The 59,655-nt window shown below is 36.4% G+C and overlaps 1 protein-coding gene across 1 annotated transcript; it reads right to left on the reverse strand.

Moving 5' to 3' along the window:
- Positions 1-3,030: 3,030 nt before the first annotated feature.
- CLGN (calmegin) lies at positions 3,031-48,557 on the reverse strand. Its single transcript, XM_060011632.1, has 16 exons — positions 48,469-48,557; positions 45,495-45,606; positions 35,553-35,705; positions 32,745-32,818; positions 32,022-32,080; positions 28,686-28,827; positions 25,079-25,160; positions 23,451-23,643; positions 20,324-20,513; positions 12,210-12,323; positions 11,935-12,085; positions 10,176-10,391; positions 8,900-9,025; positions 8,519-8,678; positions 7,131-7,231; positions 3,031-5,300 (listed from the first exon to the last, which is right to left on the reverse strand). Exons 3-16 carry the CDS (start codon positions 35,694-35,696, stop codon positions 5,220-5,222), a joined length of 1,833 nt encoding a protein of 610 aa, XP_059867615.1. The 5' UTR covers positions 35,697-35,705; positions 45,495-45,606; positions 48,469-48,557; the 3' UTR covers positions 3,031-5,219.
- Positions 48,558-59,655: the final 11,098 nt, after the last annotated feature.

Below are 59,655 nucleotides of genomic sequence, written 5' to 3' on the forward strand. Positions count from 1 at the left end.
TTGTTGTCGATATGCTTCAGTTCCATAGGCTAGGAATCACAATCAAGCTCTTTTCTAGACCAAATTCTCAAAAGTTTGCTTGCTTTCCTTCCTCACAGGACCCTGCCTCTCTTTAATGGAGGCTACTTTGAAACCAACTGAAAATAAGACTGCACTGGGACTGCAACACCCAGGTGTCACTGCAGGGCTGGGTCCCTTTGATTGCCTTAACACTTGGAAGAGAAGTCTTAACTGGCCTTCCCCTTCTACCTCCCACACCTCAAAAATAAAACCATTTTGAACCTTTTCTGCTATTCAGGGTACAGAAGCAATTAGTTTTTCTAATCTTGTGAGGTACCTAATATGTGTGATCCTTCTCTATTCCCTTCCATCTCTGCTTGGACACTGGTAAGTTCCTTCCTGCGATACCTTGCTAAAAGCATCAAGGAACAGCCAATTCATTTCACATTTTGGCTTATCCAACTGCTGTCCTACAGCTGTTAACTCAAGTGACAAAATGTTACCTGAAATACATGCCCCACCTGCTCGTCATATGAATGGTAAACCAGTGCTATATATTCTGTTTTCATTATGGCAATATCTTCAGGATGTCATTTCTATATTAGAAATACAGGTGGTAAAAAAAAAAAAAAGAAATACAGGTGGTAAACAATGTGCACAGGGACTGTGCCTAGCTTCTGATCAAGACTCTCTCCTTGACCAAACTTTAACCAGGTTCTTCTGAGCCCTCTTTGTTTAGGCCTCATCTTAGGCCCTGTCTTCAGCCTGCCTAGTCCAGTTTTAGTAAAAATCCTGCTAAGTGAATCTGATCACCCTGCCTGCCTTCAGCAAGAATCCTGTTAAATCGGCATGGCAAGCACCCTTCTACCCTCGATGTCTCCTCTTAGGAATTTTCCATCCACCAACCCTCCCCCGACCCACTCTGCTCAACGACTATAAATCCCCAGCTGTCTTCACTGTATCTGGAGTTAAGCCCATTCTCTCTCCCCTATGGTGATCGTCTTGGCCCTACTGCGATAGTCCTAAACAAAGTCTTCCTTATTGTTTTAACCAGTGTCAGAAGACATTTTTAATAGTGATACTTCCTAGCTCTAAATGCTGGTGGAATGATGACTGGCAGGATGGAATGATGACCCTGCTTTTCCTCAGGGTCTCCCAGTAGAACTTCCCTCAATACTAACACTAGTATTCCATCCAAAATTTGTCCTCTTTATATTCACTTTGGACTTTACTTATAGCAAGTTAATACAGCTCACAATCCCTTATCTGGAACTCTTGGGACCAGATATTTCAGAATTTGGAATTTTTCATTTCATAAAGTATTATGACTCATACACCAGTACAGCTTGGGGCAGTACTTGGAATCAAATACATTAATATTTTTGTAGCGAAATATATGAATTTAATACTAAGTTACGTAAGTAAAGACTACAGATAGCCTGTCAGGGAGGTCAGGTTTGGCTGCCAAATGAGTTTTGATGTCAAACATGAAAAACTTCAGATTTACAGAGATTTTTGGAATTTGGAATTGTACGTGTAACAATAAAACAATTTGTGGAGAAATAACCAAAATCATCCAAGCATGCAGTTCCAACCAGTTTATGATGTCATATTTATATTCCTGATCAAGTCCTTTCTCCAAACGAGAAGTGAAAGGTGAATTATATATTCTAGCGTTACTTTTATGGTCCAAAACAAAGCAAAACTGATCTTAATTCTTTAGAATGCAGTCTTTCTTTACTTTCCCCAATAATTTTGTTTTTCCCTATCTTGAGTTAACACCCTCTAGTGGTTGTCATCAGATATTTCTTCAATGCTGATATAATCAAAATTGCCAGCAAAGACCAGGTATTACTTAGTTGGTGAGACCACTTGTACATCGTGAAAGAACAGAGAATGTGACTAAATGAAAGGTTAATAATTGTAAGAATGACTTAATTGCCTCTAGGTACTCCATCCTAAAAGCAAGCTACAGTCTATTTCACTTAAATCATAGAGATTAATGGTATTTGAAGATATTTACTATAACACGGACTTTATGTTGGCTTTAGGACCTAATTTACCATATAATGGAAGGGGTATTGAGGAGTGATGACAGAAGCTAAAGTAATACATTGTAATCAATTGTATAATGTATTTGCCTTGTTTTAAATTTTCTATTATTATCTATAGATGGCTTATCAAATGTTTAGTCTAAGTAATTAAAACTTGAAATTACTCCAAAATTTTACAAAAGACGTAAAACTCTATTCATTTAAGAAACACAAAATATGTGGTAAGATACTATGTTAGGTGTTAAAAGATCATTTAAAAAAATTATCCTGTTGCCCATTTTCTCTAAAATTACCATTGCTTCTCCACGTATTTGGATCTCTACAAACTTCAAATGCATTCAAAAATACATTTTCTCTCCCATCAACCTGCTTCATCTGACCTGTCGGATTAGGGATAATTTTATTTCCTTAACTCCTCACAGCTGTCATACTATGGAAATGGGAGCTATAATTTGGAAAGAGATTATTAGAATTTATGTAGAAAATGCTACTATTATGTTTAAATAAATCCTTTACATGAGATTTAAGTAGTTATTCCAATATTAGCCATATGATATTTCATCTTTAAATCCTGCTGAAGTTAAAAACAGAACCACAATTGAAAAGAGAACAAAAAAGCTTCATAGGTACCTAGAGTGTAATATATTTATGTTTTAACTATTCTAAACAGTTTTCACTGAAAACTATTAGTTTTCTAAATTAGTATTCTAAATTTCCAAGGTACATTATATTCATAGCTAGTGGTTAATTTTAACACGTAAGCAGGTTTATCCTCTGTGTTTTGCAAATGTAGACTGACACTTTAAAAAGGCTCCTAGTTCTAGTAGTACGTATCTTCCTAGAGGAATGACCAATGGAAGCAAGGTTACCTTAAAAAAATGTTCAAGGAAAAGGAAGTTACTTTAGCCTGGTCAAGTTAAAAAGCCTCTAAAAAGGCCAACTGAAATAAAGGGCAAAATACATTTATTTTTCTCCTTTATTAGAGGAAAGGATAAAACTTAAATCGTTTTAAACAATAAAGTCACATTACGGTGGTAAAAGGAAAAAGCCATTTCGTTATTAAAGAAGACTCTATGCTTTGTCTACTGCATGGATCTAATACACAAATTTAAAACTATCAGGCATGGTACATCCACAGGAAGGAGCAGTGAACTGGCAAAAACTGGTTGCTCAGATTTTACCACTACAAGCTCATGGAGTTGAACCAAATGTGAAAGTTAAAATTAATCTGCAACCAAGAAAGTAAAAACAGCTTTAATAATCTTTAGAAAAAAATGATCATATATAAGACACTTTTCGGCAAGAAGTTTTCCATAAAGTTAAGAAAGGATTTATCTCATGAAGTAGTAATTTACTTTCAGAAACAATCTCATCTAGAATCATTCAGTGTATCTAGTTCACTTGGACATTCCAAATACAAAGCAAGAAAGGGAGTCCTTGCAAGACGCGTTAAGTTTAGTCAGTATTAAATAAATACAAAGTATGGTTAACTACATATTAAGATTGTCCACCACCAATTTATGGAAAGTTCAGAACACAGCAATGGAATAAAGCACTTATTTTCATTTTCAGTTCACTCCCTGAAATAAGGAGTGAATAGTGGCTATACTGGCTGTGTTTGGCTTCCTTTATGTCAGAGGAGAAGCTAGAGGCTCCTTTTCCTTATATATAAGCTTTAAATGTACTACTGGGGAGGGGGATGTACAGGAGGCGGGCTTACCCAAGGATGGGATGTATATGTCCATGAAGGAATCCAAAATATTACCCAACTAGTATAGCGTTCTCTAGATAGTTGGTATTAAAGTAGCTCCATGGTCTCAAAGATTTAGATCACCTTCCAAAGGGTCTGTCACCCAAACATGAAAAATTCTTAAATATGTTAAATGGAATAATACAGCTCTACTATAATGTACTTCTGTGACTTTTGGTACCTACAGTCGTTCCTTGGTATCCATGGGGGATTGGTTCCAGGACGCGTGGCAGATACCAAAATCCACAGATGCTCAAGTCCCATAGTTGACCATCCTTATCTGCAGATTCTGCATCAGAGGATTCAACATACCGTGTAGTTCTATAGAATTAATTGAAAACAAAATCTGTGTATAAGTGGACCCACGCAGTTCAAACCTCTGTTGTTAAAGGGTCAACTGTGTTTTAAAAAGAGGAGCAATAATCTACCATAGAGGCAGCTTTGAAGCTAGATGAGACAATAGATTTGAATTTGTCAGAAGATAGATTTGACTTTGTCAGAAAAAAGATAAAAATACAAAGCATGATGATTGATATCTATTAGCCATTACAATCTCTTAATGATCAGATAAAAGAAAGACTCCCCAATAATAATTTACCTATTAAAGATGGTATCATTTAAAGAAGAAAAAATATTTAAATGTTATTTTCAAGAGCAATGTAGGCATAAGCAATCCTGTAAACAGAGTAAGCCATTCTGGCATAAAACAACTGTAACAGCTTCAAAAAAATCTGTACACCATTTCGTTTTGATAAACCTCTTATCTCTGTATTCAAGTATAAGTATGCTGCACTATTGACCAGTGATTCTACGAATGACACATAGACATTTCAGTTTTGTTGATTTGTCTGTCAACAAAGCACCTCTTTAAAGGACTCTATAATTTACATGAACAATGGACCATAACTATAATTTGACACAAAGGAGGTAAATGTGGGTCACATACAACACTTTCAATTGTTGATAGAAACAAACAACCATACAGAAACCTTATTGCATTTAGCTCTGTACAACAGAACTCACTCTTATGTATACTGTGGAACTACCAGTTATACTGTAGTATAGCCGTTTAAGGGGAAATTCCAATAACTGATTCTTCCAATAGCAGTGAAGTTGCTGCATATTATTTTGCTCTGTAGAAACCAAAACTTTCTCCAAACTATTAAAACTGTGTAACTTCTAATGCTATTAATCTCTTAAAATTTGACATGTAATGTGCCACTTTTCTTTTATTCTAAATTCAAAGACCAGGTTAACTTCAAAGTTTTTTTTTTTTTTTTCTGAAAAATAAGATTAAAATAAATGTCTGAAAGAATATCATTGCTAGATAGTAGAAACAGGATGTGCAGATTGAGTCTAGTTCACTTGAGAATGCCAACTCTCTCTCTTAGGAATTAAAAATACTTGAATACAGGTTACTCCTTTCGTACTCTTCTTTTGCGTACTGACTTTACTGGCCCATCTCCAGATCCTGTGCCCTCATCTGCTTCCCTCATCTAGGGAAAAAAATATGAAAACGTTTATTTTCATACAGTGGGCAACTAGTAGAGAATAGTAAATAATGTATTTCTTATTCTCTAAAATACATGTTTCTAACAAAACATCTTTATGTTTGTTTATATATATATATATATATCTTTATTTTTATGGTCCTTTACTTAATAACTGATCAAAAACGTGTAGGTAAATTGATGTTTCAATTTGTTCATCTTTTGCCATGATTACATTTTTAGAATAACTGTTTGTCAAATATGCATCTGACAAGGAATAATGCTAATAACTCAATTCATGATTTTACTTCATGATTTACAACTTAATCTAATGTCATGGTTAATTAAAGGTTACATGATATTTTCATTGTGGGATATTAAGCATTAACTATACATCACAATGTTTCTGTAAGTAATGAATTGCTGAGCTGGTTTTACAGAGACTTTTTCAGAACTTCTGGTACCTAACACTTTGAGAAAAATTAACAGAGAGGAAAGGGAAACATTAAACTTATGGTTTGGGCTTTTTCTCTCCTTTAATTCTATCCTTCCAGAATAATCATTTATATATAAATTAAACTTGTATAACAATAAAATAATGCAGGTATTATACAAAATAGTTATAATTATTTCTAAAGGTTATATTATATAAAAATTGATTTATGTTAGCTCACTGACAAACATATAAGATGATTAAAGGACTGAAAAGATGGAATTTAGATACTTTTAAAAGTACACAAAATATTTTACAAAGCAAAGTATAACTAGAATACACATTCAGTGAATGATTCCAAATATTATTATTAAAAGAGTGACGGCGGGAAACAAGGACTGCTTAAAACTCTGTTCTGAAAGAAATTATCTTCACCCAGCTCCCTCTAAATAAAGATATTCATACTAGATAATGAGCCCCAAAGCCCATTTAAAAAAAACTCACTAGGCAGCTAAGACCAGTAACCAGGTATATGTACCGAATAAGCTTTAGAAAACAATTAAAACAATAACAACAGAAGTTTATCTGGGAGATTTCTTCAAATAAACAAAATAGCAAGTTTATCTCATCACATGCAACAGTCCAGGCATAACGGACCTTTATCCTACCTAACTCTAAGCTATGAGAGTGCTGGGGACGGTGACCGGCAGGTGGGGTTATGCAGCTCTTAGAGGGCTAGAGAAGCAGAGAAAACAGGCTTGGGGGGTATATACTAGGTGAAAGAAGAAAGCTCGGGTTCTGAATTATACCTGGATGGTTTCTGATTCCATAATAACTGACTATAAAAAAAGGCACTGTGGAAAGCTCTGTCATACATCAGGATGGAAAAGGGGGCAGACATATCAAGTTAATGAAAAACTAGTTTATTAAAGATTTGAGAAAAACACCATTACCAGGCATAGTACTCAACTACCCAATGAATGCAATCTTTCAAAATGTTACAGTAAATAACTGTGACAGTGAGAACGTTTTCACAATGGCTAAAAGAAAATTGTCTTGTAATAAACAGACTTACTTTTTAAATATTCAGATGGTCTGCTTATTACACCTTTCAACAAAACACTTTAATGAAGTCATTTTTTACAGACGTAGCTCTCTCTTTATATTTTGTAAACCAAAGGCTTACTTTATACTGTTTCATTAGGCATTAAGAGGACATAAATTACATTATTTTCATGCTTTCCTTAAGGATACATTTTAAAGCAATATGTATGCTCTTAAGAAAGCTGGGAGAAATATGGCAAAAAATTCTTCAAAAACCAGATTGCTTTTATTAAATATTTTTTTATGGAATAACAGTCATACATAGAAACTAGTTTATTTTCTGTTAAAGAGTTGCTTACCTCATCCTCTGATCCAGACTTATTTGATTTATTACCTTCTTCTTGTCTTTCTATGATTTCAATTTCTTCTTCACTCTTTTCCTCAGGTTCACCTTCCTCTTCTAGAATTTTTTATTAAATAGATTTTATTAAAGGCAAAAACTCGAATTAGAATTTTGCTACTTAAAAGTATTAAATAAAAGTGGAGGGATGTATTTAAATTCCAATATTTATAAGCAATTTCTTCCATTAGACCTTTATAAAATTTAAATAGAAATATTTATTTTATCATTTTATAAATAAATCATATTTGAGGAAAGGGGCAGGTTTAAAGAATTTTAAAGCACTCTGTAGGTAAAAATGAAAACCAAAGAATGTGTGTGTGTGTGTGTGTGTGTATGTGTGTGTGTACACACATATACGTAAATATACGTGTGTGCATGTGTGTTTTGAGGGAGTATGTTTTTTAAGTCAACTGTTGCATCAACTATTAAGTTAAAAACAGTGCTCAAGATATAATTTAGGTTATAAAGGGCTCATTCTGGAGCCTGGCTTGGGATGCCTGACAAATATCAATAGTTTTATTGCTACCTCAATGTGCATAAGGAAGTCACATTGGAGAGGCACCAAAAAGCCTCAGCTGTCTTCAGTTCTAACATCTTCTGGAGTTTAGTAGAGGGTGGCAAGGGGACGTATGATTTAGCAATGCTTTCAAGAGATTAAACTGTTCGTTCCACATGATAAATTATCTGATAAACAACAGCCCTTGGGAGACTTGGTGTGGATTTTGTTGCTGCAATCACCTGCCTTAAACCGATTACTCTTCTACAGAAGCCATGGTCTGTACCTCCCATCTCATCCTTGGAGGGGAGAAAAATCTTTGCAAAAAGCTATGGCAGGGCTTCCCTGGTGGCGCAGTGGTTGGGAGTCCGCCTGCCGATGCAGGGGACACGGGTTCATGCCCCGGTCCGGGAAGATCCCACATGCCATGGATCGGCTGCGCCCGTGAGCCACGGCCGCTGAGCCTGCGCGTCTGGAGCCTGTTGCTCCGCAACAGGAGAGGCCACAACAGTGAGAGGCCCGCGTACCGCAAACAAACAAACAAACAAACAACAACAACAAAAACAAGCTATGGCATATGGGATTCATAGTTGCTAGGTTCTGAAGCAACTGAACAATTTTTACAGCTCTTTCTTCCTAGAAAACAAAAGTCATACATTGGATGTCTGCTCAGGTACAACCCAGGCAAGGATGTTACTCCTCTTCGCCAGTCACGCCTTCTCGAGGATTCAAATGGTATAAATCTGACAATAAACAAGTGCAACAGCCAGTGTTTACCACTTAATCTACTATTTTAAGTGAGCTCTGCCCAGCTTTGTTCCCATTATAAATCACCGTCATCGTCTTACCTTTTTCAAGAATTTCACCATCACTTTGCTGTTTTTCCTCTTCCAAGTCTACTGGTTTCTCCAGGGCTGCTTTCTCTCCCTTTACTTCTTGCTCTAGTGCTCCCTTTGTTTGTGGTTTACATATGTCCAGTTTTTTGAACTCTGCATCTTCATATCTTTTCTGTCGCAGTGTAACACAAGCTATTTTTACTAAAAGCAAAGCACTATTTACAAAAAGATTTTTTTTGCAATAAGTGATATCATAGTGAACTATCAGTAAAAACTTACAGGCAATTTAGTTTATCACTTTTAAGAGCCACTTGCTCCAATATAGAACTCCTAAACACTAAGAGATTTTTTTTTTTTTTTTTTTTACTGTTGACAAAAATTCATTTTCTTTACCTTTACTTTTCTTGGCCAACAAAATGAAGTAATTAATGCTATTGGAAGCACTGCTGTCACAAGATAAATGAACCAAAGCCATGGGCGCTCTTCAGCAGCTGCCGTCAACTGTTTGAATATACTAGGCTAGAGAAGAAATAAGCATAAAAAGGCAATTAAGATTTTATAAACCTTCATTCAGAAATACAGCCTACAAAAACAAAAAACTTATTTCACCTAGGTGGTTTTATATTAAGGAATCGTGAATTTGTAAGATAAAAAATATTTTATTTTCTCATTTTATACTTCATAAAGTTTAAACAATTATTCGCATGCATTGCTGTTTGACACTTTGTAGTAGAAGGTACATTATACTATATAGGTGAATACTGCTAACCTACCAGCAAGAATTAGGACAGTTTTCTTTTTTGGTAAGTTTCAGGATAGAACTACTCCTTATGGATGTATTATCTGGTTCATTTAGAAGTACACAACTCTCTGATAACTCAACCTGTACATTTAAAAAACTTACTGAAAAAAAAAAAAATCAACCTGATAATCATTGTGTTTTCTTTTTCTTGTTTATTAACAAATTTTACACACAACCTTCAGGAAGGAAATTGTCTCTCTTACTAAAATAAAATCTAAAATCATCAAATGTTTTAGTTAAAAGAGTTTCCAAATGAGAATCCCTTTACCTTTACTTACTCTTCTGATGGTTTTTGCTAATATCCAAAGAGACCTAATGTGAGGTACACATTTTTCTTTACAGTAATTCGTTTTAAAGACAGATTCTCCAAGATGCATTGTGTTGAAATACTTAGCTTATTCTTTTCTAAGTAGTGTTAAGATTTGGGGAAAAAAACTGAAACATAATAATATTAAATTTTAAAAGTTTCTATACTCCTCTAAGTGAAAAGTAGTTAAAATGAATAAAGAATATTTAGATTACTGTTCCCACTTAGGCCTTAAATTGATAGGTGACAAAGATATTAAGTCTCATTTCTAGTAGTAGTAGTGGTCTCATTTCTATAACCATCAAAAGGCACTCAATCCCATTATGCTATCATAATTTAATAAATGAAATGAAGACTTACATATATATAATTCATTATTAGTTTATAATGAAGCTGTATCATATTTGGTAAAGCTAAATACTCTGTCTACATAAATTTATTTAAATATGCTTCTTTAGCATTTAGTAATTATTGCACATTTATTTACCTTTTTTAAAGGCCATTTGTACAACCTATAACCAGGACCACATCCTATTATTACCATATGGTAAATACTGTACCTCATTATCATTTTCTATCATTATTTTCACTCCCCAACCATCTGCAGCCCAGCGATCTGCTACTTCCTTTTCCGAACAAATAATAAAATTATCAAAGTAGATATCAGAGGTCATGGACCAAAGCTCTAAACCAAGAGCACAGAAGGAAGTCAGAAGAAATGGGTGATTGTCTTCAAAATAATCTGGATTAGGAATTTTTCGAGGACTCCAGATACCCTGCGAGAAAAAATAATTTAAAGACATTTTCAAATAAAATAATTTCATTATAAATGTTACTCAAGAAGTAGTTGGTGTTGAATGAAATTAGCAATACTAACTGGAAAAAAGAAAACTTTAACTTATAATTAATTCATTAGTAATTCACTAGAAATAAAATCTTGTTTCTTCTTATCTGGAACACGATGTTCCCTATGAAATATATCCTGTACACGATGTTCCCTATGAACAATGACTTTAAACTCTGCAAAAGGGGACTTCCCTGGTTGTCCAGTGCTTAAGACTCTGTGCTCCCAATGCAGGGGCCCTGGGTTCGATCCCTGGCTGGTGAACTAAGATCCCACATACCACAACTAAGCCCACGCAGTGCAACTACTGAGCCCGTGTGCTCTAGAGCCAGCACGCTGCAACTAGAGAAGCCTGAGTGCCACAATGAAGACCCAGTGCAGCCAAAATAAGTAAAATAAATAAGTAAACTGCCAAAAAAAAAAAAAAAGGCAGAGTGAAAATCCAATACAGAAACCTGAGTAATTAAATTTCACAACTGACACTATATTAGAAAAGTTGGGTTTTTTTTACATTTAGTAAAGATATTCAAGACAAGATATCATTAAAATTGTTCAAATCAGAGATCACTGTATGGCAAAAATGGAACCGCACCTTTCAACATATACTTGTGATAGGCATCAATAATCAACCATGGTTGAATCTCAGAACAATTATTCAACACAGAAGTTCCATTACATCTTGAATGATTAAACTCAACCAAATCAAATAAATTGGACAATATGATCACTCACTGACTTATTCCACCATCACATATGTCTATTCTGTGCCAGGCACTATGCCAGATGCTAGGATACAGTGGTAATCAAGGCAGACATGGTCCCTGCATTATGGTGTTTAAAATCTAATGAAGGAGATAGACGTTAAAAAAGTTACCAAAACAGACATTTTGTGATAAATACTATGAAGAAAAACTACAGTGAGCAAAAAGAATATATAACTGTATATATAAAATAAATGTTAGAAAATATCAATGAATAATTAGATAAAACTAGAGGGTTAAATGGATAACATAAGGACTTCTACCTCCAAAACTAGGTATACTCAAAAAATATCTGATTCATATTAGGGAAAAAAATTCAATTTTAATAATACCAGAGAGTAAGGAGCATGTTAATTAAGCACAGACTTTAATTACTAAAATGTGCAACCTGAGTCTTCTTGATCAGAAGTCACTTCTTATATTTAATTCTAAAATAAAATTTTATTCCAAAGTGATCATCAGTATAAGGAAAAATATAGTATAAAGTAACTTATCTTTAGTTCTTAATTTTATTCCCCCAGAAAATTAAATAAGGAATGTTTCAGTTTTTAAACATAAATTAGTTGGAGTACTATGTTCTTTGACTTCTTAAGATAGCTAAGGCACACTATTATACAAATCAAATTTCCTGAAGTTAACATAACATTATCAATAACTAGATAAATAGCACAACATTTTAAAGTTTACTATGGGACTGGAACAAGTGGTTATTACCTGGTAGTTAGGGTTATCTATCATTGGAGGTGTCCATACTCCTTTGTATTTTGGGTTAACTATCATGGGAGGGCTCCACTCGCCACACCCGATCTGACATGCCGGATTAGAAATCTGAGGTGCCTCCCATTCTCCATCCATGTCTTCATTCCTTAGGATATTAGAACAAAGCAAATGGAGTAACCTCAAGTCTCTCCTGTCAGTCATATAAACTAGTAACAAAAAAGCAAGTAAGAAACATATGAAATTGACATTTGAAGATGAAGAATGCTTACCAGTCAATGGGTTTTTCAGCATTAGGATCTGGAATAAATTTCGGTTCATTATCAAGCCAGCCATCAGGTTTAACAACACTTGTATCTTCTATTTGGGCAGGTTCACTTTCATCCCTGTAAATACAGTATTTTATGCTAATTATTAATTATTCAAGCAGTTTAAAAATGCACGCTACAAAATTCATAAGGTACCAAAAGGCATTTCCTACCCTGTCTTTGTACCTACTACCTCCCCTCTCTCTCATCCACCTAAATCTTCTACTATACACTTTTATATATATATTACTTGTTATGTTCTATACATACATGCACATATGTATGTGTGTGTATATGTGTGTGTGTGTGTGTATATATATATATATATATACACATACTTTTTTTACACAAATGATAGCACTCTATACAGAGTATGTTAGACCTTGTTTTTGTTCACTTAAAAACTCATTCATCAACAAACATATATGGGATGACTACTACATGTCAAGACTGTTCTAGGAGCTCTGTTTTATATAAATATATATCTGCTTCATTCTTCTTAACAGTTGCATAGTTTTACACTTTGTGAATATATCATAATTTATTTAATCTATCTATTGTTGAGAATAGTGTTTTCAAAAACTTACTATGACGAATAATGCTATAATTAATATCCTGGAATATATTAGAAATTAATAAGAAATCAGTTGTCAGCTATATGAAGTAAATTTTTTTTCCAGTTTCTCATGCATTTTTTAATGTAGCTCATGGTGAGGTTTTGGTTTTTTCTGCCATGTAAAACATTTATTTTCATGTAGTTGAAATTTATTAACATTTTCCTTTATGATTCTTCAATTTTATGTCATATTTGGAAAGGTCTTCCCTACTCCAATATTATTTTTTAAAAACTCTCCATATTTAATTCTAGTAATTTTTATATTTTCATTAAAAAATAACACTTAGAAAGTAAATTCTGAAGTATATAAACACAGTCACAGTAAGTAGTGAATAGAATTACTAACATAATTTTCGTCTTTACAGAAAAGTAAAAATTTTAAATAAGCTACATTACGATTTTCCAAACAAAACTTGAATAACAAACTGAAATAATCAACAATATATATGTAAAGACTGAGTAACAAACTGAAATAATCAAATCTATGTATGTAAAGACTTGTACTTGCCTGTTATTAATGTTACCTTAGGGTCTCTGAGGGCTCAGAGTAACCGGGGTTTAAAATTTAAGAGTGCATCTCTTTTAGCACTTTATAAAAAAAATTCTCACACATTTCACCAATCAGAATGAGGTTGGTATATAGTTTCTCTCATTGTACAGTTTCTCTCATTTCCCAGCCCTACTCTTTATGGGCAAACAAATGTGAAGCAATGTTAGAAAGCCCACATGGAGGGATGTAGTCCTACCTTTTCTGATAGCATGAATTCATGGAAGTGATACACTAATAAGTGACTTATTAATTTTTTTTAAAAAGTACTATTCTTCCTACCTTGCACAAGTTACTTCCCTATACTATTTCCCTTAAGGCAAAGACATTTTCACTGCTAACCAGTACCCCTATTTATCTAAAAGACAGTCAACAAGTTAACACTTTTGGTTTTCCAGGAGCAACATTCTATTTGAATAGGTGGTAAACCCCAACGTTTACAAACAACAAGAACTTGAAGAAATAGTAATAGACACTTTCCAAAATGAAGTACACAGAGAAAAACTGGTTTTAAAAAATGAATAGATTCTCAGTGACTTGTGTAACAAACATAAAGCAGTCTAACACACATTTAAGTGGCATCCCAAAAAAGAGATGGGGAGCCATATATAAATATTTAAGGAAATAATGGCCAAATGTTACCCAAATTTGATACAAACTATAAACCCACATTTCAAAAAACTCAAAGAATCCAAAGCAAGGCAAATATACACACACACACACAAACAAATGACATCAAGGCACAACAAAAATCAAACTATTGAAAACCAGTAACAGTGAAAATAAATCTTAAAACCAAATAGAAAAAAATGACATATTAGGTAAAGGAGAACAAGGATGAGAATAACAACTGACTTCTCATCAGAATCAGTGTGAGCCTCATGATAAGGAATGGCTGTTGCAAAATAACTATCAACCTATAACCCCATAGTGAAAAATCCTTCAAAAATGAAGGCAGAATAAAGAGATTTTCAGACAAATAATTTAGGAGAATGCAATGACAACAGGTATGTACTACAATGTATTAAGACAAGTTTATCAAGCAGAAGGAAAACAATAACAGACAGGAATTTCTATCTACACAAAAGAAGGGGAGTACCAGAAATGGTAAATATGTGGGTAAATAAAAGATCTTTTCCCCTCATAACTGTCTGACAAAAAGAGACTGATTGAAGAATAAATATGCATGGCCTTCACAGTATATAAAGAAGGAAATATATGATAATAGCATGAAGGATGTACGGGAGAAAATATAAGACTCTCATATGATTAACTTAGACATGAAGTGGCATAACACTATTTGAGAGTAGACTGAAATAGGTTTAAGATGCATATTGCAAACCCTAGAGCAACCGGCAAAACAACCAACTACAGATGAAAAGCCAAAAAGCCAATAGAGAAGAAAAAATAGAAGACTCAAATAAAATATAACTCAATCTGAAAAAAGCCAGGAAAAACATTTTATAAAAAGCCACAGAATATATGGGACAAAGAAAAAACAAGTAGTGAGATGGTAGGTTTACACCCAACCACAGCAATAAGTGCATTAAATGTAGATGGTTTAAAACACTCAAATTAAAAGGCAAGACCCAAATGTAGTTGCCTACAAGAAAATCACCTGAAAAAGAAAGGCATATACAGGTTACAGGTAAATAATGGAAAATAATATTCAATGGAAACATGACTTAAAAGAAAATTGGAGTGCTGATTTAATATCAGACCAAGTAGACTTCAAGTCAGAGAGTATTATAAGAGTTTATAAAGAAGGACATTTTATAATAATAAAAAGGTCAGTTCCTCAAGAGGTCATGAAATACTGTGAATTGATCTAGTAACAGATCTTCAAAATACTTGAAGCAAAAACTAAAAGAACTCAAAGGAGATAAAGACAAATCCACAATCATAGTTGAAGATTTTAGTTCTCTTCTCTCAGTAAGAGAACAGACTGAAAACCGTTAAGAATATAAAAGCTTTTGAATAATGCTGATGTAATTGATATTTGTGAATGTTTTCTGACCACAATAGAATTAACTTGGGAGTTAAAATGAAAACCATATCTGGAAAATCCATAAATAATTGACAACAAAGCAACACATTTAAAAATACATGATTCAAAGAAAAAATCACTAGGGAAATTATATAACAGTATGAACTGAATATATATTTGTGGAACTTAGTTAAAACAGTGCTTAGAGAAATTTTACAGCTGCTTCTATTGAAAATTATTTTCTACCTTAACAAGGTAGAAAAGAGAAGCAAATTAAGTCCAAAGTAAGAAGAGGAAGGCAATAATGAAATAGAAAAAAGGCCAATGGAAGGGAAAAAACTAAAACAAAAGCTGGTCCTCCACAGAGCTCAATAAAATTGATAAACCCTCAGCTAGACACATCAAGAAAAAACACTAACTGCCATATCAGAAAAGAAAGAGGGGACAGCAGTACAGATCATTAGACATTAAATGGATGATAAGAGATGCTGGAACAATTAGACACCCATATTTTTGAAAATTAATCTTGATTTATACCTCACACTACATAGAACAATTAACTCAGAACAGAGTTTTAGTCAAAACTATTTGTCTAGAAAACAAAAGAAAATCTTTGTCACATTTAGGCAAAGACATCTTATCTTAGTAAGATGCAAAGAGCATGAATCATCAAAGACAAATATTGACAAGCCAGACTTCATAAAAATTTAAAACTTCTGCTCTCTGTTACAAAAATTAAGACAAGCCCCAGAGTGAAAGGAAATATTGCATACTGCATATCTATATTAATTGACTATTGCTGCATAACAAATTACCCCAAAACTTAGGGGCTTAAAGTAACATTTATTACTGCGGTGTCTGTACTGCGAAATCTGGGTGCCACCTAACCGGGTCCTCACCTCAGGGACTCTGGCACTGGCAATCTCAGACTGAGGTAGGCTGCTTCTGAAATTGTTTTCCAATGATCCTACCTCCTGGTATTCATGTCCATGTGAAGTCCCCTCTCCTTGAGTGTGGGTGGGACCTAATAACGTGCTATTAATGAACAGAAATTAGTAATGGTATGCTACTTCCAAGATTAAGTTATAAAAGACTGTATATTAGTTTCCCTAGGCTGCTGTGACAAAACACCACAATCTGGGTGGCTTAAAGTGACAGAAATTTATTATCTCACAATTCTGGAGACTAGAAATTTGAAATCAAAGTTTTGGGCAGGACCATGCTCTCTCTGGAGGCTCCAGGACAGGATCTTTCCTTGTTTCTTCCTTGCTTCTGGTGGCCACTGACGACCCTTGGCATTCCGTGTCTTGTAGATGCATCACTGCAATTTCTGCCTCAGTTGTCACATCGTGTTCTCCCTGTGTGTCTGTGTCCAAATTTCCCTCTTCTTACAAGGACACCGGTAGTACTAGATTTAGGGCCCACCCTAATCCAGTATTACTTCATCTTAACTTGATTACAGATGCAAAGGTCCTAATTCCAAATAAAGTCACAATTACAGGTTCTGGGTAGACATGGAATTTTGGAGGACAGTGTTAACCCAGTACAGACTGTAACCTCCATCTTCTTCGCACTGTCTTCTCCCCTCCCTTCCCCTCTCCCTTGCTTCTGTTGAAGACAGCTACCCTGTTGTGAGATACTCTGTGGTGAGGCCTAGATTGCAAGGAACCAAGGGATGACTCTGGCCAACACCCAGCCAGGAACCGAGGCCCTCAGTCCAAAAACAATTCAGTCCCTTGAGAGACTGAATCCTGCCAATGCCACTTGAGTGAAACTGAAACTGGATTAGCTCCTCGTTGAGCCTTTAGATGACTATAGCCCCAGCTGACATCTTAATTGCAGCTGAAAGACCCAGGGCCAAAGGACCCACTAAGCTGCAGTCAGAATCCTGAATCACAAGAAACTGAGAGATAACAAATGTTGTTTTAAGCCACTTAATTTTGGGGTAATTTGTTATACAGAACTAGATAACTGACACAACACTCATAACTGAATACAAAAAAATAACCCAAATAAAGCAGGGGAAAAAACTGAAAAGATACTTCTCCAAAGAAACTGATATGAATGGCAAGTAAATGAAAACTAGGGAGATTACGGATTAGTCACTAGGGAAATGTAAATCAAAACTACAATTAGATACCACTACAAACCTTTTAGAATATTCAAAGAAAAACAGAAAAACAAAAACAGATAATACCAAAAGGTCAAAAGGTACAAACTTCCAGTTATAAGATAAATAAGTCCTGGGGATGTAAGGTATGGTGTGGTGACTACAGTTCACCACACTATATCATATATTTGAAAGTTAAGAAGAGTGAATCTTAAAAGTTCTCAAAACAAGAAAAAAGCTGTTAACTATGTGAAGCGATGGATGTTAACTAAACTTACTGTAGTGATCATTTTGCAATATATACATATATCAAATCATTATGTTGTACACGTAAACTATTACAATATTATATGTCAATTATATCTCAGTTAAAAAAACAGATAACAGGGCTTCCCTGGTGGCACACTGGTTGAGAATCTGCCTGCCAATGCAGGAGACACAGGTTCAAGCCCTGGTCTGGGAAGATCCCACATGCCGCGGAGCAATTAGGTCCATGAGCCATGGCCGCTGAGCCTGCGCATCTGGAGCCTGTGCTCCGCAACAAGAGAGGCCACGATAGTGAGAGGCCCGTGCACTGCGATGAAGAGTGGCCCCCGCTAGCCACAACTAGAGAAAGCCCTCACACAGAAACGAAGACCCAGCACAGCCAAAAATAAATATAAATAAATAAAATTAAAAAAAAAACAAAAACAAAAAACAGATAACACCAAATGCTGTTAATGTGTAACATCTGGAGCTCTTACATAATGGTGGGAATGCAAAATGGTATAGCCCTTTGGAAAAGTTTGGCAGTTTCTTACAAATTTAAACATACACTTATCGTACAATCACACTCCTAGGCATTTACCGAAGAAAAAGGAAAAATTATGTCTATACAAAGCCCTGACCACAAATGTCTGTAACAGCTCTATTCATAATTGCCCCAAACTGGAAACAACCAAAACTTCTATCAATATGTGAATGGATAAACAAATTATGATACATCCCTACAATGGTACACTACTCAGCAATAAAACAAAACTAATTACTGATACAAGAAAAAATACAGATAAATCTCAGAAAGCATCATTCTGAGTGAAAGAAATCAGAAACCAAAGTTATATACTGTATAATTCCATCTTATATGATATTCTGGAAAAGGCAAAGCTATAAGGGACAGAAATCACATCAGTAGTTTCCAGAGGTTAAAGGTGGAAGGAGGGAATTGATTACAAAAGGATATACAGGCCTTTGGGGAATGATGGAAATATTCTACATCACAACTGCGGTAGTGGTTACATCACTGTATATATTTTTCCAAATTCATAGAACTGTATATCTAAAATAAATGGATTTAACTGTATGAAAATTATACTTCAATAAATCTGACAGAAAAAAAAACATGCAATCAGAATCCAGCAAACATCAAAAGGACAATACTTGTTGACCAAGGAGATTGCAAGGTTAGTCAACATTAGAAAATCAATCAATGTAATTCACCACACTAAGAAAATAAAGGAGAAAAACCACGTGGTCACCTCAATAGATGCACAAAACGTGTTTTACAAAATACAACACCCAATCATGGAGAAAAAAAACTCTTAGTAAACTAAGAATAAAACTTTTTTTACTCATACTTAGTACATCTACCTTTATGTAGTCCCCTCCCAACTGTACTAGGGTTGGTTTGTGTGACAAACAGAATGCAGCTGAAGTGATGGCATGTCACTTTTGAGACTAGGTTATAAAAGGCACTGCAATTTCTGTGGTTGTGCTCTCTCCCTCTTGGATCACTCCCTCCAGGGGAGCCACCTGCCATGTCATGAGCTGACCTAAGGAGAGGCCTAGGTGGCAGGGAACTGAAACTTCCTGACAAAGGCTACAAGAAGCCAGTGGGAAGCCAGCTGCCCAAGTCAAACCTTCAGATGCAGGCAGCTCTTACTGGCAGCTCGACTGCAACCTCAGGAGAGTCTAAGCCAGAACCGGGGAGGCTAGCCGCTCCCAGATTCCTGCCTCTCAGGAACTGGGTGAGTTCATGTTTGTTGTCTTCAGTTTTTTGGTAATTTGTTACACAGCAATAGATGACCAATAGGGTGGGTTAAATACATAAAGACAGATAATCTACTTAGCAAAACCATAATTAAGAGTTAACTGTCAGCAGGAAAAAAAAAAGTTCTTAGGAATAAAGGTAACAAGATTTTAGGGAGAAATTACAAAACATATTTGAAGGACAAAGAATATCTCAGTTAAATGGAGAGATATAAAAGTATCCCTCACCATCTGAATTCAAGCTATAGGTAATCTGGAACTGAATACATTTCTTTTAAGGAAAATATTCATAATCCTGTAGAATGGAAACCACACAAATACTCAGCTAGTGAACATTTTATGGGTAAGCAAACTGGTATGAGTAAATCCTATATAAGATGCTGAGAATATGGCTTTTTAAGCCAACTAATCATTAACTGAATACACCGCAACTATGTAAAGTATGCACACACATACATGATAAAGATCAAACTGGGAACTGAAATTAAAGTGTTGGTGTTTTAGATTCATGGAATTTTTTCCCCCACAGCACTGAAAACATACAAAATACAAATACTATATTGAAAAGGGCAACAAAATTAAAATAGTAATTAAAATGAAAATTAAGAGGCAGGGGACTGCAAAATCCGTTTTAGAGAAGAATTTCACCCAAAATAGTCAAAATAAGTAGTACTGATGTTTAAAAGGATAAGCTTCATTGGTTGTAAACTTCACTTAAACACACGTTACTTCACATAAACACACGTTACTTTATGCCAAAGAACGCTTTGCTACTGAATTCTTTGCTTACCAGTCTTCTGGTTTGACAGCAGAAGGATCAGGGATTTTTGCTCTTTCATCCCAATCATCAGGTTTTTTATCACTGGGATCTTCAATTTCCTTGGGAGGATTGATAGGAGGAACCACATCCTCTAGTAGGTTTCCTTTGTTAACAACTATCTGATCAATTAATACTTCAAATGTGTCATCTGGATTCATCACTAAAGACCAATTTAAACATATTACACTTATCATATTGACAGACATGACATGTTAAAGATAATCTTCTACCCTAAACTTCATGGGTAAAATTTTCTCTCAACCACAATAGAGGAATTACCAACATATTAAATCAAAATACACTGAAATCACTAGATATAATGCTTTCTAAAACCAAAGGTAAAATTTTAAGTAATAATAATACTTTAATAAAACACTCCATTACTTCTCAAATAAAAAATACCCAATAGCTAACTCAGCTTAGGACTCACATGACCAGTCAGCTTCACTCTTTCATAGTTACAGAATACAACCCAATCTTCACTATTTTAAAGTAATTTTTTGAAACGACCTCAAACTTTAAAAGTTGCAAGTATGCTATAAAGAACTTTATTTTTTCTTGAATTACTTGAGAGTAAATTACTGACCTCATCCGTATCATCCCTGAATGTTTTAATGTATATTTCCTATAAACAAGGACATTCTCCTATATAACCCAAATCTGGGCACCAAAATCAGGAACTTAACATTGATACATTCTTATGATTTCCTAGAAATCTATAAAGATCATTGACATTTCAAATTTATTGATTCATACACTATAGTGAAAAATGTCTTAAGGATGATTGAAAATATTCAACCTCACACTTTAGTACGTTTGTTTTGAGGTAAATTCTAGCTCTTTAAAAGTCCCTAAGCCAAAAGTTTCATAAAGGACTCCCTTATCATTGTAATGACAAAATAAAAGCTCTTTCTCCCTTCTGTAAACATGGGGTGGGGAGTCACTGAGTATAATTTATATCTTTGGAAAGAACTGTAGATGAAAGTAGCTGCCTAACATTTGCTTTTAGTAAGTTAAGGAAGTAGGAGCTGTCAATAAATGTCAGGATGATCCTGACTTAACTAGGTAAATGGGCTACCACTTTCTGTAAAAGCAATGCTGAAGTAATAATCTCCAAAGGTTTCAGTCACAACAATGCCAAATTATTTATATCAAAATCAAATATTGCAATTTATATACAAACTCAAATAATGTAAATGAACACTCAGTATCTTCTCCCTTCTCTTTTTTCTCCACCATTTCCTCTTCTATTACAGCTGAGATTATAAAACTATATTACTACACAAAGGAAAAAAGTCAAGATTGAAGCAGAACTGAGAATAAGATCTTAAATGCAAAAATGTGCTAGACCCTTTCTAATAAAAAAAAAAGACATTTCTCAAGAAAAATCTGAAAAGACTATTTTCTGAATAAATTTTGCATCTGAATTGTTTTAAAATTATAGTAAATCAGAAAAGCACATGACAATTACACATATGTGAAAAGACATCTTTGCCCAAAATCTTTAGCCAGAAAACCTTTCCGTTTAGAAAACTGTATTCAATGTTCTAAATGAATCTACATCAAAAGACATTGGATTATAAGTCTTTTAAGGGTCCCTGTAAGGTTCTTAGAACAACTACAGGATAATGTTATAAAAATATAGTATTACAGAAAGTTTTTTTTAAAAAGAAAATAGCCACTCGATAATCCTAGCACAACAAAGTTTTTGTGTATAGTAGTAAGAAAAGCAAATGTTTAAGAGTCAGACTTGAGTTTTAATTCCAGTCTTAACCAATTACTTTTGTTTTCTAGGGCAAGTTACTTAACCTAAATTAAGCCAAAATAGAGAGAAACTGCTCACCTCACAGGACGGTTGTAAACAAAGTGTCTAGCATAGAGCATGGTACCTATCAGGTGATTAATAAAAATTAGTTTTTTCTAGTCTTTTTCTTTTTGTTCGCATAATATGTCTAGTGGCCATCAGGATGTGCCTCCAATTTGAATCTCGTTTTCTTTCCCAATTTTAATATTATAAACGTCTCTTCCTTGTTGCCAAATATTTTCATAGTTATCATTTTGTATTGTATAGAAAGAAAACCACTACTGTAACATTTGGGTTGCTTCCAATTTACAGTATATTTTTACACATAGGTCATTTTCTTTCTTCTGGATTATTTTCTTTGGATAAATTCCTGAAAGTGGAATTGTGGCCTTTGATTACACTACCAAAGTGCTTTTGACCAGGTTTATACAAAGTCTAATTAAAATTCATTTTTTCTAGTTATAATTTCTCATTATCTCTACATTTCTACAGTTTACTTTATGCTCCCCAAAATGTCTAGTACTATTTTCCAATTTCAGAAAAAGGTCTTTGATATCAATACTGATATTAAAAATAAAATTGGTCCCTGTGTTGGCCAAATGAATGTTTCTGTAACTGCAGTTTTTGGAAAGAAAACTGAAATACCTTAGTCTTGGATGGAGTTGTCCTGTTAGGTTCTGACATGCTGTGATTTTAAGTAATCATGGGCAGAACAAACCTCTATAATTGTATGTTCTTGGGAAGAGGAGAAACAATCCCATGTAGTGTTCCTCCTAGTCAACATATACGCAAACTCCTAGTTACAAAAGTAAAGCTAAGTATGTTAATAGATGGTCGCTCAATGCTTTCCCTTTCAAAGTTTTCCCACAACTACCATAAGGCAGGACCCAACAATGACAAATGCCTATAGAATAAAGTCTAATATTAAGGGCTTCCTCCTCTTTAACCTTTTTCTCCAGTTTTCTATTCTTTCAGCACCACTAATGTCAGGGTGCCTAAAATATCCCTTTCCTCTCCTATCTTCCACATTATATCTACACTTCAAGACTAAGTCAAATATAACCGCCTTCACTAGGTTTTCTCCAAGTTTCCAAACTGGAAGTAATATTGTTTTTGAGCTCTTAACTGTACCTCATACGACACTTTACTTTCTACCTGTGCTATGTGTGTCTTATTCTCCTAAAAATATAAGCCCTTAACAGAAGGACCTGTGTTTCTCCCAAAGCACTTGCCACGAAAACACTGGTAGTCAGCAAATATCTTTGAATTAATGAATGAATTAAAAGGACATACCAAGGGTATAAAGATGAGTCTTCCTGTCTGTAAAGAACTTTTTAAGGTCTACATCTGGAGGTTTGGCATGCTTCTCTTCAAAAACTCCAGTTTGGGGATGTTTGTGTCTGAAGATAAAATGAAGTTTATAATCTTCTCCACATTTATCTGGTCCAAACATAATGGTATAGGATGTTTTATCATAGAAGTTTTCCTTCAAAGAGAGATGAGTATTGGGATTAGTCCAGAATTAGAGTATTTAATGGATTTCTCTATTCTACCCCACTGGGTAGAGTTCACAAAAATGTATCAAATGCTAATTCACCAAAGAATTAGTTGACACAATTGACAATAAAGGATGTGGAAAACACAACAAATTTTATTTCAAAATAGTTTTTTAAGTGCACACATTACTTCCATCCTCAAGATGTAGGAGAGAAGCTGGAACCACCCTAGCAACATCATAATGTTTTAGTTACTCTATATAGATTGTATTATTAATATTTTATTAAGAAAATTAAGCACAGAGAAAAGCATTCTGTGACTTAAGACTACAGTGCCTACTTAGCCATTACTACTATTCAGTAAGACACCAGAAAATGGCGCCCCTTAGCACAATGTGAAGAAGAGATTCAGACTCTTGATTTGACAGACTGTGTCTGTCAAAAGCAGACACTGCAACATGCTCCCCATTTCATAATTGGTCATTTCTCTTCATTTGGCATGGACACTGGTTAAGAGCATGGGATCTGGAGTTCAAATCCTACCGTTGCCTTTAAACCAGCTGTGTGTGGCCCTGAGCAAATTTCTTAACCTCCTTGTGGTTCTATTTCATTACCTCTGATGAAGATAATAATAGTACGTACCTTATAAGGTTTCTCTGAGGATTAACTGAATTAATTAGATAAAGTGCTTAGAAAAATACTTGGTATTTGACTTTATTATTGCCATTGTACCTTCAGGTGATCATCACCTCACAATACCTAAGTGTTTCACCATCTACTACAAATGGCTTCCCCTTTACCTGATCCTAATAACAGTAAATGAATCCTTTAATCTGTTTCATAGCCACGCATTCTGACAAATATCTCATTAATGTCTCATTTATCTTATTTTTGTTATATGCAGAAATCCTGACATAGCCTCCTGTAGGAGGATGCTATAAGAAATGTCTCCAAACCTCAAATGGTCCTAACGTAACCTGCTTCACTATGAAAACATTTTTAACTTAGTAAATTTTTGCAGACTGCCAATTCCTGAACTGGCCCGCCTTTTTAATTTGGTTCTTTGGCCATTGTGTTTTACTGCTTTGCTCTGTTATCTTACTTCTCCTGTGATTATTATTTTGTAAAGAAAATAACTGTAAGCTGATCTTTTAGTGACATTTATAAGCACCAGGTTATTTTTTATTTATAGACACAGCAAACTTTTTTATGTGGCTAATGATTACAAAACTGATGCCATCAAGTAACAAAGCTGTGTATGAAACTTGAAGGTGCACTGTAAAAGCTATATAAACTCATGGTGGGTAAAAATTTTCAAAGTTATTTTCGATTTCAGTTGAAAATGAAAATTTCAGTTGTGTCAATTGCTCCTTAAAAATACTTATTAACTTTAATAAGGTTTTCTTAAACATTAAAATATCATACCAGATTCAAACCATCAGTGTCTGCTAGGAGTTTAATGTATGCACCTCCACAATCAATACCATCTTGAAAATTTACTTCATATCTAAATGAAGGGAAAAAGAATCATACTGCTGATAAATAAAAATTACTAACTGTTCTTCAAAATCTAATGTATTACTCTCAATTCATTTAGACACAAACATTTTACATTACCAGAAAGCTCATACAAAGCATATCCACAACCTATAGGGAACAAGCAGAAATGACTTTTCTGTGCACATCCTTAAAATATTAAAAACAGAATGATTATAATCAACTATACAAAAGCCAACCAATTTGTTGAAATAATTTTTTCATCAAAACTGTTGAATTAAGAATAAAATACTTTGACTAAAACTTTTAACAGGAAACTTCCAATTAAAATAAGGTACGTACTATATATAGTCTTTATAAACTAAAAACAAAGACTATGGGGGTCATGGCTACAGCACAAATTTCTAAGAAATTGCTAATGATCCTAGATATCCAGTCTGCTACTAATTTGTCTTTTAGTTCAGCTACACTGAAACCATGTTAAATAAGTTGTACATTTAATTAAATACCACCAGCAAAGAGATTTCATAATCACAGTCAATAACCTGGAATATTCCAGATCTTAACAGCCAGGAGATAGGGGAAACACAGTGTAACAGCTAAAAGAGTGAAGTGACATGGCAGTCTCTTCATAGATTTACAACACTCTAATTCTCAGCAAAAGTTCTGTTGTTGTTTTGTCTTATTTAGGCAATGACAGTCTTACTGAACACTATTTAGAAGAGATTTTTAGTAAATTGATGAATTACATGTAGCAAACTGGTTATCAAACTGAAAAACAGTGAAAACCAAAAAAGTTATGATTTGGTTTAATGAATTAAAGCAAAAAGAGATGAAAACTAGAGGAGCAACAGGACACAGTGATAATTTTTAATGAAGGACTATAGTTTAAAATGTTTCTGAAGAAAGTTTAGAGACAAAGTAAAAAAAAAAAAGCATACAAAAGTTTGACAGTTTGAACCCAATTAGTATATGTATTTTGTATAGAAAAGAAATAGAGAAAATACAGTAAACTTTTAAGTGATCATCTCTGAGTTGCTGGAGATTATGGTGATTTCTCCTCCCTACTTTCTACTCTGCTTTATTTCTCAAGATATCTGCAACAGTGGTTACAAGCAAGTACTTCTGAGTCAGGAAGACCTGAGATCTTGGCTAAAGGCACGTTACTGAAGCTCTAGTCTCTATTTGCTCATCTGTAACATGGGAATATTGCCCATACCTACACCTCAAAGGACTGTTATGATGATTAGAAGTTGTCATGCACAGTAATGGGCCAATAAATGCTCAAAAATGTTAGCTTCTGTTATGATCAGAAGAAAAGTTTTGTTTTGTTCTTTTTCATTTTTTAAATAGTTTGTTTCCTCAAAGCCTTATCAATACTTTTAAGCAGTAGCTGATAAACCTTTTTTTCATGAAACATGTCTTTGAAGAGTACAAAGTAAAAGAAATGGTGCATAATGTGAACTAAAGGTAAATATTTGCTACTCTAAGTAAAATAAAATAAAAAGAGATATAGTTTTAGCACAGGTGATCCAAGGAAAAAGGGCTCTGTGAAAAGAACTAGAGAGAACAATTGTGTAAATTGTCTCTATAAATGTTAAGACAGCTCTGCTGTCTTAGTATGCCTAGACTCGATCACTATGTCTATTTCATACGCTGCAAACTTCCAGATTTTTCAAATCATTAACTTGTGCCTAGTATAAATAGTTCACAATGGATTTGAGGATCAGTGAAATGTATGTCATAGAGCTTCATTGCTGCTAATCTTAGATCATAGGAAAAATGAGGACAAATGCAGAATATATGTTAACCCTATTTTCTTTAGAGTAGCATTTTCTAAACTGTCCCATGAAATAGTAATTATTGCTAAGGGGGTAAAAAACTTCTGTGGTCAATTATGTTTGCGAAACACAATATTCAAGTTAAAAACAGGTTTTCATACAGAGAACTTCTCAAAGTCTTTAATGGGCAAATATGCTTCCTTATCTTTAAGGTTCAGATATTCTTAGTTTCTGAAACTTATATGACCACATAATGCATATTAATATGTACACAATTTGGAAAAAGCAGCTTTAGAGTAAAGTTATGTCATAAATCTATAGTATTTATAGTAGTTAATATAAAATTTTTTATTTATCTCATCTCATCAAAATTAAGAATAACAAATATTCACTATCCTTCTTTGAACTGTTTTCAAGCATATCAAACACTGCTATTCCATTCTTCTTGATTCTCCTTTTCTTTTTTCAGAATAATAATTTCACAGCTGCTTTAATACTTTTTTTAGACTTACTATCTTTGCTTCTAATCTTGCAAGCTGTCTTTCACTTGCTTGCCTAGCAGTGATTTATACTTCCTGAAAATACCAAATTTGATTCATTTTACTCTGGAGAAGTTAAACTTTATATTATTTTCCGTTACCCTTTCAGTTAAGCCACAAAGGATTAAAATAGAGAATGATATTATATTCACCTAACTTCAACAGAATAAGAAGATTACTTTCAAATTTTCAAGAAAAAAGAAACTCCAAACTCTGAATAATGACATATATCAAGCTCAAATATTAATCCCAATAAGTACTTATAACAATATTTTTCATTTGTTTAAATGGTTGTATACTCTTTGACATTATTTGATATTTTAAATTTATTGAAATAACAGTGCAACTAAGCCAAAGCATCACAGCTGAAAAATTAGCCCAATTATACCAAATGCCATATTGTTTTAAATTTCTAAAATACAAAATGGCATTTTAGTTACACCACATAGGAATATATTTAACATGTTAACAAAAAACTGAAGTGGTTCTGGAGTGTTAAGTTTACAGTTAATGGTATTTCCTTACACTGTAATTAACTTCGGACAGCCCAATCTTCTAAGGTAGAAAGTAACATTTCTACATTTCCTTTTCTTTGTTTTTAATATGAATTTCATTGGTTTTGTAATTATATTTGTACACACCTATTTTGGTTTTACACCAGTATAGGTGAAACAGCTTGAGGAATTTACACTGGATTTTACGACAGTTACACATGCAAACAACATGACAATAAAACTAGTTTATGTCATATTGCAGGGGAGGGAAGGGGTGACTGTCTGTGACATCATGTGCCCTTTAAAAGGGCACTTCCTCTTTAAAAGGAATTTGCTGCCTTTGGATCTTATCACTGGTTTACCAGCAATATTTATGGTTCCATTCTGAATATACTGAGGTTAATATATCTTAATAGCAAGTCATTTTAAGTAAAGAGTTAAAATAAAAATGGTGATTTTAGTATGCACTATATAGTTTATGGTGGTGGAATGTTGCATATTACAGCATATATTATATAATTTTTCAACTAACCTGCTTTTCTCTCGAAATCTCAGGGTGTCTGTGTGTATACATGCATTGTGTATTTAAGCAAATGAAATGGAAAAGGAAAATCTGGTTTTTTATGCCCATTTTATACCCATTATACCTATATTCAGAAGCCAAACTATATAAAACTAATATAAATGTCAGAAAAAGTATTAAAAACATAATAAAACTTACTGTACTATCAGAGGTTTATCAGCAAAGATGAAAGGTTTTGCTAATACAGCAGATATTGCATGATGCTTTGCTCTAGATTTCAACACCAGTCCTCGGTCACCAGGTACTCGATATTCTTTCAATTCTTCTATTTCCCATCTTCCTAAAATACAAAACAAAGCAAGTTAAACTAAAACCAAAAACACTGACTTAAGAATTATTTATCAGAAGTGGTGACCAATAAGATTCTTCCATGAAGGCTACTTTGGAAAAAATAAAATCACATTTTAAATCAGAAAATAATATCTGCACCTGAATGTATGTATGTTCTCTTTTTCTCTTAAAACTGTGGAAACTAATAAATAACAGACCCTACAGTATTTAATTAAAGCACCTCTAAAGCTGGCTTAGTTTGGATTTCTCTGAAAGACTGTAATCAATGAAATCGCAAAATGTGGTTTGTCTCATACGGTCTATCAACATTGTATTTTTAAAATGAGGTATTTTTAAATTACACAGGAGACAAAGTACATCCTTAACAGAAAATGAGTTTGCCTCAGTCAATTTTTTTGAAATCTATGGTATCATCAGCTACTTTTCTTACTTTGCAGAAGTTATTGTAGAGATTTAAATTTTAATTTGACAATTGTTATGCCCAAAGAACACAAACTAAAGTTCACACTTCCTAAGCTAAGCCAATCAGTTCTCAGAACTTTTGGCCAAGGAAGTCATACATACTAGATAAGCACTAGGCTGTAGCACAGCAAAGCTGAGTTAGGTCCTCTCTGGGCTGGAATTTCCCATGTTTAAGATCAGGAAGCTCCTGCAATTAGATCACAGGCAGCATATAATGCAAAGCTAGACGGGTTAGCTGCAGCCCCAAAGCTGTGGATTGGACTTTCCTCCTTTACTCTTTTTAAAACAGAAAATAACTAATTTATATTAATTTGTATAAAATGTTCTAGCTTTGAAAATTAGAGGTATCGCCTATTCCAAGAAAACTCAATTTAGCGAAAACTGGCTATTTTCCGGTATTGTGCCAACTTGAAATATTAATGGGCACTTTTGAATTACTAATGTACTTTATACACGTTTTTTTCTTTCTAAAAAAAAAACAGTGCAAGAACCTGACAGTCTCATGAACCAGAGAAGGGTATATTTTGGTCTATCATTGTGCACACAGTATTGGGTTCTTAAGAATTCATTTTTTAAAGTTTTCAAGTTTATTTCCCTTTTTGTCCCCTAATTTGGCTATAGTGTACTTTTCTAAAAAAAGTGAATTCTTTTGGTTTTTCTTCTCTCACACTGATGAGCAACTGTATTATCACTGCCAACCTGTGGCTTGACCAAATCACAAAGGTCTTCTTTTAAGATGTAACAACTTTATCTTTAGGGGTTTTAGGATACTGATAGTAAAGGCCTTTTTAAACTATGTTGCCTTCTTTTGTAATTACATGCATACATTTATCCGCTATGAAAAGGTACTATCTAAAAGTACTACTTTAATTTTAGAAAACCTGTGACAAGGTGATTATTCTTCAAGGACAAGAGGTTTTTCCCAACTTCAAATCAACAATAACTTTTCATTAACCAATCATTTACTCAAATTCTATACAGTGCCAGGTAATATGAACGCTGATGTAACTATAATTTCAAAAAGAATTCACAAAATTTTATAAGATATCCTGAAAGTTGGTCACTTAAAGAATTGGTGATTTTTTAAACAGCTGTACTTTTATTAATAACTTAATCTGAAAAATTTAAATAAGTCTCCTCCAAATGCAAACCCTGTTACCCAGCACATAATGTTTCACACAGATTTGCTTACTCCTGAAAATACAGGAATTAGTTTTACTCAAGTGGCACTTGACAGAAGCTGTGATTAACGACTAGAAATGCTAAATATTCCTGCAAAGAAACTGATATTGGTCTCAACTAACCACTATATAAACAACATTGCTAATATTTATATACAAAATGCCATTTTCAGGACCTGGAACTTTAAGAGATTCTGTATTTTTCAAAGTTGCTTTCAAGAAATTGAAAAAAGTCAACCAAACATACCAAATCTAATATGCTAAAAAATTATTTTCGTGGATAATTTTGTTTAATAAGACTACAGACCAAACTTAGGTGTTAAGAAGCTTGTTTTCTGCTTGCTTGAGTTCTAATTTTAAGCTGGGGGGGAAAAACTCATTTAAACACTAAGTCATTTTTGTCCAGCAAGAAATAGAGACAAACTTACTCCTAAAATAGACCATATCCTAATTTTAGGAAAACTCCATCAAAAGATACTTCTAAAACACAAACATAAAGCAAATATCTACCCAATGCTGTTCTAAAAAAACTGTAAAGTAAGCTAAACATAGATGTTTTAAGTCAAGCATTCTGTTCGATGGCAGGTATTTCTGTGGGTATTATTTTAGGTAGTGTTCTATCTCTGCAGACTTGCTGCTTCTTTGAGGGGAATTATTCTTTTCTCTAAATGGATTTAGAATGAATGCAGTATTGCTTGCTATGGGCATATGGTAGAGTTCTTTTTGGAGTACATAAGCATACACACTGAGATCGAGAACACTACAAAGGAAGACATGTAGGCATGATCTTTATCTCACACTAAAACAGACACTATGAAACGGAAGTAGACAGCTGCCATCCTATACATGCTGTTAGTTGTTCTGTTGTTATTCTCATGTAATGCCTGTTGGAGTCTCAGTGTGAGGTCACATCCTTATGGGTCTGAGGTCCTCTGAGAGAGAAGAAATTCCCACTATCTGTCACCTCGACTGAGGCTGATCCTGCTTTAGGATGTAACAACTGAGGAGGCTGGTTTTAGACTAAGAGGAGGAAGAAATTCTTCCGTCACACTCCAGGAGAGTCCTGTTGGGGAAGAAAAGTTGACCCTTGCATACAGGACTTTTCCTTCACAGTGAAGCGTGAAGATAACCTATCAGAGACACAGTGATAATGGCTGTGGGCTAGGAGCCACATGTCCCACAGCTCTCATAAATGTCCTCTAGGAGGACCCTGCCGAAAGTTATAACTTGATCTAGGCGGCCCATGCTTGAGAGAAAACAGTAGAGAACAGCAGTAGCCTGGGAAATCCTGCAAGAGACTAACTGCAGTGGAGTGAATATTTAACTGTTCAGAGTTAGAAAACTGGATGGTGGCTTAAGTATGGATTACCTGGACTTCCAGAAATATTGGAAAGGAGACAAAAGACTCTATTTGTCTTTTGACAAGATTCTGTTGTGAAGCAGGATGGGGCCTCAGGTATATTTAATAAATATATAATCTCAAAAGCTAGTGAACTCTGGGTCATACTGCTTATGTTGAATATTTAAATAAATATTTTACCATCATATATAGAAATCTCCGCATCTGTATCATCTTTTTTTGCTTTTGATAAGACCCACCTATAAATAAAGTTGAAAGAAATGTATATCATTAAAAATAAAACTATTTATAGATACAATGCATATCAGAAATACAACAGAAGATTACCCAATAGTCGCTTTTCCTTCTAAGATAAATGAATACTTAGAGGCTAAATAAGGATGTCTACACATAATCCTGTAAAGCTAGAGTTAAATTAAATTTAGAATCTGTAATTTACTAGCTGTGTGATCATAGCTAAGGTACACTAAGCCTCAGTTTCCTCACTGGTAAAAGGCAGATAAAGATAGTTCTTACCCACCTACTTAGGACAGTGTTTGGCATATAATGATCAATAAATAATAACTTTTATTGTTTTTTTACTATTTTTTAGGATAAAACATTAACTTGAATTTGTCATCTGAAATTATGTTATTAATATCTGTCCTAAGGAAAGAAGAAATGTAAGTTTTCACTTTACATTCATGATTCATTTGTATATTTTCTTTGTATAAATGATAACAATTCAAATTAAACACTTCTATCAATAATAAAAATGTGTTAAGGTATTGGTTTACACCGTGAAATAAAGTATGTTAACCCTTTTTTAAGGTACTGTGGTAGAGGCAATTTTCATAGGCTAACAACCAATAACTTCAAAAAAGCTAATCAAATCAAGGAAAATTCTCCTGAATGAATACTCACCCAGCCAACCTTCCACTATCAAAAGTTTCCGTAAAATATACTTCTCCTATAGGTTGAGGTGTCTTATATTTAATCTAGAAAATAGATTTTAAAAATCTAAAGTTATTCACCTTCACAAATATTTTAATTAAATAATCTCACTAATTAAGAACCTAGTATGGAATTCACATATAGGTAATATAGATAGATGGTAGGTGACATGGTCTCTGGTCTCAAAACTTTGTATTCTACTGGTAAGAAAATACAGAAGAATATAAGAGATACACGGTGGAAAAAAACTCTATGTGCAAACAGAATACACTGACTCCTAACACAGGAGGGATGGGAGGCAGTAATTAGCCAAGGCCTCATGATGCAGTGGATGTGGCTTTGAAAGGATTCTAACAGGTGACAATATATGAGGATAAAAAGTCATCAGAAACAAAAGATGTAAGATGAAAAACATATAAGATGAAAAACTTAGTAAGCACATAGGTTAGTTTAAAATTAACTCTTAAATTTCACTGTTATGTAACTAGAGGATGATGACAACATTCTGAGAAATTAGAAACCCAGAGGAAAAATAAGATTCAAAAGAGAAAGGACTGCAAAGCAATTATCTCAAAGCATTGTTTCAAGTGCCATGTAAGTGTTAGCCGCTATGATGATAATGATGATGGGGGGGGCGTGATTTGATGGCTCTTTTAATCCTCATAATATTTCTATGCGGGAAGTACTTTATTGTTCCCATTTTACGTATGATGAAACTGGGAGACAGGCAAAATAATTTGCCCACTGTCATACAGTTAGACACTTGCAGGACTTAAAAGATATGAGCCTAGGTTCTAAAGGTTATACACTTAACCACTACACTATACCGAATGCACCAATAAAATAATTTAAATTTATTGACAAATTGTCAAAAGATTTTTTTTTTTTTTTTTTTTTTGCGGTATGCGGGCCTCTCACAGTTGTGGCGTCTCCCGTTGTGGAGCACAGGCTCCAGACGCGCAGGCTCAGTGGCCACGGCTCACAGGCCCAGCCGGTCTGCGGCATGTGGGATCTTCCCGGACCGGGGCACGAACCCGTGTCCCCTGCATCGGCAGGTGGACTCTCAACCACTGTGCCACCAGGGAAGCCCTCAAAAGATAATTTGAACTGATGATGAATAAATAAAATTTTGCTTACAGTAATACATAAATCTTGGTCCTTTCTTAATCAGCCTTTATGATTTTACCTGTATGTTTAATTATGAAATTTCTTCTCTCAGCCTTAAGAGAAAAGGATACAGAAGTACTTCTACTATTTTCACTGTCCCTACCCTTCCCTAATAGTACATTTCCTGTCTAAGGGAGGAAAATCAGTAATTAAACAAAATCCCACACACTTACTAACAGGTCAATATTCTGCTACCCAAATTGCCAATCTCCCATGAAGTTTTCTGAATTAGAACTTACAACTTTACTGTTCTCTATATTTTTATGGATTGGCAAAAATGGGCAATGGTGTTACAAGAGGCTTCCTTCTGTTAGACGACCCTTTAAATCACCAGCAATTTATTTTGCGCTTTATTTATACTTCACTTGTACTTTACCATATCTAGATTGCTCATGCTATAAAATTAGAAGCATCAAAAATTGTTCCCCCCATTTCTTATCATCTTCTCAAATTATCATCAAATATAGTTAAGAGTCATAGGTATCTGAAATTTCTTTGAAGTATTAACCTCCAAAACCCTCACAGTAGCTGTATCTAAGTCAGCCATAAGCACTTTGATTACTACTTAGTTTCTGTGGATCACAGAACCAGGTTTTAAAAGAAATGTCCTTGTGGAGCTTAAAACTTAACAGAAGAAAGAATATTCACCTTAAGCAGCTAAACAACACTTGCACTTGCAAATTAAAAACTCTAAAAGGAAGTCTGTAACAACTATATATTATTCTCCTTGGCCCTTTAACAGTGGCTAGCACAATATAATTGATACTTCCTCACCAAAAATATTCTGAAAAAATTTTCTGATTGTCTCAATATTAGATATGAATATTCTCAATGTGAAAGCTCTTATGGATTGTCAAAGTGTACAAAAACCTCCAGACTCCTGTTTTCCAGACTCCTATCAGTCACCACCTCAAGACACACATCTTAATGCTGAGACAGAAACACTGTGAGCCTTACTAAATGCCTACCTCATCACCACTCCCCTTTCTAATTCATCCTATTTAGCATTTTCTTCCCTCAGAGAAATAAAGAAACACTACTTTCTTTACTTCTAGGAAAAAATTATACTACCTTTTCTTTTATCTGAAAAGGGCTTGCAGTGTCAAAAATAAGACTAAAAACCTTTCCCTTAGCTAAAGTATTTAGTCCTCTTTAGCCAGTGATGAACTCCTAGTTTGATAGTAAAGACCTTCCCCATATTTATTTGGTAATAAAACTGTGCTAGGTGCCATGCACAAATTAAAAACACAGCAACAAATAGTTGGAAAAAGGCAATGTTTTTCCTATTTATATTGAAACTAAAGACTATTTGAATAGAAGTGAATCTCAAGAAATTAGTCACCCCTATGTTCATGTAAAAGAATATTTTATTACTTTTTTTAAAGACTTTTTTGATGTGGACCTAATTTTTAAGTCTTTATTGAATTTGTTACAATATTGCTGCTGTTTTATGTTTTGGTTTTTTGGCCACGAGGCATGTGGGATCTTAGCAGCTCTCCGCCAACCAGGGATGGAAACCGCACCCCCTGCATTGGAAGGCGAAGTCTTAACCACTGGACCGCCAGGGAACCCTAAAAGAATAAATTATAGCTTGTTTCTCAATAACCTTACCTCTGAGGAGAATTCATTTTCATTAGCATCAATCTCTTCTGAATTTTCATCAAAGTCTTCCATCTCAACATTATCATCCATAAATTCTGCATTAATTGAGATGAAAAGAAGACCCAAACATAGCCGACAGCCTTGGAAACGCATATTGATTATCTGTGAAATTGACAGTAATCAGTAAAAACAAAACAAAGTTGTGAAAAATATGTGTAGGTATATTTACAAAGAAATAATTCCTCCTTAATACCTCTTTTTTTCTCGGATGGCTTTTAAAACAAATCATTACCAAACTTACTTAAATTATGCTTTGAACAAGTGATAACACAAACTTCAAAATCTCACAGGAGTCTACAGCTAAAGCCCTGCTTCTAAAAGCAAAGAGCCAAAGGCACAAACCTAAAGATACAGATAACAGTGACCAATGAACTCATAATATGTGGACTCCTCTAAAAAAAAGAAAAAAGGATCGTGATTCCTAAATGTTCGCTCGAGTTACTTTTTTATTATAATGTTGTTTAAGTGTATATAACCATACAATTGGAAATTTTACAATCATAAAAACAAAATAAATTTATATGTAAACACCAAAAAAAGAAAAATAATTTTATCACAATTGAATGTGATAGTATTTTACTGAAATCAAATCACAGCTGGAAATTCAAACAAATATAGGATTTATTGCAACCAGGTTGAGCACTATGCATAAAGTTCTTTTGCATTTATCATCCCCATAATACTGTGATGAGTCAACTGTATAACCATTTCTCTATTCAAATACTGCAAAACCTCTGTTCCTTATAGCATTAATTGAGATGAGTAGAAGCCAAATATTATTTGGCTTCCTCTTGGCAGAAATACATAATTTATATAATTACAGCCCCCTCTATTCCCATTAGCATGTTAAAAATGAAAGTTTTATTTCTTGGTGCCAGTGGACTTTTAAACAAGTAAATATGAATACTGAAATAGTGTGGCAGTCTTGGTTATTAGGTGGTCAGTCATTCAGATGCTCCAGAGTATAGTTATATTACCATCAACATGAAAATTTTTTTTTAAAAAGTATATTCTTAGAACTCTTAGATTCTGCAGAACATATCTACAGACCTATATGGGTCTGCCTAAGAAACACTGAATTTATGAGGTAGCACTCTACACCCACCAGAATGGCTATAATCAAAGAGAGATAATAATAACAAGTTTTGGGAGGCTGCGGAGAAACTGGAATCCTCATACATTGCTGGCAGGAATACAAAATGAGCTTTGGAAAACAGTGTGGCAGTTTTTCAAAACGTTAAAAATAGAATTACCTTATGATTCAGCAATTCCACTCCTAAGTATCTACCCAAGAGAAATGAAAACAGATGTCCAAACAAAAACTTGGAACGTAAATGTTTAAAAAAAATTGTTAATAATAGCCAAAAAAGTGTGAACAACCCAAATGTTCATCAACTGATGAATGGATAAACAAAATGTGGAATATTCATACACTGGAATATTATGTAGCAATAAAATAGAATGGAGTACTAATGTGTTACAAGACAGATGAATCCCAAAAACATTTTGCTGAGTGAAAGAAGTCAGTCATAAAAAGACCACATATTGTATGACCCCATTTAAATAGGCAAATCCATAGAATCGGAAAATAGATAAGTGATTGGCCTAAGGAAAGGAAAGAAATGGGAAGAAAGGGTTAATGTGCACAGGGTTTCTTTTGAGGGTAATGAAAATATTCTAAAATGGGAATATGGTAATGGTTGCATAACTCTGTAAATATGTTAAAACCCACTGAACTACCCTCATTAAACAGGTCAACTTGTAGGCATGCAAATAATATATCAATTAAGCTGTTTTCAAAAAAGAAGCATCAGACTATAAAAAGCATTTTTCCATTTGGTTAGCTCAACTAACCCTTTTAAATGAGATCAAAACTCTACATGAATATATGGGCCAGTTAGCTTTAATTTCTTCTAAAGGCCACTGGGTACAACTTTAAAGTTTACTTTGAAAATGCAGGTTTAAAAAAATCAACACCATTCTACCATAATATGAACACTCTATATTAAAAGGTGTGTTAATACCACCATTTTTAAAAACAAAGACAACACAAAAAATGATGCATACTAATCATAATTAGAAGAGTTTAATCTCTCTTGAGTCATAAAAAAGAGGTTAACTGGGATAGAAAGTAAATATAAAGGGATCACTTTGACTTAATAACAGTAAGGTAGGGGTTTTTAAAATTTTCACTTATTGGCACAGATATGAGTATATTTACACATTGCTTATTAACTGTTAACGACCCTAAAAGCTTCATTGTTCTGAAAGTTTAAGAGCCTTCCATGACTTATATAACAAAGCAAAAGGTGTTTTTCTTGACTTGCTATCAATAACATTTCAGTAAAATAGAAATGCATAAAATAATAGCAGTAATAATGAACATTAATATCACTTTAGCCCCATATCTTCTCCTTCAAAATGAATGCACAGTTTAGTTTCTTAATAATTAAATTTGTTGAAAAAACATGTTCTAAGTGCTTTGTTTGAGCTCTGGTGGATTGGGCTGCCAGAGAAGAATTAAGGGGAAACCAAGCAGGCAGTGTCCTCTCTGGAACCCTCGTCTTACTTCAGCCAATTTTATTTGTTTTCTTTCTTTCTTTTTTTTTTTGCTTTATATAATTTTTTATTTTTAAAATTTTTATTTTATATTGGAGTACGGTTTATTAACAATTTTGTATTAGTTTCAGGTGTACAGCAAATTTATTCAGTTATACATATACATGTATCTATTCTTTTTAAACTTCTTTTCCCATTTAGGTTATTACAGAGTATTGAGCAGAGTTTCCTGTGTTATACAGTAGGTTCTTGTTGGTTACCTATTTCAAATACAGCAGTGTATATTATTTGTTTTCTACATTAGGTTCTTCCTTTCTTTCAGAAACAGTTGCCAAAGCTTCAGAAAAAAGTTTAGAAAACCCTTTATCTGGAAAGTTTGTTTCTTCTCTAAAGTTCTATGACTATAATCATTCATTTGCATAAAGGAACTAGCTACTTTAATCTTTGCAACCTAGGACATCACGAGGATAGCCATCATTACTCCCAATCTACAAACTGAAAGCAGAAGGATTCAAAAACCTGATCAAATTCTCATGACTGGAAATGTGAGACAAGATGAGAATCCAAAACTTTACATCAATATATCATTCTACTTCTTATTTTAATATTACCCCACTGATTATATGTTTACTGATAAAGCAATGGAAAGAAATTGCAAAAATCGTAACATAACACATTTCAAACCTCCTGGAAATTTCCAAAATTTAGATGATTATTAGTATTAAGCTATGAAGATATTCACCCAGAAATGGTCATATCAACCTTACTATACAAGTGGAATATTTAAAAATAAACTGTAAGTGGTCATTAACCATTCTGCAGACAATGCAGTTCTACAGGATAATAGTCTCCATTAAGAAAATGATATAGTCCAAGGTTGTTTTTGCTATTTATTCCTTTCTTAAAAAATCAGAAATACAGACCTAACAGTTTCTGCTTAATTCTGCAGTATTCTATCATTATTCAGTGATGCACCAACTGACAATTGAGAATTGCATCATGAAGTTTGCAGTATTACTTGGACGTCTACCATGCTATGGTGCCAACGTGTCATCAAGCTCCAAACAAAACTGTGAGGTTTGTCACACATCATTTCTTAAGAAGAGAGGTAAGATACTGCTAGGCCTGCACTGGAGCTTTGAGAGGCCTGACAATGGGGTAATTTATAAAACACTGAAGTAACTAACTTGTGTAGTTTAAAATTTTTTAATTGTGGTAGAATACACATAAAAGTTATCATTTAAACCAATTTTAACTGTTCAGTTCAGCAGTGTTAAGAACATTCACATTGCTATACATCTTATCTCCACACCTCTTTTACCATCTTACAACACTAGAATCCTATACCCCTTAAATAACAACTCCTCCGTATCCTCTTCACCCAAGCCCCAGGCAACCACCATTCTTTTGTTAGTTCTAACAATTTTTTTGGTGGAATTTTTAGGTTTTCTACATATAAGATAATGCTGTCTGTGAACAGAGATAATTTTACTTTTTCCTTTTCATTTTGGATGTCTTCTTCTTGCCTACCTGCTCTGCCTAAGGCTTCCAGTACTATGTTGAATAGAAGTGACAAAAGGAGGCATCCTTGTCTTGTTCCAGATCTTAGAGAAAAAGCTTTCAGTCTTTCACCATTGAGTATGGTGTTAGCTGTTGATTTTTCAAATATGGCCTTTATTACATTGAGGAAGTTTCTTTCTATTCATATTTTATTGAGTGTTTATCATAAAAGGGTGTTGGAACTCGTCAGATGCTGTTTATGCATCAGTTGAGATGATCATATGGTTTCTTTCCCCTCCGTTGACAATGTGATGCATTACACCAATTGGTTTTCATACGATGAACCATCTTTGCATTCCAGGAATAAATCTCACTTGGTCATGGTGTATAAATCTTTTTTTCTTATTTTTTTTTATTTTTTGGCCACACCACATGGCATGTAGGATCTTACTTCCCCGACCAGGGATCAAACTCACACCCCCTGCAGTAGGAGCGCAGAGTCTTAACGACTGGACTGTCAGGGAAGTCCCAATCTTTGAATGTGCTTTTGATTTTTGTTTGCTTATATTTTGGTAAGGATTTTTGCAACATTATTCATCAGGGATATTGGTTTGCAGTTTTCTTGTTGTTTCTTTGTCTGGTTTTGGTATCAGGGTAATACTGCCCTCATAGAATGAGTTTGGAAGGGTTCCCTTCTCTTCAGTGCTTTGGATGAGCTTGAGGAAAGTTGGTATTTTTCTTTCAGTGTTTGGTAGAACTCACCAGTTAAGCCATCTACTCCTGGGCTTTTATTTGTTGAGAAGTTTTTGATTACTGATTCAATTCCCTTACTGGTTAGAGGTCTGTTCAGATTTCCTACAACATCATGATTTAGTCTGAATAGGTTGTATCTTTCTAGGAATTTGTCCATTTCATCTAGGTTATCCATTTTGTTGGCGTATGATTGTTTATAGCATTCCCTTATAATATTTTTATATCTATAGGATCAGTTGTAATGTCCCCTCATTCGTTTCTGATTTTAATTATTTGAGTCGTCTTTTTTTTAATTCAATCTAGTTAAAGGTTTATCAATTTTGTTGATCTTTTCAAAGAACCAACTCTTGGTTTCACTGACATTTTCTGTTGTTTATCTATTCTCTATTTCATTTATCTCTTATCTAATCTTTATTATTTCCTTCCTTCTTCTAGCTTTGGGTTTTTCTAGTTCCTTAAGTTGTAAAGTTAGGTTGTTAATTTAAGATCTTTCTTTTTTACTGTAAATGTTTACAGCCATAAATTTCCCTCTTAGCACTGCTTTCAGTCTATACCATAAGTTTTGGTCTCTTGTGGGATTCTTTTTTTCATTTATCTCAAGATATTTTCTAATTTCCTTGTGATTTCTTTTTTGACCCATTTGGTTGTTTAAAAGTGTGTTTTTTAATTTCCACATATTTGTGGATTTTCCTGCTTTCCTTCTGCTACTGATTTCTAGTTTCATTACACTGTAACTGGAAAAGATACTTAGAATGATTTCAACTTTTAAAAATTTGTTAAGACTTGTTTTGTGGCCTAACATATGGTCTATCCTAGAGAATATTCCATGTGCACTTAAGAAAAATATGTATTTTCATCAATATTCATCAGGGACATTGGTCTGTAGTTTTCTTACAGTGTCTTTGTCTGACTTTGGTATCAGGGTAATGCTGCCCTCATAGACTGAGTGTGTAAGTGTTCCCTCCTCTTCAACTTGTTGGAAGAGTTTGAGGAAGACTGGCATTAATTTTTCTTTCCACTATTGTTAGGTGAAGTGTTCTGTGTATGTGTATTAAGTCCAATTGCTTTATAGTGTTGTTCAAGTCTTCTAATTCCTTATTGAGCTATATGGTTGTCCTAAGTTATACAGTTTTAGTGCAGCAAGAATTTGTTTATATGGTATAATACAGAACTTTTAGTGCTGACACCACCCCTTGCCGCCTTACAAATGTATAAAAGATAGCAAGCCCATGGTTCTAAGCGTCCTGTGTATTCCTCACTCCATACAGGTTGCTGAAATCACAAAATATCTGTGCCTTCATGAAGAAGAAAGGAGGCAGTGGAGAAGCACATCCATTTGCATATATCTTTGATCTCCTGTATGTTCTCTGCACTGCCTCTGGGCTGGTTCAATAACAAATTGAAATATAAGTAACTTTGGCCAAGTATGAGATACTTGGGAGAGATTGCTGGCTGATCACCAAGCTGTCTTCTCTTTTTTCAGGAGACATGACTATACTATATTTTTCTTGGAGTTAAGCATGACTCAGGTGAATGGAGTTAAATGAGACCCAGGAAAGCCAATGATGTAGTGCTAGTCTGAGTTTAAAGGCCTGGAAGCCAGGAGAGCCAATGCTATAAGCTCTAGTCTGAAAGCCAGCAGGCTCAAGACCCAAGAAGAGCCAATGTTTCAGTTCGAATCCAAGGGCAGGAAAAAAACTGAAGTCCCAGCTCAGCCGGTTAGGCAGGAAGAGTTCCCTCTTCCTCACTGGTGTATCAGCTTTATTGTTCTATTCAGGCCTCCAACTGTTTGGATGAAGGCCACCCACCTAGGGGAGGGCAATCTGCTTTACTCAGCCTACCATTCAAATGTTAATCTCATCCAAAAACACCCTCAAAGACACACCCAAGATAATGTTTGACCAAATATCTGGGCACCCTGTGGTTCCATCAGGTAGACAGATACAATCAACCATCACAGTCATCTACTCCTCAGGACACCAGCAACCAGAAACTATGTTAGGCATCTGGGATTTTAAAATTTTCTATATGAGCATTATCTTATCTAATATATACTGTTAACTAAAACTGAGTATTTTTTTTCTAAATCAGAAGGACTTAGAAACAATGAAAATATCTCAAGAAATACAGTAAAAAGTGGGGAAAGAACCATAACAGCAGAAATAATAGTTGAAAATACAACTTTCTGGTGATTTAGGCAAAGACCTACAAAGTGTTGCAAAGATTCTGGATCTGATCTTATAAAATTCAGAAACTACTGAAGGTCTGAGATTAGTGAAGTGATCGGAGCTGAAATCCAGGATATGGGGATAGTATTTGGTCATAGTAATTATAGAAAGAATGAACTAACTCTGCACTGGGTTTTAAAAACATAGCTACACACTAAAGTTAAAATGGACTAAATAGCATCATTTTCAAAATAATGGTTATATAAACATTATAATGATACATTTATTTATTTAGGATTTATACTACTTCTACATAGTTCCAAAAGAACTGCTTGAGGAAACTTGCAGCAGAAAACAGACAAAAATATAAGCCCACCGAGAGCCAGAATTCTTACTTCTGTATTCACAGTGCTAGCCAAAGAGTGCTCATACATGATAAACAGAGAAAGATATATATTCACAGAATGAATGAATGCATAAATGACAAGAAAAAAAGGTTATGGCTGGAGAGAAATAGATGTTACTAAGCAACAAACTAGAATGACTATTGTTGTAGCAGCACTGCAACGATAAATTTGGCAAAAGGCTTTCCAGGCAATTAGGGGAAGGCCAGAAATAAAATGAAGTTTTCACTGTCTATAAAAGTCTGCAAGATCCTTGGAGGAAAAAATCCTTTTTTAGAATTTAACTCCTAGAAAAATTTATGGACTGAATCCTTATATAATAGATGTCTTTAACTATGGTTTTATGACAGAGAAATGGGTATGTCAATGCTTCCAACAATGGCCCTCTAAAGTTTTTTAGAACATTGTTAAAACTTAACATAATTAAAGCTTTCCTATAGATAAGGAGATAATAATCTAGAAAGTTTGCAGTTTTATGTTCTAATTTAATATGGGGGAATTAAACATATTTTTCATTTTTACTCTACATCTATGAAGAAACATCTCATTGTGAGTTATTTCAGAATCTTGCTGTAGACATGCTGCATTTTAACAACTCAATTCATAATTTACTGGAAAAGACAGTAAACAAAAAATTAGATGAAAAAATTCTGTGTTACCACATCAGAAAAATAAAACTGGACAAATTTTCACCAAAATTAAAGGGTATTCTTGGAATTATCTGGCTATGTAGGCCATGTAGCACATAGAAAGTTCACTTCGAAGGATCACAAATAAGGTGGAGAGGTAGGTAATAGTGGTATCTTAAAGAGGCAGCCTTCTTCCAAAGAAGCTGCAAGACTCCATTCGAAATGCAGGTACTTTCTCACAGAAGAAACGAGCATCCTTCACAATAAGCTGCACCAGGGATTTATTAATTTTGTGGTGGCTGATGTTTCCAGAAATTCAAGAGAGGTTAGCCAGGAGATAAATAATAAAATTCATCATTCACAAATTCATTTGACAAATACCTATGGTTGTCAATTATGTGCCAGGCATGATGTTAGACACTGAATTTACAGTAATTAGTAAAACACACATGGCCCCTGATCGCAAAGAGCTTATAGTCTGGGATGGAAATCAGACATTAAACAAATAACCCAGGTATATCACGTAAACTGTAACAAGTGACAGACTAGTAAAGAAGTTGTAAGAGTTGGTAATTGGGGAACTGAAATTACAGGGTAGGGGAAGGGGCAGAGAAAGCCTCCTTGAGAAAGTTACATTCAAAGTGAGGTGCAAAGGATGCAAAGGACTGATTCCCCTAGGCCAAGGGCAAAGGAAGCTGCACTTGAGAAAGGAACTGAAAAGGGAGGAATGGAACAAGGAGAACAGGAAGTGCTGTTTCAAGTATTTACTGTGTTTCAGACATGTTAATTCCAATCCTTACAGCTACTCTGCGGTGAAGGTATTAGTACCCCATTATACATAAGGAAAGCAAGGCTCAGGGAGGTAAGTAACTTACTCAAGAATACAGAATGCTAATAAACAACAAAGGCAAGACTCAAAGTTAGGTCTATTCAAACTCTACATTCCTTTCATTAAGGCTCCAAGGTTAGAAGGTTTAACAATTTAACTCACTAAATGGCAGTGAGGTTCTAGGCCTATAAAATACAAGGTTAAATATTTTGTTAGTATGTTCCATCCTTTAGACATCCATTCCAGTTTCTGTGGGCTTTATATTTTAAAAGCCATATTCTGATGTGTATCCAAATTATATTTTATGCACATATATCTAGTTAGCTGGTTAAATGCGTTTAAAATCTTTCCAGCAAAAATTTTAAAGCAGCTTAAGGCTACATAAAAATATAAAAACTAACAACTTCATTGTATTACCTTATACTCCTATGAGACTTTAAAATTTTATAGTGTTCACAGAAATTTCAGAGTATTTAAGAAGATAACTTGCATTTCTTAGTTACAAAACTCAAGGATAAACAGTAAGGCTTACTATTGACTATAATTATCACATGCTACATAATGTAAATGTTTCTAGGTATCACCTTTCCTTAACAAAAGCATCTAGAAAGAATGTATCCATGAACTGTTAGTACTTTTAACTTCCTATGGTAGCCACAACAATGACCCCCCAAAGATGTCCACACCCTATTCATCCTGTGAGTGTGACCTCACATAGCAAAGGGGGCTTTTTAGATGGAATTAAGGTTGTTAATTAGCTGACCCTAAAATAGGGACAGTATTCTGTATTATGCAAGTGGGCCCAACATAATCACATGGGCCCTTAAAAGTGGAAGAGGAAGTCAGTGAAAGAGGGCAAAAGAGATTTGAAGAGTGAGAGGGACTCCGCCCACCATAGAGATCTTGAAGATGGAGGAAAGGGGGGCATGAGCCAAGGAATGTACGTGGTCTCTAGAAACTGAAAACAACTCTCAGCTGACAGTCAACAAGGAAACAGGAAACAGGAACCTCAGTCCTACAACCAAAAGCAAGTAAATTCTGCAACCAACCTGAATGAGCAAGGAAGCGGAATCTCTCCAGAGCTTCTAGTAAGGAATGATGCCTTGCCCACACCTTGATGTTAGCTCGGTGAGACCTGTGTCAGACTTCTGACCTATAGAACTGTGAGAAAATAAATTTGTGCTGCATTTAGCTGCTAAGTTTGGCATGGCAACAATGAAAAACTAATACTTTTATCATTCTTGTACTTGATTCTAGCTTCTTTGAAACAGTTCTACCAACCACGTCTCAGCTGGTAAATGCAATAGCATTTTTCAGTCCTATTGCCTACTGCTCTCTCTTGACCTTGCTACTGCCTCCTTGAAGCCCTCTCCTCCCGTGGCTTCTATGATACTATTCCTGATTCTTGAAGATCTCTTCATTTGCTCTGCCACCTTCACGGGCTCTTTCTCTAATCTCCTGTAAATGTTGCTGTTCGTTAGGGTTCTGTCCCCAGACTTTCTCCTTACATTTCATATACTCTTGACTTCTACCTATAAAAGCTAGCTAAAAACTCCCAAATGTTATCTCCACAGCACAGAGGCCACTCTTTTGTTTCAAATCACTATCCATCTTCAAGGATGTACCAAAGCCTCCATTAATTTGAGGCTGGTCTTTCCTCCCAAACCTGTTCTCTATCTCCTCAATTCCCTTCTCCCATTAACTTCACCTCCAGTCAACCAAATTAGCCAAGTTGCTTTGCCACTATCTTAAGACTATTCTTTCTCATTGATATCCTGTATCATTGGTAAGTAAGTGCATTTGGATATTTCTTGAATGTATCTTTCTACATCCATGCCACAGCCTTAATTTGGGAATCCATGGTTTCTAAAAAGGATCAGTAAACTTTGACTTTGCTTCTTCACTTCCAGCCTTCCCAATCAATCAATCTATCTGCCACCTTCTCTCCAGCATGAATTTTCTAAAAAAGAACAAGTCTTAATTTATTACCTATTTATAAAAATGTTCAATAGTTGTCTGTAGTTCTCAGTATAAATTCTGCCCTTTTAAGACTCATTTCTTACTCTTAACACTCACCTATTAACACATTCATGCTTTCTATATACTATTTCTTATAACTGAAATGCCTTTCTGCTATTCGGTTTTAATGGCTGACTGAGGACTCACCAACACCACTATGGCTCAAAAGTAGTGTTTGAAAAATCACTATTTAAAGTTTTAGTTGTCATGCAGCTTCAGGAGCTCAACTACAAAATAATATAATAGAAAGTACACTGAGCTTGGCACCATGGCACCAAGTGTACTGTTCTGTTATTAAAAAGGGAAGGGCTTCAAACTGTTCTAAACCTTTTTTTTCATTTGTCAAGTTTAAGGGTTAACCTGGATGATCTAAAGTTCCATTGTAGCTTTGTAGTTAAGAGCACTAAAACTTATTAGGTACTGAAAACAAGCAATAAGGTCAATTTATAGCACTGTTCAGCTTCTACGGATCCATTAACATGCATCATTCACACACAATAATTAACTTTATTAACTAGATAAAGGCTATCTTCAGAAGGATTTAGAGATAAGGTCTAAACGTGACTGGAAGATCAAACCAATTAGATATAAAGACAAAACTGAAAAGAAGTCAAACAACTACCAAAAGGAGGGCTACCAAGAGTGATTAAAAGACCTAGAGTGACGTAAAAATTTTAAAGCCAGCAAATTCAGAAGGCTAGATCAGGGTTTTGATGGCTTTTATGCATCAAAAAGCTTCAGTATAAAATAACTCTCTTCTAATTAGAGAGGTCTTCCCATGGCCACTCGATTTACTTTCCCCCTTCTGAGCTTTGTTGCCATTTGCTTTTTTTTTTTAATTCTACAGTGATTTTTTTTAACATTTTTATTGGAGTATAATTGCTTTACAATGGTGTTAGTTTCTGCTTTATAACAAAGTGAATCAGTTATACATATACATATATCCTCATATCTCTTCCCTCTTGCGTCTCCCTCCCAATCCCACCCCTCTAGGTGGTCACAAAGCACCGAGCTGATCTCCCTGTGCTATGCGGCTGCTTCCCACGAGCTATCTGTTTTACATTTGGTAGTGTATGTATGTCCATGCCACTTCGTCCCAGCTTATCCTTCCCCCGCCCTGTGTCCTCAGGTCCATTCTCTAGTAGGTCTGCATCTTTACTCCCATCTTGCCCCTAGGTTCTTCATGACCATTTTTTTTTTTTTTTTAGATTCCATTCTCTTTGTCTCTCAGGCAGATGCTATAAATAAAATCAGCTCAAGTATCTGATATCGTAAACAGGCTTTCGGCGATAATGAGTCTCGAGTCCTCAGGGCTTCGTGGGATTCAACACAACCCTCTAGGGCCCTCCCTATCCGCGCGCACCGGGCTCCAGGCATCGCCCCGAGGGAGCGGCCGCGAGTCACAGGACACACCTCTGTGAGGGTTAGGTCCCTTCGCCTTTACAGAGGCGGGGAGGGCGTAAGCTGAGCCTATTTTGGTTTGGTTCGCGTTTTTGTGAAAAGTAGCCGGCGGAGTGAGCGGCGCCGAGAGGCTACCGGGCCCCTTCTCCATCCCTCGGGAGCGCGCAGCGGGGATCGAGCGTGGAACGGGGCTGAAATGGCAACCGCTGGAATAACGGACTCGGCTCCCTGGGGCCCCTTAACCGACGAGGACAGGCCAGGCTGAGGGGGACACCTGGCCTTCCCCGAGCCAGCCCCCCCCTCCGGACACAGCAGTTCCGGAGGACCCAACGGACGCGGAGGTGGCCTCAACGCCCGCCGCCCGGGCCGGCCTTCCCACTCCCGAGGCCAGGAGAGCCCGCCCAAAAACCTCGCTGGCTGCATCCCCATCCCCGAACTCAACACCCACCCCCTCACTGGCCCCTACCGGTTCCTTCTGGCGGCTCGCCAAAGAAAGGGGTGCGGCCCAGGAACCCCCGCTCTGAGGGAAGAAGCCAGGACTCGGACTCCTCACCCCAGCCCGTGGGCAAAGGGACGCGGTAAAGTGGCTTACTGCCCACGCACCTGCCTTGCGGGCCCGTTTTCGGCAGTGGCAGCTCAGATGTCCGAGTCGCTGCCACTTGGTCCCCGCGTCTCCTTAGAGCAAACCCGCCGGCGGCCGCCCAGCAGCGACTGGTAACTGCGCATGCGCGTGCGGCCGTGGGCGGGGAAAAGCCGGCGGCCTGAGGCGAGTGCCGCGCGCACCTGCACCGAGGGGCTCAACGGCCGCAGAGGGGCGCCGCTGGGCGAGGCAGGCGCAGTCGGGCGCACCCTCCCGACCACTCGCCGCGCCGCCGCAGCCGGCCAATCGTTCCGTGGATCCGGCTCCGGAGCTGGCCTGGAATTCCTCCTTATCCTTATCGTTATCCATCCGAAGACTTTTCCCTCCCGCAGAGCGCCTGCCCTCTGCAGACTGTGAGGTTCTGCTTTCTAATGCACATAATTAGGTCCTGAATTTTGACTAAATCACATTTGAGCAGCGTCCAGTTAGTACCCCAGGCCTTTCATAGAGTTGTAGATGTTCTGATGAGACGCCATTGTGGTGGGCAGGGAGGCTTACAATTTCGTGACAGTGTATGATATAGATATGTTAAATGTTAACGTAATAAATGTACTATATGGTTTCTTTTAAATGCAGTCTCACCAAAACAACAAAATTTTGCTTAATGGAGAAATATTTTGCACTGTTTCCGTTTTTAAATTTAAATTTAAATTACTTAAAATATTCAGTTCCTCAGTTGCGCTAACTACATTTCAAGTGCTTGACAGCCACCTGGCTAAAGGCTACCATATTGGACAGCATGGGTCTACAGCACCAGCTATGATCTTATTAGAAACGCAGGGTCCCAGGACTCACCCCAGACCTACTGAGTCAGAATCTGTACTTTAATAAGATTCACAGGTGATTGGTGTGCATGTTAAAATTTGAGAAGCACCATCATAGACCCTTTTAATTGTTTTATCTTTCTCAGCATTGACTTTACTATAGTTCAAGTCTTTAGTGCCTCTAGATGCACTGTTATAATTGTCTCTTAAATAGTCCCTCACCTCCAATCTATGTTTAATCTTCTGGAAACACTGCTCAAAGACTTTAAATGATTCCCGGGATGCTCACCGAATAAAGTCTAAACGCTTGCCTTAATATAGGAGATCCGATACAATATGGCCACGACCTGACTTTTCCACCTTATTTCATTCACTAAACACCTCTGGTAATGATAAGCAAGCTGAGATAGTCATACTTTCTTACATTTAATACTTACCATGTGTCACTCACTGTGCTGTGTGATAGGTAAACAAACACAGATAAAGCCAGATTCCTGCTCTGAATAACTGACAATCAGGATGCAAGGTATAAGGGAAAGGAGCATATATTTAAACAACTAGGGGTTTCCCTGGTGGCGCAGTGGTTAAGAATCCGCCTGCCCTTGCAGGGGACATGGGTTCCAGCCCTGGTCTGGGAAGATCCCACATGCTGCCGAGCAACTAAGCCCATGCGCCACAGCTATTGAGCCTGTGCTCTAGAGCCCGCGTGCCACAACTACTGAGCCCACACGCCCAGAGCCCATGCTCCACAACAGGAGAAGCCACCGCAATGAGAAGCCTGCGCACCCCAACGAAGAGCAGCCCCCACTCGCCGCATCTAGAGAAAGCCCGTGTACAGCAACGAAGGCCCAACGCTGCCAAAAATAAATAAATAAATTTATGTTAAAAAATCAGTTAAAAAAAACAACTAATTATAAAATAATTGTTAAAATGGAATTATCCTTAAGTGCCACAGGCAAAGGGAGGCAGGAATGATTTTTTTTTGAATGATTAATTCTTAAGGAAGATTGAAGTGTCGGGAAGGGAAGTGGGAAAGGTTTCAGAGAAGAGGGAATATTTGAAAACTTGAAGAAGGTATAGAATTTTGCATACAGCAGAGGGCAGGGAAGGGTATTCCTGACTAAGAAAACTACAACATAAATGCATAAGTATAAACTAGTATGGCGTAGTGAGGGGAAAGCAAGTGATTCACTCAGGGGTAGAAAGAAGGGGAAAAAGCATTGCGTTTAAGTACTGGCCCACTTTAAACTTATTATTCACTTATTTTTATACCCAGTGTGGTTCCAAAGAAAGAATATTTGAAGCAGTTGGTAGGAGATGAAGCTAAAAAGGTAAGTACATTTCAGATTACACCCCTCCACGTATGCTTTGCAATAATCAAATTACACTACGTACCATGCCCTTTAAACTCCCTATGAGTGGTTCCTCTACTCCTTAGTTTTATGGTGAAATATTTCAACATTACAAAGACTATTGATGACCTAAAACAAATAGACTGTCAGTTATTTCTCCACAAAAAAAAAAAAAATGAGTTTATTTGGTATCAGCAGAGAACTGTAATTCGGAGCCCATAACCATGGCAAGTCACTGCAAGTCACTACACAGCAAAGGAAGGAGCTCTCTTTTACAGAGGGGAAAAGGAAGTTGGGAGGGCTAAACAAAGAGTCCATGACTTTTCATTGGCTGAGTCCTTGACATTAAAGAAGAGGAGTCTTTCTTTTTCTTGTTGGGCTCTGCCAGCATCTCAGGGCATGAGAGCTCCCCCTCTGGTCACTTCTGTTTGATTGAGGTTTCTGTTTATTAATTTTTTTTTTAAGTATGTAAAAGTTTGAAAAACAATAATAAAAACGAACATCCATGAACCCACTACTACCTTAGCCTTAGATATGCTGTTTCCTTCCAAGATCAAATTCCCCTTCCTCCCGGTTTGAGTTTTGTATTAATTGTTGCGTTTCTTTAAGGTTTTACCACTTTTGCAAGCTGATGCACATTTGGTGTTTAGACATTAATAAATAATATATGTATTTTCCTGTACTTGCTTCTTTTGCTCAATTTATGTTTTGAAATTCATCCATATCAGTAAGTCAAGCTCTAGTTCATTCATTATTATTACTGTAAAATGTCCCACTCTTCTGAATATACAACAACATTTTTAACTCTTCTACTGTTGAAAAATTGTTTTTAAATGCTATCAAGAATATATTCTGGTACCTGTTCCCTAGTAAACATGTTCAAAAGTTTCCCTAGGATATAGATGGTGGTAGGGATGTTATTTTAAATATTTAACAAGCTATAAGGCATGGGTATTCATCAGTGAGAAGAGAAGCTGGCCGTAAGCCATTGATAAGGCTGCACGCCAATTTCAGCCCTGACTAGTAGGAAAGTTGCTAGGACGTAGGAAAGGCATAGGTTTCATCATGAAAGTGATTGAATGTATACTTCACATCCCCCCAAAGGGAAGTGTGTGTTCATTCCTACAGCTCCACATCCTCACCAAATGTCTGATTTCATAAGTTAAAATATCTGAATGGTATGAAACGGTATCTTGTGTTTTTAATTTGCATTTCCTTGATTGCTCATGAAGTGTTTCTACCCTTGTTCAACACATGCTGTGCTTGGCCTTAGAGTCTACTTGGCTGATATTTATATAGCTATACCAACTTTCTTTTGGTTTGGGTTGCTGGTATATATTTTTCCATCCTTTTCCTTCCAACATTTCTATGTCTTTAAAAAATTTTAAGTGTGTCTCTTGTAAACATCATCAAACAGGGTTTTGTTTTTATATCCAGTCAGGAAATAATTTCTTTTTTGGAGCATTTACTATAATTAGTGATATCATTATGCATTATTTGACTATTATTTTAGTAGTTAGACTAGAGATTTCAATATGAATCCTTGACTTATTACAGCTTAATACAAATTCTTACAACCTCACTTCTCAATGGTGCTACAAGTTGAGTACACTTAACTCCATTTATCCCCTCTCCTACCTTATCTTGTAATTGTTGTCATGCATTTTGTTCTACATATTTTGTTTTTTATAAATTTATTCATTTGTTTATTTATTTTTGGCTGTGTTGGGTCTTCATTTCTGTGCGAGGGCTTTCTCTAGCTGCGGCGAGCGGGGGCCACTCTTCATCGCGGTACACAGGGCCTCTCACTATCGCGGCCTCTTGTTGCGGAGCACAGGCTCCAGACGCGCAGGCTCAGTAATTGTGGCTCACGGGCCTAGTTCCTCCGCGGCACGTGGGATCCTCCCAGACCAGGGCTCGAACCCGTGTCCCCTGCACTGGCAGGCAGATTCTCAACCACTGCGCCACCAGGGAAGCCCCCTGTTCTACATATTTTAAATTCCACAAGACATTTCAATTATTGTCTTGAACAGCCCACACTTGGATCCTGGACACTGCTGACTTAGAGGCTCCATGCTCTTTTGCAGGCATACTCCCACACGGCTTTCTATGAATATATGCACACATATACTCTCTCACTCGGTTGGGGATAAGGGTGCCTTCCTTCCAACAAGATTAGAAAAAGAGACCCCAAGAAATTCACTCAAAATCTGGGTGCTCCACAATGATCCCTCTCTCTGCTACATCAACGGCTGGGGAGCATCTCTACCTGAAAATTGCTGAAGTGCTGGCCCAACAAAATGTCTGTAAAAGATTACACATCTTTTTTTGGAAATAAATTACACATCTTTTTGTAAATAGCTTGACAATTTTAAATTTCATATTTGGAAAGGGAATAGTTAAGTTGAAGTTAATGGAAGTATCAAAAGTACCAAATAATGTTGGCTCAGTCATTTTTTATATACTCTCATAGGTTATTATTTTGTAAGATGATGCATTTAATGTAGACTTTTATGAACTTACAATTAAAATAACTTATGCAGCTAAAAAAAATATATCATGCCAGATGAAAAGGGGCAGGAGAGAGGGAGAGAAATCGCTAAGCAAAGAGGGAACATCTGTGAAGTAGCCCGAAGGCACACAGCTAGAAGTGGCAAAGGTACCTGAGTCTGCTGTGGCTAGAGTGAACACTGAAGGTCACCTGAAGAGGGTCACCTGCAAGGCAAGAGAATCCTAGCGACAAGAGGCTGTGTTGAGGGCAGAGGCGGGGTGGGGGAGAGGCTCAGGTAGCAGGGAATGGGAAGTAGGGAGATCCCAATAGACCCTCAGAAGCAGCCATGAAAGACCCAGCCTTGGATGTCTGCCACACAGAAGCATCTTCCAGAGAAACTGAAACCATCATGCTGCCATCACACAAGGAAACCTCTGCCTCTCCAACTCCTTCTCATCCCAGTACCATAGGGGTATAGACCAAGGACCAAGGAGGGGTGCAGCAGATTTTCCAAAGATGACTTTAACAGCATCTCCCATAGCAAATGCTCTTCTACAACACGACCCTGCTAGTCCCTCGTCAGGAGGGAAAGTCAATTTCTCCACTCCCCGGTGTCTGGGTGAGCCCTGTGACTGCTGTGACCAGTAGGCTACAGCAGAAGTAATGCAGTAGCAGTTTGGGCTGGAGTCTTCCTGGCAGCTTCCACTTTCTGCCTTTCGAAAGGTAGTTGCCTTGTCAAAAAGCACACCTTTGCTAAGATCACCATGCTGTGAGAAGCCCAAACCACCTGGAGAGGCCTCAGAGGATGAGCCGCCGCGTGGGAGATAAGAGAGATGCCCGGGTAAGGGGGACCTCTTGGGAGCTCCTCCAGCCCCGAGCACCCCAGCTGACACCACGCAGATCACAAACTGCCCAGCAGAGCCCTTTCTGAATTTGATTACTAACGTGAGAGTTAAACAAAGTGATTTTTTAAGCCACTAAGGTTGAGGAAGTTTTACACCAAACAAGGGGAAAAATGTCTGAAAACAGACCATTTTCTTCTCCTGCCTTTGCATTCCTAGAACCACAAGTCTAGTCTGTCCCTGTCCAGTAGGGAAATGACGAGAAAGCTTTTAATTAACTATGAGATTAAATTTTTTTAGAAGAACAGAATAGGTATTTAAAAACTGGAATAAGAGTTGGTGAATAACCAAAAGTGACCAAAAGATACTTAGAGTAAGTCTTCAATATTACTATGAACGTCTACAGTTATCAGAAAAGGGTTCCGATAGGACACGTATGGGCAATAATTGGAAAAATAAAAAGCTGTTCATATTTACAGCCCAGCAAGTTGAACTGCTTCAATAAATCAGTTACACATATGTATAAAAAGGTATTCGTCTTTAAAACTTTTTTGAAAAAGGAATTGATCGTTTCTATATTCTCAACTGAATTGAGTACTGTATGCTTCCTACCATTTCAGTTTTCTTACTTTTGTATTCCCACTGTACAAATTCAATTTTTAAAAATGTTATACATACAAAAGAAAAACATGTAGTACATAGGCAAGCTCTGCAGCATAATGTGAAATGCATACAATGGAGAAATGGAGTTGCCACGTCCTGGAATGGTGAAGAGGAGAGGGGCAGGTTGGGGGGGGGAATCAATATTTCTGTTAAGAGTAATATTGACATCCCAGTGAAAGTGTTGAATAGGCGGTTGAATATATCACTCTGGGTCAGAACTAGAGAGATAAATTTGAGAGGGGTCAGAATTTAGTATTTAAAGCCATGTGATTGGATGGGATCACGTTGGGAGTGGGTGTAGACAGTGAAAAGTTCCAAGGAGTGAGCCCTGGGGAATTCCAATATTTCAAACTCAAGAAAAAACTAGGAAACCGAGAGAGCTAAGCTAAGAACATGTTTCAAGAAGGAGAGTGTATCAGTGACAAGAAAAGGCAGATAGATAAAGCTCTTCAGCATAGTAATAAAACCCATCGCACCCATAATCCTTAAAGTCATCATTCACACATTATTGGTGAAAGCAGCAGCCACCTGATCTCCAGGGCCTTGATTCCAGAAGGTACGTCATCCCAGTCAACAACAGGTGATAACTGAGAGAACTTCTGCCAATGCCTATCAGCTGGAGACTTCCAGTATCCCCCCCGCCCCCGCAGAAGGTATCCCACTGGCAGTGCGGTAGGTTATCACTGTGTTTAACCCCAAGTAGGGCAAATAAGCAATTCCAGATTCTCTTCCCCGAGAATGTTTCCTGGGTGATGCAGCCACCCCAGGGGCTCCTAGCCATCTGCTAGCTACCTCCCACACCTGCCACCACTGACAATACCGGACCTGCTGCTGCTGCCTGAACACCTGACACTCCAGTGAGGGCTAGTAGTCTGGTGGAAGAACCACCGAAAGCAGCATAACACTACCTTTTTGCACCCTCCAATCTGGCACAGTTGCCTCCCACTGGCAAAACGTAATGAGAGCACAGCCGGCCAGGGCATCTGGGACAAGTAACAGACTTCTGGTTTTGATCATGACAAAGAGAATTTAGAAGGCCATATAAAGACTGTCAGCAGCGTTTTGGAAAGTCCAGGAACAAGGCAAACTAAGCAGCATATTATAAGGGACATATATAAATTGATAAAAACTGTATTCTAATAAGCACATAATTCAGGAATTGATGTTTTTATCAATTTATGCAAAGGCATTGAGTAACGTTCTAGTTTTTCTTTCCTTCAGATAAGTACTCAGACGTGGAATTACTGCAGCACATGGTAGTTCTGTTCTCAATATTTTGAAGACCCTCCATACCGTTTTCCACAGTGGCTGCACCAACTTACATTCCCACCAACAGTGCACAAGGGTTGCCTTTTCTCCACACCCTCACCAACACTTGTTTAGATGGCTTCCTATCTTACTCAGAATAAAAGTCATAACTCTTATTATGGTCTCCATGATCTCATCCTCCTACAACTCCCTTCCTGTTCATGTTGTCCTCCTGGCTTTTTCTCAAACATATCAAGATGATCCCACCACAGGGCCTTTGCACTTGCTTTTCTTGTTGCCTGGAAAACTCTTCCTGCAGCTATCCATATAGAATGCTTCCTCACTTCATTCAGGAATCTACTCGAATATGCCTTTCTCAGAGAATCCTTCTCTGACCACCCTATCTAAAATAACACTTTCTCTCTCCTGCCCCTGCCAACACCTGACATCATACAGCAATTACATCACTTATGGTTGTTGTTCATTTCCCCTAACCAGAATGTAAGCCCCATGAAAGCAAGGGTTTAAAAAAAATTTATTTGTGTAGTTCCTACAACATGAATAGGTAATTTTTAAATTCATTCACTCAACAAATATTTAGCATACGTAATATATGTCAGACATTTTTCAAGATTCTGAGGACACAGTAGTGAATCAAACAGGCAAAAACAGGAAAAAAATTCCTCACCTCATGAAGCTTACATATTTGTTGAACAAATTATTAATACTACTGAGCTTACAAAAAGAAATTAAAAGATTAAAAATTATTTACACATAAAAATTAATTTTAAAGTAGGGAAAGAATAAAGCACAAGGTGGTGGCTATCTTTCTAATATACATTCCCAAATTTTCATTGATAAGAATTATAACTAAAGATCAAATTTTTAAAACATTGGGATTATTTTGGTGTTTTATAAAAATCACTACTTCATAAGTCAGAAAGAGAAAAACAAATATCATAGGCTAATATATATATGTGGAATCTAAAAAGAAAAATGGTTCTGAAGAACGTAGGGGCAGGATGGGAATAAAGACGCAGACGTAGAGAATGGACTTGAGGACACGGGAAGGGGGAAGGGTAAGCTGGGATGAAGTGAAAGTGGCATGGACATATATACACTACCAAATGAAAAATAGATAGCTAGTGGGAAGCAGCCGCATAGCACAGGGAGATCAGCTCGGTGCTTTATGACCACCTAGAGGGGTGCGATAGGGCGGGTGGGAGAGAGGGAGACGCAAGAGGGAAGAGATATGGGGATATATGTATATGTATAGCTGATTCACTTTGTTATACAGCAGAAACTAACACACCATTGTAAAGCAATTATACTCCAATAAAGATGTTAAAAAATTTTTTAAAAATCACTACTTTAGAAACTAAATGAAATTTGTGTTTTGTTGATGTAAGAACATCTCATTACAGTACTAGAATTGATTTCCTAATTATTTTAGAACTAGTTTCCATAGAAACACATACATAGAAAATGAAAAACCTGTTTTATCTGCTCTTTTAAGAGTAGTGTATTCTAAGGAACAATATCTCATTTTCTGAACTTGAACATACAAATGATGGGAATATAAACACTGGGAAGAACCAAACTTCTTTATCCTGGTCATAACTGAAAAACACATCAAAATGACTGTATGTATCGCAAAGTCTACCGTTTCATTATAAGAATACAAACTATTAAAATGCCTTCTGAGGTTACCAATCTAAATTGCCTTCCAAAATTACTGTAAGAAGAAGTTACCATTTTGCTTTCTAATTACGAGTAACGGTTTATTTTTTGTTATAAGAGTGCACGTTGTTAATTGTTCTAAAATAAATAAAAACACATTTGGATAATATTCTTTATAGAAAATGACGAATAAAAGTGTATAAATGATTGAAGATTAGTCGTATAAATCAGATAAATTAATATACATTTCTGATCTTTCAAACAAATGGGGTAAAATGTTGATATTGTGTGTACATGACAAAATTTAGTAGTAAGGGACTAAAACAATTTTAACATTAATGAGAGGGATGACATAAACATTAGAGGATTAAAGCCACTTCTAAACTTGACAGTCCATTGTACTACCAAGATTACTCTGTGTGCACCCTGAGTCACACATAAATATGTTTAATAAGAAGAATGAAAATTTAACCGAAAGCAACCTAAGAATAATCTTGGAAGGCTGAGTTAATATATTTGCAGGGCTCCTACGTCTTAAATTCAAAATTCAACCATATGAACGCTAAAATGTTCACTACGGACTAGAGTTGAAAGAGAAAATACAGGAAACCTAGTTAACTTTGAATTTCAGATAAACAATAATGTTTTCAGTATAAATATATCCCATGCGGTTTTTATACTTCAAACTTATGCACTGTTCATCTGAAATTCAAATTTAACTGGTCAACCTCTGGTTTTTTGTTTTTTTTTTTTTTTTTGCGGTACGCGGGCCTCTCACTGTTGTGACCTCTCCCGTTGCGGAGCACAGGCTCCGGATGCGCAGGCTCAGCGGCCATGGCTCACGGGCCCAGCCGCTCCGCGGCATGTGGGATCTTCCCGGACCGGGGCACGAACCCGTGTCCCCTGCATCGGCAGGTGGACTCTCAACCACTGCGCCACCAGGGAAACCCTCAACCTCTATTTTTATTTGCTAAATTGGCAACCCTACAGACAGCAATAAACTAAAAACCTTGGTGCGTTTCAAAGTGGTAACGCACACGGTCCATTTGAGAAAGTTCAGATGCTAAACCAGCGCTCTAAATTGTTGATCACGTCTCCGTCATCTCATCCCTTTTCAGCTTCGCAAAACAAATACTTTAGGGAGCCTTCCAGTGTGGCTCAAAACTATAACGTAGGACACGAAAGAGGAGAGATTTGCTGGCTGTGTAAGAGGAGCTCCTTAAGTCAGACCTTCACATTTCCCTGAAAACGCTGGGGAAGAAAACGACGAAGTGTGGGTAAAGGTGGGCACAGAAGGGGCCCCTGAACCTCTGAGAGAAAAGGAGCCCGCAGACGCAAGAGAGGACCGGGCAGCCGCGCACACCAACCGTTGGTTGGCGCGCGCGCCCGGCGGGGGTCACGGCCACCCGGTGGACCAGGGACGCCCGTTACAGTTTAACCGCCGGCGGACAAGGGCGTGGTGTGTGTGTGGGGGAGGGTGCCCTACATCTGAAAGCTCCTAGTACGTCTCTCCCCTTCTCTCCGACCCGGCCTCCCCAGTCATCCCGGAGCCCCGAAGCCCGGGAGGCGAGAAGGAAGCGAGAGAAGCCAGCCGCCGCTTACTGTTGTGAGTCATCCTGGAGATGCAGAAGCAGGAGAAACTGAAGAGCAAGACGGCGACGAGCGCGGTCAGCAAGTTCACATGCCTGGTCCTCATGGAGCTGATTCGACGGGCTGCAACCGACAGCGCGACGCGAAGAGCAGAGCGGCAGCGCTCACGCTGCCTGTCGAGGATGGACACGCACAGCGCCTGCGCCCCGCTCCCCGGCGTCGCGGGGTGGCGGACCCCCTCCCTCCCCCCTCCCTGCCCTTTCCCTCTGGCCACCCTGCACACCAGCCCTCTGGGAGCTCGCTTCACCGAACTGCACCCTTTGCCTCCTACCCTACGGCTCGGCACTTCCGAGTCCTGAACCGCTTGCCAGGGCTGCTGGTTATTAAAAGAGAGAAACTATGGGAAAGCTCCCCACTGCCGGGCTCGAGGTGAGTGCTCAATAACTTTATTGTCCTGTAGTAGGAAGTGACATTTGTGCCAGACTCTGGGCTAAACAGTTTGCATATATGATCTCGTTAA

This window comes from Delphinus delphis, chromosome 5, assembly GCF_949987515.2.
Source record: "Delphinus delphis chromosome 5, mDelDel1.2, whole genome shotgun sequence".
Lineage (NCBI taxonomy): Eukaryota > Metazoa > Chordata > Mammalia > Artiodactyla > Delphinidae > Delphinus > Delphinus delphis.

Bases quoted from the DNA above. Each gene is read 5' to 3' on its own strand.
- CLGN (XM_060011632.1), bottom strand. From the start codon at position 35,696: ATGCGTTTCCAAGGCTGTCGGCTATGTTTGGGTCTTCTTTTCATCTCA. The intron at 32,819-35,552 runs GTAAGGTTATTG...TCTATTTTCTAG, and splicing joins AAAATGAATTCTCCTCAGAG to ATTAAATATAAGACACCTCA. The intron at 5,301-7,130 runs GTAAGCAACTCT...TTTTTTCCCTAG, and splicing joins AGTCTGGATCAGAGGATGAG to ATGAGGGAAGCAGATGAGGG.